Source organism: Adiantum capillus-veneris, chromosome 6, assembly GCF_014529385.1.
Source record: "Adiantum capillus-veneris isolate H3 chromosome 6, ASM1452938v2, whole genome shotgun sequence".
Taxonomy (NCBI): Eukaryota; Viridiplantae; Streptophyta; class Polypodiopsida; order Polypodiales; family Pteridaceae; genus Adiantum; species Adiantum capillus-veneris.
In genome coordinates, this window is record NC_140936.1 from 163,382,026 (window position 1) to 163,454,114 (window position 72,089).

The following is a 72,089-nucleotide window of genomic DNA, read 5'->3' on the forward strand; positions in this document are numbered from 1 at the left end:
TCTTTCCTCGAGGGTAATAAAGGTTTATGCTATGATCTTAGTGGTCAACCTTTCGAAGAATTCCTCTATGGCTTCTATGCCCGATGCATGTTCTTACCTTCACATAATATGTTGGCGTTTGAGGAAGCATTCTACATAGGGTTCGTCTACAAAAGGAATCAAAGACTAAGTCTTTTCGTGCTATTCCTTCTGCTTTGTCTAAAGCCGGTTGTCTTTTGAATAGTTATGTTATTTTGTATATAAGTATTAGTTTAAAAATAGCAACACATAAGGTTCTCCCAGTTTTCTAGGTAACCAGGACGCTCGCTTTAGAGATCTTTCGTCTACAAGATTTGACTGACCCACTGTCATTAATTCCTTTTTAAGTTGATAGGTGTTAACACAAGTGGTCTTTCCTTGCCTTTAGATTGGATTCCTGCTCACAGCTACTGTAGTCTTTGACTCTACTGGTTTTAGGTTGCAAGTTAATCCAAAAGTACATACCCTTGATTAATTAATTATTTTGATTCTTAAAATTTCAAGAATATTTTACCTATAAATGGACTACTCTTGGCTGGATGTTTTGTTTGAGGACTATCCATAGAACTTGTAAAGCTTCTATCACTGATTATGAACAACATCCATACTTTTTTTTACAGGTTAATTAAAACTGCTACTGGAGTATAATCCTCTCCGTTATCATTACCACTTTTTTGCTCCAATAAATAAAACATGGTTTTTTTGACATGATACAACTCTGTTACTTTAGACTTGACCCATACTCAATGGGCCTACTTAGTCTTAACTTGGCCCTGACTTAAAACTTGAAACTTGTTGCTCTTCTATGACCGGACTCTTTTGGGCTTATAGATCTTTGGGTTGAAAACATCATGTGTAATATACCCTTTCGCATGCTTATATTGAGTCTCCACTCTGTGTTGGTGTGAATATATTCCTAAAAGATGTACTCGCAATTAGTATAATTACCCAGGTATAACATTATACCAACATTTAAGGAGACCCCCCTCCCAAGCATGATGGGCCATGCCATAATGGTTTTTCTCTCACCTTTACTTGTGTAGTTGACATGCCTCTACTCAGATACTGCATCCCTACACCTTGACCATAAATACAAGATGGCATCTGATGATGATGCACATTTTTCTTTTGTGGATATAAATTCAAAAAATCAATTTTTTCATTGTGGTCGACTACATAAATTTGAAAGTACTACGTTATGCTACTTGGTACTCTGGTTGGTGATGATAACCCGGCGCCTTGCAGGTTCTTTTCTCTTGATTTTGATTTTTCGTTCAAGAAAGTTAGCACTTGAACTTAATATTTTGTTCGTAGCCAATAATTAAAGCTATTAATGTTTTACTCTTTGGTGCAAGAAAATATACTAAGGACCTCCTCTCTACTCAGAAAAAGACCTAAATCTATAATGACTAATTTGTTCAAGACTATTTAGAACATTTGGTGATGGAGCATGTATCACTGTTTTGTTTCACCTCTATTGATCTTAAATCACCTAGGGTTAGGCTAGCTTTCTAGAAGTGCATGACATGATTGGTGCTTTGAGTGCTTGGCTTGGCAGGCCTAAATACCTTGTTGATTTTTTTACTAATCTCACTCATGGTTGTTGGGTTGAAACTTATACATGATTCTTCTACTAAATTGTCTTGAAGAAAGGTATAAATTGCAGTTATCTCCTAGTGCTACACTTATTATGATGTGGGGTTTGAGGTTATGGGATTGATTGAGCAAATGCTAGCTCCTTCCCATAGATCCATTTTGGATTTAGGTAAAATTTTATACTTTTTGAAACTAAGGTTTTACTCATATAGTTTGGATCCGCTTGGATCAATTACCCCCTTAGGATGATATAGGTTGTTCTTGATTTGATACACCCCGTCTCAATAATAATAGAAAATTTTGTGATGTTTTTCTCTCAAAATATATTGATTGATTGCTAGCTTGGAATGTTTCACCTAGTATCTAACTTACCCAGCCTACTTGTATTGCATACCTTAGAAACAGTTTTTTCATTACCTACCTTCTGTTGGGTTCACCATAGGAATCTGCTAGGTGACATTTAATGGCCTAGTAACTCGTGTGTAGCTTAGCATACTTAGTAATTAGCATGGGAGAGGAGATGAGCATGAATTGAAGCTTGTCTCTTGGTTGCATTTTCATCACAAAGCCAAGAGTTGTTGGTGTAGGCCTCCCTTCTCACAAGCTTGGAGTAGGTGATGAGCTTTCCATTAAAGCTTGAGAAGGGGGGAGAGAGAGAGAGAGAGAGAGAGAGAGAGAGAGAGAGAGAGTCTTCTTGATTTGCACATGATATTGTGTGAGAGTGTGGGTGATAATGCCTTGTCAAATTCAGAACCCTCTCTCTCTTGGTTGACCCCTCTTGGAATTTACTCATGATGGCACCCCATTGGACCCTGCAAAGATTAGACAATGAAAATTGAGAAGCATAAGTGATAGCCTTGTGACAAGTGTCTCCCTTTTCCCTTTTGTAGAGCTTTAGATAATTAATTGATGCAATTAAACTATTATTGGACCCCTTTGTATTCTGGCCCCAATAGGAATCAAGAAAGCCATTGGGCTGTTGAATGCTCATTGGACCCCTTGGGAGACTATCCAATAGTCTTGTAGAGAGCTTAATTCTCATTGGTTATTTTATTAAGTATTTTTAAGTGAATTAATATAGGTTTACTCTAGGCTAATTCTCATTGGTCCACCTCTATGGCCATCCGATAAGAGTTGAGTGCACCTTGTGGGTAATTGGGCTAGGGAGCTGACATGTGTCCATTATGCCCTTTGTGTAAAGGAAATCCTTTGAGTGTGTGTGTGTGTGTGTGTGTTATCTCACAAGCTTCTCTCTCTTCCCCTACCTTTAGGGCTCGACCCCTCCTCTTTAGGAGTCATGGAAGACTTTTTTGTCATTACTAAACCATCCAATTTCACTAAGCTTGACCATTTGAACTTACCTTTGAATTTTGGAACCTTAGCATTTTGGAAGTCTTAATGGACTGAACCATAAGGTTTTTGGAGCCCATTGTTACACATTCACCTTTTGCAGATAGCCCCCCCTTTTGGATCCCTATTTTCCCTCTTTTGGATTTCTATTGTGGCCGCTCTGTCAGCTTAACCAATATTCTAGCTTTTTCTCCCCTGGTACTTTCCCATATTAAATGATCAGTTAAACATGAGAAAATCATTTAGGAGAATTAGATATTAGTTATGATCACGTCACCTCTCTCTTGAAATCATAGTCATCCTCGACTATGGGGTAGAAAAGATAAAGCCTATTCATTAGTCCTTTTTCTAGCGAGTAGACGATCCCTATCTTACCCTACGCCATCGTTCTAGAATGGATAACTAATCCATTTGGTGCTTGAGAGCCTAAGGTTGCCGCAAGCATGTCTACACATTAGTCCCATCAATCTTCCATAGTAGAGAGACAAGCTCTACTTGGTGCTTGGAAGACGTCGTCTCCCACAAACTTGATTCTAAGCATGCATACTACTTAACATTTGTGCACAAATAACAAAAAGAGAGTCTTTTAAGACAAAAGAACTTTGTTCATTTTAAACATTTGTACATTTTCTTACTTTAGGAAATCATTGTAAGCATTGACAAGGTTTATGTTATCTTTTAATTGTATGGCTTGCATCCATCTAGCATCTTCAAAAGGATAATTCTTAAACTTAATAAGTCTATACCGTTGGATAGTCTACAATCAGAGAAAGGGTGGTGTCAAAAGACACCTTAAATACTTGAGAAAATGGGACAGAAGAAGACTTAAGCACTAGTGAACTTGGTGACGGCCTTGGTTCCCTCAGAAACGGCATGCTTGGCAAGCTCTCCGGCAAGATGAGGCGCACAGTAGTTTGAATCTCCCGGCTAGTGATGGTGGGCTTCTTGTTGTAGTGGGCCAGGCGAGCAGCCTCCTAGGCAAGCTTCTCAAAGATGTCGTTAATGAAGGAATTCATGATGCCCATGGCCTTGGACGAGATGCCCGTGTCAGGGTGCACCTGCTTGAGCACCTTGAAGATGTAGATCTTGTAGGTCTCTGTGCTCTTGGCCTTCCTCTTCTTCTTCTTGTCGCCAACCTCCTTGGCAGCCGCGGGCTCGGGCTGCAACACCTTTCTTGGTCCTCGATCTCCGGTAGGTCTTCAATAGTTGGTTCTTAAGGTGGCTCTCCTTTGTAAGGCTTTAATAGGCTCAACTTAGCATAGTACTTTTGGTGTCCCGTAGGATTCTTGCCCGTGGTGTGCCTTAATCAAGCCTTGGGAAATTTAAGCAAGATTCAATCATTCTCTTTAAAGTTTTGGGCTCTTCTGTGCTTATCAGCAGTAGCCTTTTGCCTTTGCTATGAGATAGAGATAGCATCCTTAATCTTTTGGAAATATTTTCCCATGGATAGACTTACGCAATCCAGAGATAAACTCCATGGATATGCTCTCCCATGGTGAATTAGGAGGGATTGGCAAAGGTTGAAGCAATCCATGTTGCTTCCCTCTATCAAACTTTGTCTTTTGGCATACCACACATTTAGAAACATACTCTTGTATGTTTGCTTTCATGGCAGGCCAATAGAAATATGTTTCAATCCCTTTTAGGGTAGATTGAATTCCTCTATGCCCCGCATAAGGAGGAGCATGAGATTCATACATTGCTTTCTCACGTAGTGAGTTGGTAACGCATAGTCTATTACCATAGAGACGATAACCATCTTGTAAAGTAAATGGTTCCTCTTTCTTCCCAAATGCAAGGGCTGAAATCACATCTCTAAAATTGGCATGAATAGCATACTCATCTATCATAGAAGATAGATCATTATGAGTTGCTATGGGAACCGCATTCACTGTTGGCCATCTTGAGAGTGCATCAGCTACTTGATTATGCTTGCCAACAACGTGAGCAATATGAAAATGAAATTGCAAAAGAAAATTTGCCCACCTCATTTGTTTGTCGGAGAGCTTGGTCTGCGTCATGAAGTACTTAAGGCTTTGGTGATCTATTCACAGAATGAAAGGAGTCCCCAATAAGTAGTGCTTCCATGAGTCTAAGGCATGTAGAACTGCGAGGAGTTCCTTTTCATATCTGTCGAGAGCTTGCTCAACAGGGTCGAGCCTTTGACTTTCATAGGCTATGGCATGCCCTTCCTGGAGCAAATCAGCTTCAAGGCAATCACCACAAGCGTCACATTGGACCTCAAATGGCTTTGAGAGATCCGATAGTGTAAGCATAGGTTGAGAGATAAGCTTTTCGAAAGCATTGTTCTCGTTGGTAGTCCATGCATACCTAACGTTCTTCTTTGTTAGGTCATGTAATGGTCCTACTACTAGTGAGAACTTTTCTATGAAGCGTCTATAGTACGCACACATACCTATAAAGCTTCGTAGTTCATGAAGATTCCTTGGATTACGCCATCCTTTTATTACCTCTTACTGTGATAAATCCATTTGGATGCCATCTTGAGAGATAATGTGACCTAAATACTGAATATCTTGTAAGAAAAACTCGCTTTCTTTCGATTAATATAAAGTTTATTCTCTCTTGAGACCTGAAATATTACCTAAAGGTGTTGCTTGTGTTCGTCTAGTGAATTAGAGTAGATGATAATATCATCAAAGAACATTCCAGTAAAGGTTTGGTGAGGCTTAAATAGCTTCTTCATCAAGCGCTTGAATGTGGCTGGTGCATTGGGCAAGCCAAAAGGCATGACAGTGTATTCGTAAAGACCAAATGTAGTGCGAAATGCGGTCTTTATAATGTCTTGATCACTATCTTCATTTGATGGTAGCCACTTTTCAGGTCAATTCTACTAAAGTAGGTTGACCCTTGTAGCTTATCAAATAGGTCTTCTACCCGTGGAACGGGAAACCTATTTTTGATAGTGATCCTATTTAGTGCTCTATAGAGTAAACACACATGCAATATGTACCGTCTTTCTTTTGTACTAATAGCATGGGTGAACAAAATAGAGATGAGCTAGGCCTAACCATGCCCTTTTCAACTAACTCATGCACTTGCCGCATAATCTCCTCTTGTTGATCTTGAGAAACTCTATAAGGAGGTTTATTAGGTGGTGAAATTCATGGAAGAAGTTCAATTGCATGGTCATCATTGCCTCATTTAGGAGGTAGTTCACAAGGAATGTCGTCAATAAACACATCTTGAAATCCCTTGAGAAAATTGGATAACTCTAATTCCTTGTGATTGTTTATAATTTCTTTTGTTAAAGCATTAGGTTCATTTTGAGAATCTTTAACAAAAATCCATGTACACAAAAATAGAGCTCTTTATTGACTTATTGAAAGCTTGCGTATGTACAATGGGTATGGTGTTACCCAACTCCTTGGCATTTATGTACATATCTTTTTCCCTGAACCTAAAGTAGATTTTCCTTTCAAGGATTTAACATTGGCAGCATGTGATCAAACCATGGTGCCCCTAAGATTACATCCGCATGCTTGAGGGGAGGAATAAATAAGTCCTCTTTGTCCACATAGCTTTGGACATGGAGCCTCAATTTCCCAATTAAGGGAGTGATTGAAGCTTCTTGCCCCTTGAAATCACCATCTGCAGGTAGGACATCTCCCATCTGATAGGCTTGGATGCCTAGCTTGGTGGCCAACTCTGTGGATATGAAATTGCAAGTAGAACCAGGGTCAAAGAAAATAAAAGCATCATGTTCTCTTACCTTTCCCCAAGCATGGCTTAGAGGAGATCCTTTGTGGTGAGCTTCTTGTTCTTGGATTTCGACCAAGGTAGCTCTAGGAGGCTCATGGCAGGTGTTCTTTTGGGGGCAAGCACGGTACCCATGCCCTTGCTCGCTGCATTTGAAACAACGGTTATCCTTGCGATAACGATCAAGCTCTTCAGGAGAGGGTTTGTTTTTCCTTTAAAAACTCCCTTCTCCTTAGCTTTGTTGTTATTGGAATTGCCCTTAGCAGACTTCTGGACATTGTCCTTCTCCTTAGGCTCATTGGAACCCTTGTTTTCTGTGGGCTTATGATTTCTCTTAGCCCTTGTTTAGAAATTAATTCGAGAAGCCACCATAGTATGGTGTATGACCACAGATATGGTGTGTGGCCTTTGGAAGTTAACATACTCCACCATTTCTTCAGTTAAGCCCGCATAAAATTGTTGTTTTTGCTCTCCAAAATCCGTCTTTTTGAAGACAGTGGCTTTGAGATGTAAGTCCTAAAATTGGTCTACATATTTGTGAATGGATTTGTAAGAAGAGAGCTTCAAGCTTCACTGTTCAGTCAGTACTTTGTTTTTGGCATCGGTGGTCAAAAGCTGCTTCATAATGAAAGCTCTTAAAGCTATCCATGTTTGTGGAGCTTCACCGTTTGCCCGTAGGTTAGACCACCGTTGCCTGGCGGACTTTTGAAAGTGCATAGCTACATGGCATAGGTTAGAGGACTCCGTGAAGCCCTCATCTCCAAACGCCACATTGAATTGATGGATGAAAGCCAAGACTTTGTCCATAGCACCAAAGGTGCCATTGTAGGTAAGAAAAGAGATGCTCTTCCCTCCCTCTTTGAACTTCTTTGATTTTGGACAATCTGTTCCACTGGCATAGGATTTCCTATGGCCTCTTCTTTTTTATGCTTCAAAAGTTGCACCATTGCTTTCTTCAGAAAATGAAGAATTTGAGGAAGATGTAGAAGAAGATGGCCTCTTTCTCGCCTTTTTCTTGCTTGTCTGCACCATAGATGACTTTCCTCATAAGAGGAGGATGAAGAAAATGGAGAAGAGGGTGACCTCTTTCTCGCCTTTTTCTTCTCTTGCTTTTTTTCATTCCTCTTTGAATTATGGTGTAGAGAAGTGTGCGATGGTCTTCTCCATTTAGGAGGTGATGGAGAGTGTTTGTCTTCGTGGAGCCATCTCTGCTGAGGTGGCAAGAGACTCACTTCTTTCTCGTTCCTTTGGTGGGGGCTCTTGAGTTCTCTTTGGGAAGGAGATGCATCATCAAGAAGAAAACTTTTGAGCCTTTTGTATGGATCCTCGAGGTTCTTCTTCCCAAATCGGAGAGAGGCCGCTTTTGGAAGTCTCACAATTAGGCTTCCTAGGTACTCTCTCGTCATGGTGGGGATCTTAGAGAATTCCCATGAGCATGAAGTTGCCGTTGCACTTTACTTTGGAGGGATGGATTACCCATGGCTTGTTGAAGCCTAGAAACAAGATATTAACAAGCATAGGGGTATCATTAGTAGCCTACTCATTAGCAAAATCAAAGCTATCAACATTAATTTCACTCTCCTTACTATTGTCAGTCATTCTAACAACTTCTAAGTGTACTTTGAAACTTCAAGCCCTAGTTACTGATCCTCTTTACCCCTTGAGAAAAGCACTCAAGCTACTATATCCATGGCTCGAATATCATTAATTGCAGTGAATAGAAGAGAGGGTCTTTCAATACCAAAACATCATCGGCTCCTGTCAAGCTTCTAATAGCTCAATAGTGGTTAAGCCGTAGGCAAGCCCCGTAGGACTTCACTTTTAAGATCATACCTCTTGACGATGATGCCCCGTTATTTGCACAAAGGCAGGTGCACTACAAGGCTAAAAAATCTCTATTCTACTTACTCAATTTCAATTAGTAATACCAACCATTTATAGCTAGCTTGAGAACCTCACTTCTTGAGCAAGAAAAGAGAAACCTTGTGCTCTGATACCAATGTAGCATTTAATGGCCTAGTAACTTGTGTGTAGCGTAAAATATCATAGACATAATGAGAATTCATTAGAATAGATTCCTAATGAGCATAGCAAGGATGCTTGGGTAGAGACAGAAACAAAAAGCATAACACCTAGTTACATAGGCATGAACAATACTTCAAAAGAGAGAGAAATAAAGATATTGACAATAGTTGAGGATTCGGTTTTGAAGGAGCTGGTCCTCCCTCCATCCCCCCTCCAAAAGGATTTGTATTATAGGTCTCCATCATAAAGGGAGACATTTTACAATACAATTTTTTGTGTTCCTTCAATAAATGCTAGTGCAATGAAGATGGAAACTTCAATCACTGAGACAACACTTATAAAACACAACATCAATTCCCTCACGGTCTCAGATCCAAGATCTCACACACCTTCAAAGATGGTGAGAGCTGCTATAGCAGGGTAGGAGAGTAGATTGAGAGGAAGGAGTAGTCTTAGGAGAAAGATGTACATCTCCTCACATAATCACTTATATTAGCATAGCATAGCATAGTAATTAGCATGGTAGAGGAGATGAACATACATTGAAGCTTGGTTCTTGGCTGGATTTGGATCACAAAGCCAAGAGTTTTGGTGTAGGCTTCCCTTCTCACAATCTTCGAGTAGGTGATAAGCTTTCCATTAAAGCTTGAGAAGGGGAGAGAGAGAGAGAGAGAGAGAGAGAGAGAGAGAGAGAGAGAGAGAGAGAGAGAGAGAGAGAGAGAGAGAGAGAGAGTCTTGTTGCTTCACGTATGAGCTTGTGTGAGTGTGTGTGTGTGTGATAATCCCTCACATATGAGTTTGTGTGAGTGTGTGTGTGTGTGTGTGTGTGTGTGTGTGTCTGATAATCCTTTGAAAATTTAGTCCCCCTCTCTCTCTTGGTCGACCCCTCTTGCTAAATCCTCATTGGACCTCTCTAGGCTTAGCCAATAGGATTTAAGAAGCATAAGTGATAACCTTCTGATATGTCTCCCCCTTTTCCTTTTGTGAGAGTGTTAGATAATTAATTAATGCAATTAAACTCTCATTGGACCCCTTTGTCTCCTGAACAATAGAAATCAGGCAAGCCATTGGGCTGCTGAATGCTCATTGGACCCATTGGGAGACTGTCCAATAGTCTTTTGGAGAGCTTAATTCTTATTGGTTCTTTTATTAAGTGTTTTTAAATGAGTTAAACTAGATTTCCTCTAGCCTAATTCTCATTGGGTGCACCTTGTGGGCATCTGGGTTAGGGAACTGACATGTGGCCTTCATTCCCTTTGTGTAAAGGAAGCTTGTGAGTGTGTGTGTGTGTGTGTGTGTGTTTCTCTCTCATCCCCTACTAATAGGGCTCATCCCCTCCTATGTAGGAGTCTTGAATACTTTTTTGTACACACACAAAGCATCCAATTCCACTAAACTTGACCATTTGGTCTTACCTTTGATATAAATCATGTACACAGAAATAGAGCTCTTTATTGACTTATTGAAAGCTTGCGTACGTACAATGGGTATGGTTTTACCCCAACTCCATGGAATTTATGTACATATCTTTTTCCCTGAACCTAAAGTAGATTTTATTTAAGGGAATTTAACATTGGCAGCCATGCGATCAACCCATGGTGCCCCTAGGATTACATCCTCATGCTTGAGAGAGAGATAAATAATTCCTCTTTGTCCACATATCTTTGAACATGGAGCCTCAATTTCCCAATTAAGGAAGTGATTGAAGCTTCTTGCCCCTTGAAAGCACCATCTATGGGTAGGACATCTCCCATCTCATAGGCTTGGATACCTAACTTGGTGGCCAACTCTGTGGATATGAAATTGTGAGTAGAACCAGGGTCAAAGAGAATAAAAGCATCATGTTCTCTTACCTTTCCCCAAGCATGGAGTAGAGGAGATCCCCTGTGGTGAGCTTCATGTTCTTGGATTTTCGACTAAGGTAGCTCTAGGAGGCTCATGGTGGGTGTTCTTTTGGGGGCAAGCATGGTATGCATGCCCTTGCTCACAATATTTGAAACAATGATTATCCTTGAGATAACACTCAAGATCTTCATGAGAGAGTTTGTTTTTGCCTTTGTAAACTCCCTTCTCCTTAGCTGTGTTGTTATTGAATTTGCCCTTAGGAGACTTTTGGATATTGTCCCTCCCCTTAGGCTCATTGGAACCCTTGTTTTCAATGGCCTTAAGATTTCTCTTAGCCCTGGTTTGGAAATTGATTCAGGAAGCCACCATAGTATGGTGTATGACCGTTGATATGGTGCGTGGCCTTTGGAAGTTAACATACTCCATCATTTCTTCAGTTAAGCCCGCACAAAATTCTTGTCTTTGCTCTCCAAAATCTATCTTTTTGAAGACATCGGCTTTGAGATGTAAGTCCTAAAACTTGTCTACATATTTGTGAATGGATTTGTAGGGAGTGAGCTTCAAGTTTTGCCATTTGGTGAGTACTTTGTCTTTGGCATCGGTGGCCAAAAACTTGTTCATAATCGAAGCCCTTAAATCTTTCCATGTTCGTGGAGATTCACCGTTTGCCCGTAGACTAGACCACCATTGTCTGGGGGACTTTTGAAAGTGTATAGCTACATGGTGTAGCTTAGAGGACTCCATGAATCCCTCATCTCCAAACACCACTTCAAATTGTTGGATGAAAGCGAAGACTTTTTCCGTAGCACCAAAGGTGCCATCGTAGGTAAGAAAAGAGATGCTCTTTCCTCCCTCTTTGAACTTCTTGAGCTTGGACGATCTCTTCCCCGCAGCATAGGATTTCCTATGGCCTCTTCTTCTTTATGGTTCAAAAGTTGCACCATCGCTTTCTTCAGAAGATGAAGAATTTGTGGAGATGGAGAAGAGGGTAACGTATTTCTTGCCTTTGTCCTGCTTGTTTGCACAATCGATGACTTTCTTCATAAGAGGAAGAGGATGAAGAAGATGGAGAAGAGGGTGAACTCTTTCTCGCCTTTTTCTTCTCTTGCTTTCTATCAACCCTCTTTGTATTATGGTGTGGAGAAGTGTGCGATGGTCTTCTTTGTTTAGGAGGTGATGGAGAGTGTTTTGTCCGCCGTCTTCGTGGAGCCATCTCCGTCGAGCTGGCAAGAGACTCACTTATTTCTCGTTCCTTTGGTGGGGGGCTCTGGAGTTCTCCTTTGGGAAGGAGATGTGTCATCAAGAAGAAAATTTTTGAGCCCTTCGTATGGATCCTCTTCTTCTTTCCGAATCGGAGAGAGGCCTCTTTCGGAAGTCTCACAAGAAGGCTTCCTAGGTACTCTCGCATCATGGTGGGGAGCTTGGAGAATCCCATGAGCAGGAAGCTCCCGTTGCACTTCACTTTGGAGGGATGGATTACCCATGGCTTGTTGAAGCCTAGAAACAAGGTAATTACCAAGCATAGGGGAATCATTAGCAGGTTGCTCATTAGAAAAATCAAGCTATCAACATTAATTTCACTCTCTTTACTATTGTCAGCCATTCTAACAACTTTTAGGTGTAAACATTTTTAGGTGTACTTTGGCACTTCAAGCCCTAGTTGCTGCTCCTCTTTACCCCTTTAGAAAAGCACTCAAGGTACTATACCCATGGCTCGAATATCATGAATTACAAGGAATAGAAGAGAGGGTTTTTCAACATCAAAATAGCACCGGCTCCTGTCAAGCTTCTAATAGCTCAATATTGGTTAAGCCATAGGGAAGCCTTGTGGGACTCCACTATTAAGACCATACCTCTCGACGGTGATGCCCCGTTGTCTGCACGGAGGCAAGTGCACTGCAAGCTTAAAAATCCCTATTGTACTTACTCAATTGCAATTAGCAGTACCAACTATTTATAGCTAGCTTGTGGACCTGCCTTCTTGAGCAAGAAAAGATAAACCTTGTGCTCTGATACCAATGTAGCATTTAATGGCCTAGTAACTTGTGTGTAGCGGAAAATAGCATAGTTATAGTGAGCATTTCATTAGAATAGATTCCTAATGTGCATAGCAAGAGTGCTTGGGTGGAGAGAGAAACAAAAAGCATAACACCTAGTTAGATAGGCATGAACAATACTTCAAAAGAGAGAGAAATTAAGCTATTGACAATAGTTGAGGACCGAATTTTGATGGAGTCGGTCCCCCTCCAAAAGGTTTTGTATTATAGGTCTGCCCCATAAAGGGAGACATTTCACAATACAATTGTTTTTGTTCCTTCAATAACTAGCTAGTGCAATGAAGATGGAAACTTCAAACACTAAGCAAGCACTTATAAAACACATCAATTCCCTCACGATCTCAGACCCAAGATCTCACACACCTTTGAAGATGGTGTGGGATGCATGTCTAACCTTACTATCCTATCTTATTGTAGTATTAGCGAGAACCACGATTAAATTGTCAGCTGACTTAATTAGTGCATAGAGGCTACAAGAGGTGGTCAATCTCTCAAAAAACAACTAACAAATTGCATCTAACTCAAGCTACACTCAAGTGACTGAAATCATCAAAAGCCAATCGCTCATTGGCAAACAAATTACATCCGTTACAGCATCAAATGACATCCAAACATAATGAAACTTTTAGGACATGTTTATAAGACCTAAGCACACATGCTTATAGTCTCAAACCCCACTTTAAGTTAAGTTTCAAAATTGCAATTATTAACAGCAATGAATTTTTGACCTAGTCGTTTCTGACCCAGAATGCATCTAAATACTTAGCAATGATGTCCCATTACCCCGCTTATGCTTAGTTTTTTATTTGAAAGTGTAAATTCTTAGTTATTATGAAATTAAGCCGCAGGTCAGTGACACCAAAAGCTACAAATTACTGTGATGTGTTTGCGTCAATGCATAGAGCTCTTACCTGCGGTTGCAATGCAACAAACACGACTGCAATGTGATAACCAGGGAGGGAGTAGGAAGCGCGAGAAGGAGAGCAGAGGAGCACCGTTAACTCACACTGTGTATTTCATTATCCAAAACTTACTAATAACTTACAAAAATTGGCTTTTATACCTTAGCCAAGGTTTTTGGTGGTCAAAACTAATAATCTGGGAGTTCTACCAAAGATGGGTAATGACAGGTTGATACAATCTGGAAGCTTGTAGCCATGGCTCATTCATTACAGAGTTTATCGGAGAAAATAAGAGTTACAATATTCTTGATTTTATCAAAATAATAAGTGTTTTACAATGAGAACTTTAAAAAATGGTATCATTCCCCCCTCCTCGCCTAGGTCGTCCCTTGACACAGCTTTATGGGCTGAAGTAGTCTTTGGGCTAGCGGTTGGCAAGGCGGTCTTTAAGCGCATTCAGTGCCTTTTGGTAATTGATTTTCCTTTCTTTATTGGACACTTGCAAAAAGTGCGTAGTGACTTTGTTCTTTAGCTCCACTGCTAAGTAGCCTACAAACCTTGATGTGAGGTTGTTGATTAATGGCACAAATATCTTCGTTCGTCAAGTGAAGAATCCTGTGTAGAACGCTTCTTCGAATGCCAGCATATTGTGTGAAGGTAGAAACATGCATTTGGCGTAGAAGCCATAGAGGACTTCTTTGGAAGGTTGGCCACTGAGATCATAGCACAAACCTTTGTTACCCTATAGGAATGACATCCAAGGGGCGCCTGCTTGCTCTAGCTTATTGAACACTTCGATGCATGTAAGTAGCATTCGGTAGATCTTATATAGCATAGCACATGACAAATCTAGTAGACTTTTAAAGAATGACATGGCACCCTTTAGGGTTTTCACCATGTATTCTTCAATCCCTGGTCCCTTTTCTGGAGTAGGAAATATGGGGTAGTTTAGCCAAGTTGGGCACTCTTCTTGAGTAGTTCCTCATGTGCTATCTAGGTCCTTACTCTTGGTACATGACAAAAAATCGGATCTTTTTGTAGGTCCACAGGTGCTCTCATGAACAGAATCAAGTATTTTGGGTTTTTGTTCAGTCAGCTCAACATCCACTTTGGGTGGTCTTTATCTGCTCCTTCAACTTGCATGTCTATGTAAAGTCTCTCTTTTACCTATAGTAACTCAACTTTTATCAAAGGGTAGGGCAGGGACTCTTGATGCCATTGCGCATTGATTTGATTGGGAGTGAGTTGTGTAACATTGACAGAATGAAGAACACTCAACTCCCAATCCATCGGTGCCTTCCACTGCTCATCTACCTCTTGTGTAATCTTTTCTTTCGATGCATCTTCTTCTGCAATGGATACCTAAAAATCTTCCTCGCCACTCACCTCTATTGTGGACTGTGTCTCCATTTTAGTAAATGATACCGAGGGTATTTCTATCTGAGGCTGCTCCAAAGTGTCTGCCTCTTCTTGCGTTTTCGGCCTTCCCTCCCTCAGTCGTTGGTTGACTCGTTTGAGTTCCTCTATCTCCTTCAGCAGCTCATCTTCTCTTTGGACCCACATCAAGGCCAAGTCTCTACGCTGAGATTTCTCTAACTTCAGCTCCAGCTCGAGGTCTTTAATTTTCTCTTTTTTAGTTCCTTGTAGATCTCGTATGTACCTTTGATCTAGGCGACGAATGGATTTTCTCGTATTTTCCGCATAAATATTGCCTGATCATTGATTCTTTGTTTGAGTACTGTAGAGAAGAATTGGCTACATCTAAGTGTACCTCGATTTTTTGAGCTAATAGAGTGGTAGTGAGAAGTTCATTTGTAACTTTCGTCAATTGATCATACTTGGCTTTGCACGCATCTGACAGTTTGGTAAGCAGCTCACCCAACTCTCTTATTTCTTTTTGTTGCTTATCTCTAGTGAGCTGATGTTGTTCAGCTTCTGCTCTTAGCTCCTGCACTTGCCTTTACAGATCGGTGATGACATTAAGTCTGTTATCTAACTCCCCTTGGAATGCGTTGATCACCATCTTTAACTCTTTGACCTGTTTGCTACGGCCAAGTGCTGCTGAGCGAAGCCTTTCTGCCATCTTCTGCATTTGCTTAGCATATTCGTTCACTTGTAGGATGACTTCATCATTCGATTGCCAGTCTTCATGTGTGCCAACTGAGTTGATGTTTTTGCAATCTCTTGTGTGTCTTTTGGCTTTGCCAGGACTACTGGTTGTTGTTGTTCTTGTAACCATGGCTGTACTTTTTTTTGTGGAGTTAGAAGGTGGTGCCTTGGACTTCTCTTGATGTGCTGTGGTAGAGGGTTGTTCCTCTGTCTTTTGCTCCTTTGGCTGCTCAAACTGTGTTCTGTCCTCTTCTGTTGTTGCAGGACTTGTTGCCTTTTTGGTCTCTGGCTCTTTCTCTGTTTGCTTCTCTTGATGAGAGACATCTGCTTGTTGTGCTGTTCTGTTTCTTCTTGCTGTTTAGATTCTTGTGCAGATTCATCTGTCTTTTCATGTTCAGGATCTTGTGTAGCTTCGACTGCTTTCTCTTGTTCAGGCTTTGCTTCTTTCTTGGCTCATTTGTTGTGTCTTTAACTGCTAGTGATGGTGGTGGTCTTGGCATTGGTTGATCTTGGTGTTTAGAGACAGGAGAAGAGATGCGGGGAGACACATCACCTTGGGCATGTTGTGTTTCTCCTTGTGCAGTGGTTTTCTCTACTCTCTTTTGTTCTTCTTCCACCTCTTTCACTTTTCTCGCCGCTTCTTTGGCTTCTTTCAGCTTTAAAGATTTTGCTTCTTGGTACATCTTTTCCAAGGATTTTGTTGGATCTTCAAATTGCTTCCTGGTATAATGCTTTGTTCTAGGCCCTTTAAGTCCACTAGGCACCCATTTTTTTGGGTCCTTTCCTTGTGCTTGTCAATTGCATTGGTATGCGTATTTCTCTCTTTCAAACCGGGATTACTTTTGCATAGGCTCTTCTTGGTGTCTTGCCATGGCTTTTCTCTTCATTTCCTTCCTTCGTGCTCTCTTTTCTTCATTATCTGAGCTTTCATTCCTATGCCTTTTCGGCAAGCTTTCAGTTGATTCTTCATCAAATTTGTAGGATCTCTTGGCTAATCTTGTAGCTCGAGGAGATGGTTGAGTTGCCAGTATCCAAGTGTTTTGGTTTGGGATAAATGGTAGGTTGCCGGCCATGCCGATGGCATGGTATGTAATTCTTGTCAATACCTCTGGTGCAGCCAGGTAAGTAATCTTTCCTTCTTTCTTTGTGCCTTTCAAAGTGGTCAAGACATATTATACGTGGTCCACTGTTTGCCTAGTTGTTGACTTGAGGACTTGTGTGAAGGTGGTGGCGACCGCATGATTTGGCGTGGTATACCTTGGTGGCATCTTAGCCAAAAAGTAAAAATGCTGGTGGTATAACCTGGCTAGCTCTTCAACCTATTTGTGAATTAGGTCTATAAAGGTGGCTACGATGATTTCTTTGGTGAAAGTACCTGTCGTTTTCCTGTCCCTTGCCCTCATTGTCATTCCTTCTGTGGGCAGTCTGAGTGCTTCTTCCACTATTTCCTTGGTTATCACCACTTCAACTTTATTCCCCTGAGGGTCAAAAATTTGGGCAGTTCCATCTTCTTTGATTGTGGATAAAAGATCATAAGCTTTTTGGAAATTCACACCGCACGGCTCTTGTTCATAGAAATCTTTGAGTCCTAGCCTATGGTTGGCTTCTTTGGTCTCACGCTTTGCGGCGACATCATACACTTCTTTTGATAGGAGTTGCAACTCTACCTGATGTCCCTCCTCACTCTTGAATCTACCGGTGAACACTGTGGTGTGATGCTCTTCAAGCTATTCTTTTGAAAGATAGGATGCCTTGGCGGCTTTGACTGAATTTGGATCCAGTTGGTATGCGGGTAGCTCCTGCAATTTTTCTTTCTGGTTGAGCTTCTTCTTGGCCCTCTCTGCTGCTTACATGGCTCCTGTTCAGTGAATGGAGTGTCAAAGTTAGCAGATTTGATAGACTTTTCTTTGAAATGTCCTTTAGTCTAAAATGCTGACAATTTTGGTCCAATTTGCTTCAAATTAATTTTTGAACAAGTATAGATACATAAAAACATACAAGGAACAAAATTGTAAAGTCCAAACAGAATTTTGCAACCAAAGTAACTAATCACGATTATTTACAACTGAGTATTTTTTTCAACATTTTGCAAACGTGGTATACCAAATACATGCTCTGAGTGAAATATGGGCTCATTTGGATGCATAGGGTGAAAATGGTACCAAATTTTGGCTTTAGGTCTGTGAAACAGTAGATATAATGGAAATTTGAGATTTTGAGCTTCAAATTGGTTTAAACTTGGCTAATGGGCTTAATACATCATGTACTTTGGATGTATGATGCCAAAATATCAAAATTCTTCCATTTTGGCTAGAAAATAAATAATCGCGATTATTAACATTTCTACCAAAATCAATATTTTTTGGTACAAATTGGTTCTAGGCATTGTATAGACTCTGTGTATGAGATATGAGGTGATTTGAATCAAGAAATGTGGTCCATAACCCAAAATTTGGCTTGTAAAGACTTCTTTGCGTTTTCTGACAATTTTTCAATTTATAGGTGCTCATTTTGGCTCATACTTGATTTTTGGCATGTAATAGGTGTGTACACATGATATGTGAGATGATGATACAATTTTCAAGCAAAAATAGTGAAAAGGTAAATAATCGCGATTATGTACAGCAGTCATAAATTTTTTGCAAAACTTAAATTTTTTTACCTAAACACATTCTATACACCTAAAACAAGTCCTAAATTGAATTTGGTAAGTTTGGTCTTGCCGGCATCACTTTGTGCTTTGTCGACTCTAAAATCTTTGATTTTTGCGACTATACTGCCTATTGAGTTGGTCAGTCAATTTTGAGGCTTTGGAGTTGTGCGCAACATAGTCGTGAATCAACTCATCCAATTCTGGCTCATTTGGAGTCAATTTTGACCCCATATGTCGAATTTGACGTGTTGTAGTCTTCAAGTTGTTTTTTTCTTTTCGAGGGCTTTGCTTGATTGATTTCACTAAAGCAGTCATATACATTGTATATGAACCTCGTAGGCAAGTTGTCTGTGGAGTCAGATCCATCAAGTCTATAATTGACCTTGGTGGAATGTTTTGGAACCATGTCAATGCTTTTCCTTCTAATGTCATTCCAAACCCCTCGAATTGAGTATGAAAATTGAATATACGTTCCGCCCTTAGCACTTGCTTAAAGCTTGCTAAGTGGTCGTATGAATCCCCTGATCCACTGTATTTTTTGACCCATTTCTAAAAATCAGCTGGTCTGACGCGTTTGTTTGGTTCAAATCTTGATCTCCTCACAGTTGGTCCTGTTCTGAGTTATTCAAACCAGTCTGTCAAAAATAGTGACTCATGTAGCTCTGTATTGGCCTTTAGTGTGGTTTTCTACGTGATGAGGTGGTTTTTGGTTTCTTAACATTACTCTCAAATGATCTCTCACGGTGTTCTTCTCTTGGAATTGTTTCTGGTCCTTGTCCTAATATCCAATCCCTTATGGAATACCCTTGGTATTTGGTTTGTTCTACCTCCTCAGGAGTCATCATAACAAAGTTTTTGTTATAACAATCCCTAAACAGGTAGGTTGGTAGGTCTCCTGATCCCTTATCTTTGATCTTAAAGATATAGATGATCTTCATGGTTGTTAGTTGTTCTCATTTGGCATGTGAAGTCCACAGAAGATCTTTTAAGTTTTATCCTCCCAACAATAGACTCCGATCCTAGGATTATCTATACTAAGCCATTTCAAAGGCTTCAAATCTACTTGATCGTATCTCTTGAATTCTAAAGTTGGTGGTCCTTCTTTTGCTGACATATTTGGGATTATGGTGTTTACTTGTAACCCCCATTTGTCTATAACATCAGGGTTTTTTACTTGTAGATATTGAGTTCCGTTTTTGTTGGAAGAAGAGGGGGAGATCGACCGCTTAAACTAGTCAACACAAGCTTCCAAGCAATCACCATCAAACTGTCCACCTCTTCTTCCAACTTCCAAGCACACACACTCACACCTAGACTATCACACACACACACACACACACACACACACACACACACAGTAAACATAAAATTAACATAGTCATGCTTGTAAGAGAGTGTAAGAGATGTGTAAGAGATAGAGACTAGATTAGAGAGTACACAGCAAATAACCATAGCTTAAGAGAGTAGAGAAGAGAATCTGCAAGAGAAAGGCCTAAATCTAGCCCCAAACTCCACGGCACCTCTCTTGTAGAGTTGGTATTTAATATATTATTTTTGAGTTTAAGGTGCCAAAAATTGAGGTCCCTCTTTTTACAACCACTTCACTTTTGTAAATGAGTGAAGCTCATTAGTTCTTGCATGACCCATAAGGGGAGTTCCCACTACAACTATTTACAGAGCCATAGTGGCTTATTGAAATGATATTCTAAGATATTGTGCAAATATAAAATGGCCAAGAGTAATTGCGGTCGCCTCTTCATCAACTAGCCGCATTCCACTCTACAAAATCATCATCAACTCAATTAGTAAAATAAATAGACAACACATAATTAACCATTACGCCAGCTATCCCAATTGCAGCTAACCACTACAAACAGGAGGGTGCCCAGTCTCGTAACATCCCTCCCACCAGGGATAGCAATTGTCCTCAGCTGCTCAATAGAGAAATCAATTGGACCGTGAGTGATGGAAAGTGTGGAGAAGGTCGGGAAAGTTGCAAAAAAACTTTTCAGGCATCCATTTGGCATCCTCTCTAGGGTGGCCCTTGAAAGTCAAAAGGTAACGGTTATAAACCATTCCAGTGCGTGTAGTGGTGGTCTCATGGTCAACTATTTTATCAGGGATGAGTTGCTCTTCTTGGTCTACAAGTGAAGGTGGGTCTTCATAAATGTGGTGTGTAGGTAGGGGTCCTCGGAATGGGCGTAAAAGATAATGTGAAAGGCATTGTGAATGTGTCAATGTGCAGGTAGTTCTAAACGGAAAGAAACATCATTAATGACAGCTAAAATTTTGAAAGGGCCATAAAAACGAGGAACAAGCTTAACAAAGACATTAGTATTAACACTTTTGATCCTTCATTTTTCGATGCGAAGTAAAACATGATCACCTTCTTTGAATTGGTGTGTCTTGCGGTGCTTGTTAGCATGCTTGGTGTAAAGTTCTTATGAGTGTTTAATGGCAGAATGCACACTTGCATAAATATCATGAAAGTCAGTAGTGAAATCATCAGCGGGGCAGGCACAACATTAGAAAGACGTGAAGCAGGAGTAGGAAGTAAGTGACCATAGACAATTTCAAATGGAGACTTACCCGTGGTAGTGTGAGTGGTGTTGTTGTATGCAAATTGCAAAATATGTAGGTAATCATCCCATTTATTAGTTTGAGAAGAAACATAAGCCTTTAACAAGTCAATAATAGTGCGGTTGGTGACTTCGGTTTGACCATTAGATTCAGGATGAAATGCAGAAGTGAAGTCAAGTATAGTGCCAAGATTTTCAAACACAATGGTCCAAAAAGCACTACAAAATTTTGAATCTCGATAAGAAATAATCACTTTAGGCAAACCATGATATGGAAAAACAGACTTAAGAAATAAAAGTGCAGCTTGATGTGCTGTGAGTGTTTTCTTACACGGAACAAAATATGCTTGTTTAGAGAAACGGTCAATGATAGTCTAGATCATGCCATGTTTGTGCATTGTGAGTGGGAACCAGTAACAAAATCCATTGAAATACGTTCCCAAGGTCGTTCAGGAATGGAGGGAGGGTGTAAAAGTCCCAGTTTCTTACCTGCTGCTTTGATTTTTTGATAAATCAAACAAGTTGAAACATACTGTTTAACATCCATTATCATAGTAGGCCAATAGAAATCACGACATAAATTTTGAAAAGTTGCAACAAATCCTCTCTGTCCAGCATAAGGTGGTTTGTGCAATTCTTCAATAATTAATGTAAGGAAGGGTTTAGTCACACACAGTGTTTGTTTGAAATAAAGGAAGTTTTCTTGAATAGTGTATTCGAGAAATGTGTGTATAGAATTATCAAGCATGTACAACCATGTCATTTTGAAGTCATCATCATGTGCATAAGTGTCAGGCATAGTGTCAAATGAAGTTCCCGTAATGGTTGATAGATGATTAAGTGAGGGTCTTCTACTCAAAGCATCGGCTACAACGTTTTCTTTACCAGGTTGGTATTGAATGTTGGGTTGAAAACTTTGAATAAAAGCGGCCCACTTAACATGTCTATCATCTATTAAGGGCTGAGAAATTATATATTTGATACTATGTTGATCAGTTTTAATGATCAAGTCAGTACCCATTACATAGTGTTTCCAAATTTTCAATGTATGTACCACAGCAGTCAACTCTTTATCATAAGTACTGAAATTTGTTTCTGACGGTTTGAATTTACAACTTTCAAAAGCAATCGGATGGTTATCTTGCATAAGGACTGCACCGATACCTTTTCCACTAGCATCAGTGACTACCACAAAGAATGGTCTTTCAAAATCAGGCAATTGCAATACAGGTGCATTAGTCAAAGCATGTTTAAGTGCATTAAATGAGCTTTCTTGCAAATCAGTCCATTCATAAGGCGTATTTTTCTTCAACAAGAGCATCAAATAATGTGATTTGTAAGCAAAATTACGAACAAATTTTCTGTAATAGCTACAAAGACCAATAAAATATCGTAGCTCATGCAAGTTTTTGGGTCTAGGCCATGATTGAATGGCTTCAAATTTTTTTGGATCAACATGTATTCCCTTACCCGATACAATGTGTCCCAAATATTCAATGTCAAATTGAAAAAATAAACTCTTTTCAGGATTCAAGTACAAGTGATTTTGTGTAAGCAGATCAAATACACATGTTAAATGTTGTTTATGCTCTTCTTTAGATTTACTGAATACCAAAATTTCATCAAAAAATACAATCACAAAATCTTCATGTTCAATGAAAATTCAATTCATCATGCGTGTGAATGTAGCTGGTGCATTTGTAAAACCAAATGGCATGACAAGAAATTCATAGTGCCCAATTTGTGTTCTGAAAGCAGGTTTGTAGACGTCATGTTCAAACATTTTGACTTGGTGATACCCTAATTTAAGGTCAATTTTGCTAAAGATATTTGCCCTTTCAGTTTGTCTAATAGATCATCCACTCTAGGAATAGGAAACCTATTCTTAATGGTGATCTTGTTTAAAGCCCTGTAGTCGATACACATACGAAAGGTTCCATTTTTCTTCTTGACAAGAAGTACTGGAGCTCCGTATGGTGAACTATTAGGTCGGATTAGGCCTCGGTCAAGTAAATCAGTGATTTGAGTTTGTATTTCCCTGTGTGCAGTAGGATTTACACAATAAGGTGCTCTACAAGGAAGTTCACTACCCGGTATGATGACAATTTTGTGGTCTTCTGGACGTGATGGTGGAATTCCAGGTGGCAGATCATGCATGAAACAATCTTGAAATTGTGAGAGAAATTCATCGTGGGTGGAGTTACATGAATTTTTTGTTTCAACAGAAATTTGATTTACCAACACTAGATATGTTTTCCCCTATTTTCAAATTGCTCGTTTGGCTTGAGTGTGAGAGAGGAGTGGAAATTTTTGATGTGCCAGTGTTGCTTGGATGGAGAAATTTTTATTATTATGAGTGAGAGACATTGTACGTGTTTTATAATTAATCAACGGATCAAATTCATGATGAAATGGCATTCCTAAAATCATATCAACACCATGCAATGGTGCTACCAAAAATGTACGTGCTTGAGTGAACTCACCAATGCAAACTTCAACAGTGACTTGAGTTTTACAATTAAAACGTTGATTATTAAAAACAGTTTTGACCTTGTGAGGTGATGAGATTTCAGAGAGTGATAGTTTTTGTGCCAATCGTGTGGAAATGAAATCATGGCTACTACCATCATCTAACAGAATGGTGATATTTTCACCCTTAACAGTGCCTTGCACTTTAAACAAAGTGTGAGGAGATATAGGAGTACCTGAGAATGGGTTGTCATCGTTATCATAATCAGGATCATATCCCTCACCATAGTGAACTTCCACTTCATTGTCATCGGGTGTAGCATCTTCGATGATGTTAAGAGTAGCTCCGTTGGGGCGGTTGTTGTTGAAGGGTTTTTGACTTGAATTCCTGTTGACTCCATTTGAATGGCCATTGGATTGACCATTGCCCTTAGCATGACCATTTGGGCACTTATCTGCATAGTGACCATACTAAAAGCATTTAAAACACTTCACCTTTTTGTTACCATTAGAATTTCGAGGAGAACGTTGGTTGAAGAAATTTTGGTTGCCTCGTTGTTGGGTGTTGTTGTTGTTGTTGCTCGTATGAGGTTGAGTAGTTGTAGGAGGATTGTCGAATCTATGTCTTTTGAAAAAAGTACGGCTTTGGTGTTTGCTTCTGTCAAAGTTAGGAGAGAAAGGAGGTCTCTTGTTGCGGTTAGTGTTAGCAGGTTAATCAGTGTGAGAGGAATGTCCACCTTTCTTCTTTTCTGCGTTGAGAGCCAAATTAATAGCCTTTGACAGAGAATCTGGTTCGAACATATCTACCTTAGCAGTAATTTGTAGTGCCAAGTCTGATATGTACTTTCGCTTCAATTTCCTGCGACTAACATGTTCAATAGCTTGCAATTGAATTAGACAATTCTAAAAGTAGTCAGTGTATTCCTGTACATCTTCATTTCTACCCTGTCGAATTAAATCCCATTGACGTCGTGCTTTAGCTTTGTACTGTGTGGGCAAAAATTGGGATAAAAACACTTTTTTAAATGCATTCCAGGTGCGTGGTCTTCTTCCATGTTGTTTAGTGGCATTCCACCACAATGCAGCACTGCTAGTGAGATGATTGGATGCACACTTTACCATTTCACGCTCGGGAAAGTCTTCATCATGAAAATAGTCATCTAGTTGACTAACCCATGCTAGAACCATGCTAGCATCTTTAGTGCCATCAAAATCTTTGAAAGTGAAGACTTTTCTGCTAATTTTGTTTTTCTTGGGTGCCGGTGTAGATTCGGTGTGTGCAAAATGCAATAATTTATCTTCAAGTTCTTGTCTTCGCATGCGTTCATATGTGAGTGATTTTTGCAGATTTTGAAGTTGTTCCGCAATCGTGGGTGCCTGGGAAAGGTGTGCCATGAATGCGTGCTTTTTTATGTTTTCCTCTTTTTTCTAAAAAAATTATAAATAAATATTTATTTGGTAATGCTTAAAAAGGCTATTTGGTGATATTCACAGATGCAATATGCGGAATAAAAGTAAAATAAATAACAGAAACGTAATGTACTTAGCTGAGAAGTAGCGGTGGCGTCCAGTCCGGAATAGCGATGCGCTAGGAAATTGCTAGAGAAGTAGACGGTCCGACGATGCTTTACCGAGCCAGTTGAATTTTGTAGCGTGCGGTCTCCCTTATCCTTCCAAAAGAATACAACAATATCGATTGTAGAAGAAGTCCGTAGGTTGATAATTTTTTATTTTTATTTTTTTTGATTAATTTGATGATGTTCGAGTTCTTGGCAAGTAATCTGGCAGCTCCATTGAGATAGTCGTGTCAAGGAGGAAGTAAGTTGGATGAGCCAATAATTTTTCGTTACAAAAATATTTAGCAACTCAGTGGTTGTCCTTCCACTTTTTGGTAGCACGAGCTCGATACTTCTTGAGAAATGGTGACCGAATGAGGAAGACCCAATTGGGTTGGTAAGTGGAGCCAGGGGGTATAGCTCACTTGATAAGGGACTTGAGCAGAATGGTGGGACTCAAGGTTAAGCATGATTTTTTTATATTCTTGAAATAGGGTTAAATTTGGGCAGCCGGCCAAGACTCAATTCTTTAAGCCACACTTTTTGATTAAAGTGTGTACACTTAAGTGCATGGTGGCGTGCAGTCAGGGATGCCGACAGCGCGAGGGCCTGCAGTGGTTGCTACGGCCTGTAGAAGGCTTCTCGACCCGCGAGCAAGAAGGACAAAGGGTACACGCACCCTGGGCGACCATTTTGAGGGCGATTTTGATAGTTTTCGAGCAAGTCGACAGAGGAACTTTTTCGACTGTAGGTGATGCTTCCCCCGCGGACTCTACAGTAGTGTTAAGAACCAAAATTTGTTTGTTTTGAGCTAAACTTGCACGCTTATCGGCTCGCGTCTTTTTCCTTTCCTTCAATCTTCGAGTTTTCATGACAAGCTTTTATTTCCTCCTCTCTCCTTCAATCCGTCTTTCTTTCCTCTTTAATTAAGCTTTCCGATATCGTCCATATGACAAAGTAATTGCTCGATTGCAACTAGTTTTTTCGAAATCAAGAATCTTCCGACTCTCCAAGCTTTTCTGCTTTCTTCTTGCCTTCACAACCCACAATGATTATGCATTAGAATTGAAGGTGAACACTCGACATACCATATTTTGATCGTTATGAAGCCAAATTGGAAACCAGTTGCCGATTAACCACCACTTAACAATCGAGTTTTCTTTTGTAAATTCGATCAATTATACTTTGAATTTCCACGAGTCCTTGAATCCTTGAATTGCAAGGTCGATGAATTGCAATTGGGATTATGTCGATTAGAGGAACTCCTTCTTAAGATTGAAATCTGGTGCCGATTTATCCTCGAACCTCAGGCTTTGATACCACTGTTGGGAGAAGAGGGGGAGATCGACCACTTAAACTATTCAACACAAGCTTCCAAGAAATCACCATCAACCTGTCCACCTCTTCTTCCAATTTCCGAGCACACACACTCACACCTAGACTATGACACACACACACACACACACACACACACACAGTAAACATAAAATTGACATAGTCATGCTTGTAAGAGAGTGTAAGAGATGTGTAAGAGATGGAGATTAGATTAGAGAGTACACAGCAAATAACCATAGCTTGAAAGAGTAGAGAAGAGAATCTGCAAGAGAAAGGTCTAAATCTAGCCCCAAACTCCACGGCACCTCTCTTGTGGAGTTGGTATTTAATATATTATTTTTGAGTTTAAGGTGCCAAAAATTGAGGCCCCTCTTTTTACAACCACTTCACTTTTGTAAATGAGTGAAGCTCATTAGTTCTTGCATGACCCATAAGGGGAGTTCCAACTACAACTATTTACAGAGCCATAGTGGCTTATTGAAATGATGTTCTAAGATACTGTGCAAATGTAAAATGGCCAAGAGTAATTGCCGTCGCCTCTTCATCAACTAGCCGCATTCCACTCTACAAAATCATCATCAACTCAATTAGTAAAATAAATAGACAACACATAATTAACCATTACGCCAGCTATCCCAATTGCAGCTAACCACTACAACAGGAGGGTGCCCAGTCTCGTAACAGTTTTTGTCCATGTATATGTTTCCTTGTTTGTTTGCTCTAATCTCTTCTTCAAACTCAATACCATGGTCATCAATTTGAATAGCATACTCCTCGTTAGGGTCCATGTAAACCTGAGCTCCATGGTGGTTAGTCTTATAAAAAGAGAGTATATACTTATAGTGCATTGTCGTTCCGGTTTTCGAGTGAGTCGAGTAAGAAGACATTTCAGATGTTGAATCTGAAAAAGTGTCTGAGACTTCTTCAAGAATTGTGTGCAAAGAATTGCCTTGATTCACACTTTCTTTGGTGGATATTCTACTAGAGGTTTCTTCGAGTATGCCCTGATTTCCTAGTACACAACCATATCTAAGATTCATATAAACTTATGAAGCCCTGGATAGAGTACTTACGTGTGGATTAACTTGTTGTCAATTTCCACTTGACTTGATTGCAACCTCTGCTGAATTGCCGATTCCTCGTCTACAACCCGATTCCTGTATAAATTTGATCAAGTTAGCTATTCTTCTATAAAGACAATACAGTTTTTGCTAACTATCGTGATTGGTCTATGTGTATCAATTCAAATCAAGCTACGGGAGTCAGCAATTGACTTTCATATTTGACTTTAGCAAAAATCAAAGGATTAATCTGCAGCTTGGAAACTGAGTGAACATGTACCTCCGATTGAACCCAAAATTGCGCGGTGGCTTTGTATTATGCTAGTTTAACACTTTACAAGTTCAAAAGTCAAAATTGATGTCCCTAACTAGCAGGAGTAAATAATTGTGATTATTTACTTTTGCTAGTTTTTTACACTTTTTGGCTTGGTTTGGCAAGTATACAACCTATTAAAGTCCCTGGATAAGTTTCAACAAGTTTGGATAAAATCTGATCAAGTTTATCAATTGTTTTGCGTCCGTAGACTCTGATTTCAAGAATCTGGCTTAAGTCTCACTTTTGTGATCCAAATTTCACCAAAATTGATTTGTGGGGTCTACTTGATATGCTTGACCTTGTGGTATACTGAAATTTGCAATATTTTCAAGTTTTGAAGCAGACGTAAATAATAGCGATTATTTACTCCAGATAATTTTTTGTAAATTTTTTTGTCCCAACTTTTGACACAGATCTGTTAAGCACCTCAAGTGAAGGTCCCTAGCCAAGTTTCAACAAGTTTGGATAATTTTTGGTCAAACGGTCATCAATTTTTACTCCAGTGATCCAATTCTTAACAAATTTGGTTTGTGGGCTTATTACAACATGGTAAAACTAGTGGTATGCTGACTTGATTAAAAAAGTTGAAAAATGGGACAGATGTAAATAATCGTGATTATTTACAACTGACAACTTTTTGCATCTTTTTGGTCAATTGAGCATGTACACATATTTATCACATCAATATAAGCCTATGAATCAAATTTCAACAAGTTTGGACAATTTTTTCCCAAATTCACACTTAAGATTTAGAAAGTCAGTACAAACTTTAGTTTTTACCTAGTTTTTTGTCAGTTTGGTGATCCAAATCTTTTGTGCCTTTATAAAATTTGTTTCTACACATGCAATGAGTCAATGGTATGAACCTTGGTCAAATCTGAGCTAAAAGTTAATAATCGTGATTATTAACTTCATGCTTAAAATGAACACTTTTTTGCAATTTTTTCAAAGGCAGTCTTTACATGAGCTATTTTAAGCCTATGAATCAAGTCAAAACTTACTTTGGCCTAAAATGTCAAGAAAATGTAAATAATCTGAGTTTTGGCCAACTCTTGAAATTTACCTCGAAGTGTCCTTGAGCTTACCCATTGGTTCATACAACTTTTATGCTTACTCTCCAGTTGGGTTAAGTGGTTTCGAGTTTTTTCGTGCTATTTCTAGCCGTAGGCCTGAAATTCTGTAACTTCCAATAACAACTCACACTTGATTCTTTCAAAGAGAGCAATGTTCTGAAATCCACCTCGGATCCTACTTACCCTCCTCCTAGATTCTCATGCAATGGGGTTGTGGAAAGTGTCCACAAACACTCGTTTTCTTGTCTTTTATGGTTTTCTCAGCATTGATCTTAAGACTTGTCTCGTCTACCAAAATCCTAATCTATTTCTACAATCCTACAATCCTAAAGGCACTCAGCAAGTACGATTACTTTCAAGCTACCTCTACACAATAAAAGACGACAATCTTAGGCTATGCAGTTTCTAAAAGAAAGTTTTGACTCTATGCGATCCTACAGGAAGTTAAAGGATAACTTCACAAGACGCTCATGTTTTTCCTTAGTTTATGTCTCTTCGATCCTCGATAGCGACGCCAAATGTGGGACCCATGTCTAACCTCACCATCCTATCTTATTGCAGTATTACCGAGAACCACGATTGAATTGTCAATCCATGGGATGAAGCTGACTTGACTAGTCCAGGAGGCTACAAGAGGTTGTCAATCTCTCAGAAAACAACTAACAACTCGCATCTAACTTAAGCTACATTTAAGTGACTAAAATCACCAAAAGCCAATCACTCATCGGCAAACAAATTGCATCCTTTACAGCATCAAATGACATCCAAACGTAGTGAAACTTCTAGTACCTATTTATAAGACCTAAGCACACATACTTATGGTCTCAAATCCCACTTTAAGTCAAGTTCCAAAATCATGATTATTAACAGCAATGGATTTTTGACCTAAATGCATGCATCTAAATGCTTAGCAATGATGTCCCATTAACCCGTCTATGCTTAGTTTTTTATTTGAAAGTGTAAATTTCTAGTTATAATGAAATTAGGCCACGGATCGTCGGCGATGCCAAAAGCTACAAATTACTGTGATGTGTTTACGTCAATGCATAGAGCTCTTACCTGCCGTTGCAATGCAATAAACGCGACTGCAATGTGACAGTCGAGGAGGGAGTAGGAAGCGCAAGATGGAGAGGAGGGAGCACCGTTAGCTCACGCTGTATATTTTATTATCCAAAACTTAATAACAACTTATAAAAATTGACTTTTATACCTTAGCCAAGGTTTTTGGTGGTCAAAATTAATAATCTGAGAGTTCTACCAAAGATGGGTAATGACAGGTTGATACAATCTGGAAGCTTGTAGCTCCGGCTCATTAATTACAAAGTTTATCAGAGAAAATAGGAGTTAAAATATTCTCAATTTATCAAAATAATAAGTGCTTTACAATGAGAACTTTAAAAAAAGGTATCCGTGTTAACTTGCTGCTAATAGATGGTGAGAGCTAGCGGGATATGAGAGTAGATTGAGAGGAAGGAGTAGTCATATGAGAAAGATGTATATATCCTCACATAATCACTCATATTAGCATAGCATAGCTTAGTAATTAGCATGTTAGAGAAGATGAGCATGCACTGAAGCTTGGCTCTTGATTGGATTTGCATCACAAAGCCAAGAGTTGTTGCTGTAGGCTTCCCTTCTCACAAGCTTGGAATAGGTGATAAGCTTTCCATTAAATCTTGAGAAGGGAGAGAGAGAGAGAGAGAGAGAGAGAGAGAGAGAGAGAGAGAGAGAGAGAGAGTCTTCTTGTTTCACACATTAGCTTGTGTGTGTGTGTGTGTGTGTGTGTGTGTGTGTGTGTGTGTGTGTGTGTGTGTGTGTGTGTGTGTGTGTGTGTGTGTGTGTGTGTGTGTGTGAGAGAGAGAGAGAGAGAGAGAGAGAGAGAGTGTGTGTGTGTGTTTGTGATAATCCTTTGAAAATTCAGTCCCCTCTTTCTCTCTTGGTCGACACCTCTTGCTAAATCCTCTTGCTGGCACCTCATTGAACCTCTCCAGGCTTAGCCAATAGGATTTGAGAAGCATAAAGGATAGCCTTTTGACATATGTCCCCCTTTCCCCTTTGTGAGAGCTTTAGGTAATTAATTAATGCTACTAAACTCTCATTGGACCCCTTTGTCTCCTGGCCAATGGGAATCAGGCAAGCCATTGGGCTGTTGAATGCTCATTCGACCCCTTAGGAGACTGTCCAATATTTTTCTAGAGAGCTTAATTCTTATGGTTCTTTTATTAAGTGTTTTTAAATGAACTAAACTAGATTTACTCTAGCCTAATTCTCATTGGTCCACCTCCATGGCCATCCAAAAGGATTTGAGTGCACCTTGTGGGCATCTAGGTTAAGGAGCTGATATTTGTCCCTCATTTTCTTTGTGTAAAGGAAGTTTGTGATTGTGTGTGTGTGTGTGTGTGTGTGTGTGTGTGTGTGTGTGTGTGTGTGTGTGTGTGTGTGTGTGTGTGTGTGTGTGTGTGTGTGTGTGTGTGTGTGTGTGTGTGTGTGTGTGTGTTTGTTTCTCTCTCATCCCCTACTAATAGGGCTCGTCCCCTCCTATGTAGGAGTCTTGGATACTTTTTTGTACACACACAAAGCATCCAATTCCACTAAACTTGACCATTTGGTCTTACCTTTGATATAAATCATGTACACGGAAATAGAGCTCTTTATTGACTTATTGGAAGCTTGCGTATGTACAATGGGTATGGTTTTACCCCAACTCCCTTGCATTTATGTACATATGTATCTTTTCCCTGAACCTAAAGTAGATTTTTATTTCAGGGAATTTAACATTGGTAGCCATGCGATCAAACCATGGTGCCCCTAGGATTACATCCTCATGCTTGAGAGAGAGATAAAGAAGTCCTCTTTGTCCACATATCTTTGGACATGGAGCCTCAATGATTGAAGCTTCTTGTCCCTTGAAAGCACCATCTGCGAGTAGAACATCTCCCATCTCATAGGCTTGGATACCTAACTTGGTGGCCAACTCTGTGGATATGAAATTGTGAGTAGAACCAGAGTCAAAGAGAATAAAAGCATCATGTTCTCTTACCTTTCCCCAAGCATGGCTTAGAGGAGATCCCCTGTGGTGAGCTTCGTGTTCTTGGATTTTTTACCAAGGTAGCTCTAGGAGGCTCATGGTGGTTGTTCTTTTCGGGGCAAGCACGGTATGCATGCCCTTGCTCACCGTATTTGAAACAATGATTATCCTTGCGATAACACTCAAGCTCTTCATGAGAGAGTTTGTTTTTGCCTTTGTAAACTCCCTTCTCCTTATCTTTGTTGTTATTGAATTTGCCCTTAGGAGACTTTTGGATATTTTTCCCTCCCCTTAGGCTCATTGGAACCCTTGTTTTCAATGGGCTTAAGATTTCTCTGAGCCCTGGTTTGAAAATTGATTCAAGAAGCCACCATAGTATGGTGTATGATCGCAGATATGGTGCGTGGCCTTTGGAAGTTAACATACTCCGCCATTTCTTCAGCTAAGCCCAAACAAAATTGTTGTTTTTGCTCTCCAAAATCTATCTTTTTAAAGACAGTGGCTTTGAGATGTAAGTCCAAAAACTTGTCTACATATTTGTGAATGGATTCGTAGGGAGTGAGCTTCAAGCTTTGCCATTTGGTGAGTACTTTGTCTTTGGCATCGGTGGCCAAAAACTTCTTCATAATGGAAGCTCTTAAAGATTTCCATGTTCGTGGAGCTTCACCGTTTGCCCGTGGGCTAGACCACCATTGCTTGGCGAACTTTTGAAAGTGCATAGGTACATGTTGTAGAGGACTTTTTGAATTCCCCATCTCCAAACGTCGCACCGATTTGTTGGATGAAAGACAAAACTTTGTCTATAGCACCAAAGATGCCATTGTAGGTAAGAAAAGAGATGCTCTTTCCTCCTTCTTTGAACTTCTTGAGCTTGGATGATCTCTTCCACGCAGCATAGGATTTCCTATGGCATCTACTTTTTTATGGTTTCAAAATTTGCACCATCGCTTTCTTCAGAAGATGAAGAATTTAAGGAGATGGATAAGAGAGTGACTCTTTCTCGCCTTTTTCTTGCCTTTGTCCTCCTTGTCTGCACCATCGATGAATGCACCAGCGATGAATTTCTTCATAAGAGGAAGAGGATGAAGAAGATGGAGAAGAGGGTGAACTCTTTCTCGCCTTTTTCTTGTCTTGCTTTTTATCATGCCTCTTTGAATTATGGTGTGGAGTGTGTTTTTGTCCGTTGTCTTTGTGGAGCCATCATCTCCATCGAGGTGGCAAGAGACTCACTTCTTTCTCGTTCCTTTGGTGGGGGCTCTTGAGTTCTCCTTTGGGAAGAAGATGTGTCATCAAGAAGCATATTTTTGAGCCCTTCATATGGATCCTCTTCTTCTTTCCGAATTGGAAAGAGGCATCTTTTGGAAGTCTCACAAGGAGGCTTCCTAGGTACTCTCGTGTCATGGTGGGGAGCTTGGAGAATCCCATGAGCACGAAGCTACCATTGCACTTCACTTTGGAGGGATGGATTGCCTTTGGCTTGTTGAAGCTTAGAAACAAGGTAGTTAACACGCATAGGGGAATCATTAGTTGGCTGTTCATTAGCAAAATCAAAGCTATCAGCATTAATTTCACTCTCTTTACTATTGTCAGTCATTCTAACAACTTTTAGGTGTAAATTTTTTTAGGTGTGCTTTGGCACTTTAAGCCCTAGTTGCTGCTCCTCTTTTTACCCCTTTAGAAAAGCACTCAAGCTACTGTACTCGTGGCTCAAATATCATTAATTGCAAGGAATAGAAGAGAGGGTCTTTCAACACTAAAATAGCACCGGCTCCTGCCAAGCTTCTAATAGCTCAATAATTGTTAAGCCATAGGCAAGTCCTGTAGAACTCAACTATTAAGACCATAGCTCTTAGCGGTGTTGCCCCATTGTCTGCACGGAGGCAAGAGCACTGCAAGGCTGAAAAATCCCTATTCTATTTACTCAATTGCAATTAGTAACACCAACCCTTTATAGCTAGCTTGAGGACCTATCTTCTTGAGCAAGAAAAGAGAAACCTTGTGCTCTGATACCAATGTATCATTTAATGGCCTAGTAACTTGTGTGTAGAGGAAAATAATAGTGTTATAGTGAGCATGTCATTAGAATAGATTCCTAATGTGCATAGCAAGAGTGCTTGGGTGGAGAGAGCATCAAAAAGCATAACACCTAGTTATATAGGCATGAACTAAATTATTGACAACAAAAAGAGAGAAAAATTAAGTTGTGATAACCGTTGAGGACCGGATTTCCCCCCCCTCCAAAAGGCTTTGTATTATAGGTCTACCCTATAAAGGAGACTCTTTACAATACAATTCTTTGTGTTCCTTCAATAACTAGCTAGTGTAATGAAGATGGAAACTTCAAGCCCAAGACCTCACACACCTTTGAAGATGGTGAGAGCTAGCAGGGTATGAGAGTAGATTGAGAGGAAGGAGTAGTCTTACAAGAAAGATGTATATCTCCTCACATAATCACTCATATTAGCATAGCATAGATTACTAATTAGCATGGTAGAGGAGATGAGCATGCATTGAAGCTTGGCTCTTGGTTGGATTTGCATCACAAAGCCAAGAGTTGTTGGTGTAGGCTTCCCTTCTCACAAGCTTGGAGTAGGTGATAAGCTTTCCATTAAAGCTTGAGAGAGAGAGAGAGAGAGAGAGAGAGAGTCCTCTCGCTTCACACATGAGCTTGTGTTAGTGTGTGTGTGATAATCCTTTGAAAATTCAGTCCCCCTCTCTCTCTTGGGCAACCCCTCTTGCTAAATCCTCTTACTGGCACCTCATTGGACCTCTCCAGACTTAGCCAATAGGATTTAAGAAGCATAAGTGATAACCTTCTGACATGTGTCCCCCTTTCCCCTTTTGTGAGAGCTTTAGATAATTAATTTATGCCACTAAACTCTCATTAGACCCCTTTGTCTCTGGACAATAGGAATCAGGCAAGCCATTGGGTTGTTGAATGCTCATTGGACCCCTTGGGAGACTGTCCAATAGTATTTTAGAGAGCAAAATTCTTATTGGTTCTTTTATTAAGTTTTCTTTAAATGAATTAAACTAGATTTACTCTAGCCTAATTCTCATTGGTCCATCTCCATGGCCATCCAATAGGATTTGAATGCACCTTGTGGGCATCTTGGCTAGGGAGTTGACATGTGTCCCTCATTCCCTTTGTGTAAAGGAAGCTTGTGAGTGTGTGTGTTTCTCTCTCATCCCCTACTTACAGAGCTCGCCTCCTTCTATGTAGGAGTCTTGAAGACTTTTTTTATACACACACAAAGTATCCCATTCCACTAAACTTGACCATTTGGACTTACCTTTAAATTTTGGAACCTTAGCATTTTGGAAGTCTTAATGGACTGAACCCTAAGGTCTTTGGAGACCATTGTTGCACATTGCTATTTTGCAGATGGCCTCCCCTTTGGATCCCTATTTTCCCTCCTTTGGATCCCTATTGTGGCAGATCTGTCAGCTTAACCAATATTCTAGCTTCTTCTCCCTTGGTACTTTCCCTTATTAAATGATCAATTTAACATGGGAAAATCATTTAAGATAATTAGATATTAGTTATTATGACATTACCTCTCTCTTGAAATCATAGTCGTCCTTGACTATGGGGTACAGAAGATAAAGCCTATTGATCAGTCCTTTTCTAGCGGGTAGAGAATCCATATCTTACCCTACAACATTGTTCCAAAATGGATGACTAATTGATTTGGAGAATTAGATATGAGTTATTATACCACTAGCTCCCTGGGGCCTGGCATACTTGGATGGCTTATATAAATATGCCTAGTAGGGGGAAAATGTTACAATGTTTGGAGTATACATATACACATATCCTCTAGCATACACCTTACTCATCTCATTATCTTTGGATTGGATACTGTGGATTAATTGTGCCTTTCCTTTTCTTGGTAGCCCCTTGATCAAATTCTTGATTTACAGTAGTAGTCTTAACTTGGCCCTGACGCTTAAAACTTAAAACTTTTTGCTCTTCTAGGACCAGACTCTTTTCGGCTTATAGCTCATTGGGTTGAATACATCATGTAGAATGTACCCTTTTGCATGCTTATATTGAGTCTTCACTCTCTGCCGATGTGAATATCTTCCTAAAAGACGTACTCTCAATTAGTATAATTACCTAGGTATAACACTATACTAACCATTTAAGGAGACTCCCCTCTCGAGCATGATGGGCTCCACCATAATGCGTTTCTCTCACCTTTACTTGTGTAGTTGACATGCCTCTCAGATACTACATCCCTTACACCTTGACCATAAATACAGACTGACAAGTGATGATGATGCACGTTTTTTTCTATGGATATAAATTCAAAAAATCAATTTTTTTCATTGTGGTCTATTGCATAAATTTGAAAGTACTAGGTTATGCTACTTGGTACTCTGGTTGGTGAGAATAACCCACCGCCTTGCAGGTTCTTTTCTCCTGATTTTGATTTCTCGTTCAAGAAAGTTAGCACTTTGAGCTTAATATTTGGTTCATAGCCAATATTTAAATCTGATAATGTTTTACTCTTTGGTGCAAGAAAATCTATTAAGGACCTCCTCTCTACTCAGAAAAAGACCTAAATCTATACTGAACAAGTATTGTTTAAGACTATTTAGAACATTTGGTGACTGAGCATGTATCAGAGTTTTGTTTCACCTCTGTTGATCGTAAATCACCTAGGGTTAGGTTAGCTTTCTGGAAGTGCATGACATGATTGGTGCTTTGAGTGCTTGGCCTGGCGGGCCTAAATACCCTGTTCATTTTTTACTGATCTCACTCATGGTTGTTAGGTTGAAACTTATATATGATTCTTCCACTGTCCACTTGAAGTTGTTTTCAATAAAGGTATACATGTCGGTTATCTTCTAGTGCTACACTTATTATGACTTGGGATTTGAGGTTATGGGATTGATTGAGAAAATGCTAGCTCCTTCCCGTAGATGCCTTTTGGATTTAGGTAAAATGTCATACTTTTTGAAACTAAGTTTTACTGATATAGTTCGAGTCCGCTTGGATCATTTACTTCCTTAGGATGATATGGGTTGTTCTTGATTTGATACACCCCCCCGTCTTAGTAGTTTTGAATAATGGAAAATCTTGTGATATTTTTATCTCAAAATATATTGATTGATCGCTAGCTTGGAATGTTTCACCCGGTATCTAAGTTATCCAGCCTACTTGTATTGCATACCTTAGAAAACAGTTGTTTCATTACCTACTTGTATTGCATACCTTAGGAAATAGTTGTTTCATTACCTACCTTCCGTTGGTTCACCCGGTATCTAAGTTATCCAACCTACTTGTATTGCATACCTTAGGAAACAGTTGTTTCATTACCTACCTTCCATTGGTTCACCATAGGAATCTGCTAGGAGTATTAGGACTTTGAAATAAATTGGAGTAGCGACTAGTATTGTTGTTTTTTGCATATACCGGGATCACTTACTTTGTGGGTAGTAAAATCTCCTCATCTATTAAAAAATGAGACATATTTGTTTAGATTATACTACAATCTTAAAGATTTACTTTTATAATTGAGTACATGGATTAAGCATCTCTCTAATAAATTACTTCTAAACAAATTGAAAAATTAGGACTTAACTATTGCACTATAATTATTTATTTTGCATTGTAATTTAAATTTGACCCTAACGTTGATTGATCTGATAACCTCAGATTTATACTTCTAAATAGTAAAACTAATGTTAATCTTAGCCCATATTGACTTAAAATATCAATGGCTCATGTTGCTCTCATATCATGGTTTGAAGCTTTTTGGACTTTTGATCCTTTACCTCTAGTTCTTGGATCCTAATATGCTACACTAGGATAATCTAAAAAAATTTGAGAGTAGTTTGTACTTGACTAGTCCATTTAGGTCTATAATACCATGGAAAATATTTTTGTTCATCAGCCATGATAGACTCCTTTAATGTGATTAATAATGATGTACTTACAATCAGGTGATAGGTACTCTAAAATTCTCTTTACATTATGATTTGGTCCTCGAAAAAAGATTGCTACTTACTAACACACCTAGCTCACACGTGCCACATGCTTTAATGATGGGATTTTCATTACTACCTAGTACCTATCTTCCTTTGTTTTAATAGCTTCAGTTTGCGATCTATCCTTTACTTCTGAAACTAATGGACCTATATGAACTGGTGGTGCTTAGGCATGTGCTGTCTCACCATGCCTAGTTGATACAGTGCTACTAAGCTTTCTTACTTCTAAGATTTGAAATACTAACACCCTACGATAGGTCTAATTGTGGTTTTCTTGAATCGCCTACCCTCTTATGATCTCAATTAAGTTGTGATACCTGGCTATTGAAAATTGCTTTCATATTAAGTGACTTGTTTATAGAAACCACTCTAAACTGTAAGTGGTTTGGCTATAAGGCTTATTGGAAGCAATGCATGCTTAATGTTAGCATTTGGTTTTTACTCACTCTATCAAGAAATTTCTACTTCAATTGTAGGCTATGCTTGGCATAAACTGTCATCTAAGTCACTAGTAAAAGGTTAGCTTATCTTTTTTGAACATTGTGAATAGACCGCACTAATGGATTGGATATTAGTTGGTTGATTGTCTTGCTTATAGCACATATATATTTTTGGTCTACTTCTTGATTAAAAAAACCATGTAGACTGTAAGTAGCTTTAGAAATAAGATTGCTTCAAAATACTGTCACTTGCAAAACAAGATTATCTTAAAGTTTGAAAGTGGTTCATTGGGATAAAGACTTGGAACACAAGGGGGTGATGGCCTTCTAAACAGAGTTTGATCTAATTATTATGTATAGTTTCCTTTAAAAAATAGGGTTTACTAGCTACTTTTGCAACTTGATATAATAATACCACTTGGATTAGAACGGGTAATGGCCTTTTGATCTCAATCCTAAAATGAAATCTATAAAATATTTTTGAAACAAACTTACCTAATATGGAGAATAATGGCCTCCAAACCTCACTATGACGACATCATGATATTTTTCTGGATATAGATACTTGGTGAATTAAACTCTTCATGGATGGTAGGTTTAAGTTTAAAAATATTTTATGTAAGACATGGATAATAACTCATAGATTTGTTGCCATCAATAAACGTATTAAAAGCTAATGAATATGTTCTCTTATTTATATGGATGCAAGTAAGGACTCTATCTTTACTTAGGATCTTTTTGTTTTTGCTAGTGTCCATCACCGTCAACTCGACCTTTGACACTTTAGTAGGAGATGTTCTTAACTATCTTATGTACATTTAAATCACTAGAATGATATCTCATTCTCATTATGGTGTACAAAAATGAATCAAAGATTGAGTCTTTTTTGTACTAGTCCTTGTGCTTTGTCTAAAGCCGGTTGTCTTTTGAACACTTATGTTCTTTTGTGTATAAGTATTACTTTAAAAACAGCAACAGAGAAGGTTCTCCCAACTTGCTAGGTAACCAGGACGCTTGCTTTAGAGATCTTTTGTCTATAAGATTTGACTGACCCACTGTCATTAATTCCTTTTTTAATTTAATAGGTGCTAACACAAGTAGTCTTTCCTTGCCTTTAGATTAGATTCCTTCTCAGAGCTACTGTAGTCTTTGACTCTACAGGTTTTAGGTTGCAAGCTACTCCAAAAGTACTTCACCTTGTTTAATTAATCATTTTGATTCTTAAAATTTCAAGTACATTTTACCTATAAACAGGCTACATAGAAACTTGTAAAGCTTCTACGACTGATTATAAACAACATCCATACTTTTTTCTACAAGCTAACAAAGCCTTAAAACTCTAACTGGAGTATAATCCTCTCCGTTATTATTACCACTTTTTTGCTCCAATAAGACTTATGGTTATTTTGACATGATACAGCTCTATTACTTTCGACTTGACTATTCTTCTCTCATCAACTTGATGAGACAATAGGCCCATACTCAATGAGCCTACTATCGACTTATTGAGTATGATGCCTGTGTTAAGGACGGACACACACACACACACACGCACGCGCGCGCACACACACACACACACACACACACACACTTGGTCACTCCATTTGCTATGAGTATTCCACCTGGCTACACACTTAAACCTGAATTATAGGATAGCTAATGATGTTTTTCTGTTATAAGGGGCTATCTTAGGCCTATATCTTGAAAAAAATTTGATGGAAGCATAATGTTGCTAATGAATATACAGCTCTACATCTCGTGGGTCTGGCATAATTGGATGACTTACATAAATATGCATTTTAGGGGCTAAATGTTACAATGTTTGGAGTATACATATACAATTCCTCTACCAATACACTTACTCATCTCATTATCTTTGGATTGGATATTGTGTCTTAATTGTGGCCTTTCCTTTCTTGGTAGCCCTGATCAAACTCTTGATATACATTAGTAACCTTAACTTGGCCCTGACACTTAGAGCTTAAAACTTGTTGCTCTTCTAGGACCAGACTCTTTTCTCTTATAGCTCTTTGGGTTGAATACATCATGTAGAATATACCCTTTTGTATGCTTATATTGAGTCTCCACCCTGTGTTGGTGTGAATATCTTCCTAAAATACGTACTCTAAATTAGTCTAATTACCTAGGTATAGCATTATACCGACCATTTAAGGAGACTCCCCTCCTGAGCATGATGGGCCACACCATAATGGTTTTCTCTCACCTTTACTTGTGTAGTTGACAGCCTCTAATCAGATACTACATTCCCTACACCTTGACCATAAATACAGGCTGGCATGTGATGATGATGCATGTTTTTTTTCTATGGATATAAATTCAAAAAATCCATTAAATGTTAAAAGTACCGGGTTATGATACTTGGTACTCTGGTTGGTGATGATAACCCACTGCCTTGTAGGTTCTTTTCTCCTAATTTTGATTCTTGGTTCAAGAAAGTTAGCACTTTGAGCTTAATATCTGGTTCATAGCCAATATTTAAATCTGATAATGTTTTACTCTTTAGTGCAAGAAAATCTACTAAGGACCTCCTCTCTACTCAGAAAAAGACCTAAATCTGTACTGATTGATTTGTTTAAAACTATTTAGAACATTTGATGACTGAGCATTTATCACTGTTTTGTTTCACCTCTGTTGTTCTAAAATCACCTAGGGTTAGGTTTGCTTTCTAGAAGTGCATGACATGATTGGTGCTTTGAGTGCTTAGCTTGGTGGACCTAAATACCCTGTTCAGTTTTTACTGATCTCACTCATGGTTGTTGGGTTGAAACTTATACATGATTCTTCCACTGTCCACTTGATGTTGTTTTCAATAAAGGTATAAATTGCAGTTATCTTCTAGTGCTACACTTATTATGATGTGGGATTTGAGGTTATGGGATTGATTGAGCAAACGCTAGCTCCTTCCCATAGATCCCTTTTGATTTTAGGTAAAATTTTATACTTTTTGAAACTATTGATTGATTGCTACCTTGGAATGTTTCACTTGGTATCTAACTTACCCAGCCTACTTGTATTGCATACCTTAGAAAACAGTTGTTTCATTACCTGGGTTTACCATAGGAATCTGCTAGGAGTTTTAGGACTTGGAAATGAATTGGACTAGCCACTGGTATTGTTGTTTTTTGCAAATACCGAGATCACTTACTTTGTGGGTAGTAAAATCTGCTCATCTGTTAAAAAATGAGACATATTTGTTTAGATTATACTAGAGTCTAAAATATTTACTTTTATAATTGATTGCATATATTAAGCATCTCTAAGATTGAATACTTCTAAAAGGATTGAAAAATTAGGACCTAACTATTGCACTATAATTATTTATTTTGCATTATAATTTGAATTTGACCCTTATGTTGATTAATCTAATAACCTCGGCCTGATACTCCTAGATTGTAAAAGTAATATTAATCTTAGTCCAAAATCACTTAAAACATCAATGGCTCATATTGCTCTCATATCATGGTTCAAGGCTTTTTGAGCTTCCGATCTATTGCCTCTAGTTCTTGGATCCTAATAGAGCTACACTAGGTGGATCTGGTAAAATTTGAGAGTAGTTTGTACTTGACTAGTCCATTTAGGTCTCTAATACCATGGGAAATCTTGTTGTTTATCAGCCATGATAAGCTCCTTTAATGTGATTAATAATTATGGACTTACAGTCAGGTGATAACTACTTTGGTATTCTCTTTACATTATCATTTTGTCCTCAAAACAAGATTGCTACTTAGTAACACACCTAGCTCACCCATGCCACATGCTTTAAAAATGGGATTATCATTAACTACCTAGTACCTATTTTCCTTTGGTCTAATAGCTTCGGTTTGCGATCTATCCTTTACTTCTAAAACAAAATGGACATATATGACCTGGTGGTGCTTAGGCATGTGTTGTCTCAAACTGCCTAGCTTATTGGAAGCAATGCATGCTTAATGTTAGCATCTGGTTTTACTAACTCTACCCAAGAAATTTCTACTTCAATTGTAGGCTATGCTTGGCATAAACTGTCATCTAAGTCACTAATCAAAGGTTAGCTTATCTTTTTTTGAACATTGTGAATGGACCGTACTAATGGGTTGGATATTAGCTAGTTGATTATCTTGCTTATAGCACATATATAGTTTAGGTCTACTTCTTGATTAGAGAAACCAATGTAAACTGTAAGTAGCTATAGAAATAAGATTGCTTGGAAATACTGTCACTTGCAAAACAAGAACCTCTTAAAGTTTGAAAGTGGTTCATTGGGATAAAGAATTGGAACAAAAGGGTGATGGCCTTCTGATCAAAATTTGATCAAATTATCATGTATAATTTCGTTAAAAATAAGGTTTACTAGCTACTTTTGCAACCTGATATAATAATACCACTTGGATTAGAACGGGTGATGGCCTTTTGATCTTAAACTTGAAATGAAATTTATAAAATATTTTTGAAACACACATCTTACCTAATATGGAAAAATAATGGCCTCCAAGCCTCACTATGAAGGAATCATGACCTTTTTTCGGATATAGATAGTTGGTGAATTAAACTCTTCATGGATGGTAGGTATAAGTTTACAAATATTTTAAGTAGGACATTGATAAGCACTCATAAGTTTGTTGACATCAATAATACGTATTCAAGGCTAACAAATATGATGTCTTGTTTATATAAATACAAGTGAGGAATATGTTGTCTTGTTTATATGGATGCAAGTGAGGACTCTCTCTTTACTTAGGATCTTTTTTTCTTGCTATTTTCCATCGCCGTCAACTTGACCTTTGACACTTTAGTATGACCTGTTCTTAACTATCTTATGTACATTTAAATCACTAGAATGATATCTCATTCTCATTATGGTGTACAAAAATGAATCAAAGATTGAGTCTTTTTGATGCTAGTCATTGTGCTTTGTCTAAAGCCGGCTGTCTTTTGAACAATTATGTTCTTTTGTGTATAAGTATTAGTTTAAAAACAGCAACACACAAGGTTCTCCCAGCTTGCTAGATAACCAAGACTCTCGCTTTAGAGATCTTTTAATCTACAAGATTTGACTATCCCATTGTCATTAATTCCTTTTCAAGGTGCTAACACAAGTGGTCTTTCCTTGCCTTTAGATTGGATTCCTTCTCATCTCTATTGTGGTTCTTAAAATTTCAAGAATATTTTACCTATAAATAGACTACTCTTGGCTGGAATGATCGTTTGAGGACAATCCGAAACTTGTAAACCTTCTACAAATATTATAAAAGACATCCATACTTTTTTCTATAGGCTAACAAAGCCTTAAAACTCTGACTGGAGTGTAATCCTCTCCGTTATCATTACCACTTTTTTGCTCGAATAAGATTTATGGTTTTCTTTTGCTTTGCTTCTATTCATCACCGTCAACTCGGCCTTTGACAATTTAGTATGAGCCGTTCTTAACTATGGTATGTACATTAAGATCAATAGAATAATATCTCATTCTCATCATGGTGTACAAAAATGAATGAAAGATTGAGTCTTTTTTGTGCTAGTCCTTGTGCTTTGTCTAAAACCCGGCTGTCTTTTGAACAATTATGTTCTTTTGTGTATAAATATTAGTTTAAAAATAGCAACACACAGAAGATTCTCCCACCTTGCTAGGTATAACCAGGATGCTCACTTTAGAGATCTTTTGTCTCCAATATTTGACTGACCCACTCTCACAAATTCCTTTTTAACTTGATAAGTGCTAACACAGGTGGTCTTTGCTTGCCTTTGGATTGGATTCCTGCTCATAGCTATTGTAGTCTTTGACTCTACTCGTTTTAGATTGCAAGTTAATCCAAAACTACTTACCCTTGTTTAATTAATTATTTGATTCTTAAAATTCCAAGAACATTTTACCTATAAACAGACTACTCTTGGCCGGATGTATCCTCTGAGGACTATGCATAGAAACTTGTAAAGCTTCTATGAACTAATTATGAACAATATCCATATTTTTTTACAGGCTAACAAAGCCTTAAAACTCCGAGTGTAGTATAATCCTCTTCGTTATCATTACTACTTTTTTGACATGATACAGCTCTGTTAGTTTAGACTTGACTATTCTTCTTCATCAGCTTGATGAGGCAATAGGCCCATACTCCATGAGCCTACTATCGACTCATTGAGTATGGTGCCTGGGTTAAAGACAGATGCATGCACACACTTGATCACTCCATTTGCTATGAATATTCCACCTAGCTACACTTAAACCTGAGCTACTAGGATAGCTAATGATCTTTTTCTCTTATAAGGGCTATCTTAGGCCTATATCTTGAAGGAATTTTGATGGAAGCATAATTTTGCTGACGAATATACAGCTCTTAGACTAGCTTCCTTGGGTCTAGCATAATTGAATGGCTTACATAAATATGCCTATTAGGGGCTAAATGTTACAATGTTTGGAGTATACATATACACATATCCTCTAGCAATACACATTACTCATCTCATTATCTTTGTATTGGATACAGTGGCTTAATGGTGGCGTTTCCTTTTCTTGGTAGCCCCTTGATCAAACTCTTGATATACATTAGTAGTCTTAACTTGGCTCTGATGCTTAGAACTTAAAACTTGTTGCTCTTCTAGGACCGGACTCTTTCGGCTTATAGCTCTTTGGGTTGAATACATCATGTGGAATATACGCTTTTGTATGCTTATATTGAGTCTCCACCCTGTGTTGGTGTGAATATCTTTCTAAAATATGTACTCTCAATTTAACTCTACTAGTTTTAGGTTGCAAGTTAATCCAAAACTACTTATCCTTGTTTAATAATATTTTGATTCTTAAAATTTGAAGAATATTTTACCTATAAACAGACTACTCTTGGCTGGACGTATCGTTTGAGAACTATCCATAGAAACTTTTAAAGCTTCTACAACTGATTATAAACAACATCCATACCTTTTTCTATAGGCTAACAAAGCCTTAATTAAAACTCCGACTAGAGTATAATACTCTCCGTTATTATTACCACTTTTTTGCTCCAATAAAATTTATGGTTTTTTTTTTTTGCATGATAGAGCTCTGTTATTTTTGACTTGACTATTCTTCTCTCATCAGCTTGATGAGGCAATAGGCCCATACTTAACGATCCTACTACCGACTCATTGAGTATGGTGCCTAGGTTAAGGACGGACGCGCACACACACACACACACACACACACACACACACACACACAAACACATGGTCACTCCATTTGCTATGAATATTCCACCTAGCTACACACTTAAACCTGAGCTACTGGGATAGCTAATGATCTTTTTCTCTTATAAGGGGCTATCTTAGGCCTATATCTTGAAGGAATTTTGATGGAAGCATAATTTTGCTGATGAATATACAGCTCTAGCTCCCTTGGGTCTGGCATAACTGGATGGCTTACATAAATAAGCCTATTAGGGGCTAAAGGTTACCATGTTTGGAGTATACATATACACATATCCTCTAGCAATACACCTAACTCATCTCAATATCTGTAAATTGGATACTGTGGCTTAATTGTGGTCTTTCTTTTTCTTGGTAGACCCCTTAGCAATACACCTAACTCATCGCATTATCTATAAATTGGATAATGTGGCTTAATTGTGGTCTTTCCTTTTCTTGGTGGCCCCTTGATCAAACTCTTGATGTACAGTAGTAGTCTTAACTTGGCCGTGATGCTTAGAACTTAAAACTTGTTGGTCTTCTAGGACCGGACTCTTTTCGGCTTATAGGTCTTTGGGTTGAATACATCATGTGGAATATACCCTTTCGTATGCTTATATTGAGTTTCCACCCTGTCTTGATGTGAATATCTTCCTAAAATATGAACTCTCAATTAGTATAATTACCTAGGTATAACATTATACTGACCATTTAAGAAGACTCCTCTCCCGAGCGTGATGGGGCACACTATAAAGTGTTTCTCTCACCTTTAATTGTGTAGTTGACATGCCTCTAATCAGATACTATATCCCCTACACCTTGACCATAAATACAATCTGGCATGTGATGATGATGCCTGTTTTTTTCTATGGATATAAATTCAAAAAATCAATTTTTCATTGTGGTCGACTGCATAAATTGGAAAGTAGTGGGTTATGCTGCTTGGTACTCTGGTTGGTGATGATAACCCATCGCTTTGCAGGTTCTTTTCTTTTTATTTTGATTTCTGTTTCAAGAAAGTTGGCTGTTTCAGCTTAATATTTGGTTCGGAGCCAATATTTAAATCTGATAATGTTTTACTATTTGGTGCAAGAAAATCTACTAAGGACCTCCTCTCTACTTAGAAAAAGACCTAAATTTGTACTGACAGATTTGTTTAAGACTATTTAGAACATTTGGTGACTGAGCATGTATCATGTTTTGTTTCACCTCTTTTGATCTTAAATCACCTAGGGTTAGGTTAGCTTTCTGGAAGTGCATGACATGATTGGTGCTTTGAGTGCTTGGCTTGGTGGGCCTAAATACCTTGTTCATTTTTTAATAATCTCACTCATGGTTGTTGGGTTGAAACTTATACATGATTCTTCCACTGTCCACTTGATGTTGTTTTCAATAAAGGTATAAATTGCAGTTATCTTCTAGTGCTACACTTATTATGACGTGGGATTTGAGGTTATGGGATTGATTGAGCAAATGCTAGGTCCTTCCCATAGATCCCTTTAAGATTTAGGTAAATTTTTGTACTTTTTGAAACCATTGATTGATTGCTAGCTTGGAATGTTTCATCCGCTATCTAACTTACTAGGATTGCATAAATTAGGAAACAGTTGTTTCATTACCTAGCTTTGGTTGGGTTCACTATAGGAAAATGCTACGAGTATTAGGACTTTGAAATAAATTGGACTAACGACTAGTATTGTTGTTTTTTGCATATACCGGGATCACGTACTTTGTGGGTAGTAAAATATGGTCATATGTTAAAAAATGAGACATATTTGTTTAGATTATACTAGAGTCTTAAAGATTTACTTTTATAATTGATTGCATGGATTAATCATCTCTCTTATGGATTACTTCTAAACTGATTGAAAAATTAGGACCTAATTATTGCATTATAATTATTTATTTTGCATTATAATATAAATTTGACCCTAAAGTTGACTGATCTGATAACCTCGGACTGATACTCCTAAATAGTAAAACTAATATTAATCTTAGCCCATATTGACTTAAAACATCAATGGCTCATATTGCTCTCATATCATCATCTGAAGCTGTTTGGACTATTGATCCTTTACCTCTAGTTCTTGGATCCTAATGGAGCTACACTAGGATGATCAGGCAAAATTTGAGAGTAGTTTGTACTTGACTAGTCCATTTAGGTTTATAATACCACGGGAAATCTTGTTGTTTATCAGCCATGATAGGCTCCTTTAATGTGATTAATCATGATGGACTTACAGTCAGGTGATAACTACTCTGGTATTCTCTTTACATTATGATTTGGTCCTCGAAACAAGATTACTACTTACTAACACACCTAGCTCACTTGTGCCACATGCTTTAATGATGGGATTTTCATTAACTACCTAGTACATATTTTCCTTTGGTCTAATAGCTTCGGTTTGTGATGTATCCTTTACTTCTGAAACTAATGGATCTATATGACCTGGTGGTGCTTAGGCATGTGTTGTCTGAGAATGCCTAACTGATACAGTGCTATTAAGCTTTCCTGATTTTGAGCTTTGAAATACTAACACCCTATGATAGGTCTAATTGTGGTTTTCTTGAATCACCTACTCTCTTATGATCTCAGTTGAGTTGTGATACCTGGCTATTGAATATTGTTTCCATATTAAGTGACTTGTTTATAGAAACATCTCTAAATTGTAAGTGGTTTGGCTATAAGGCTTATTGGAAGCAATGCATGCTTAAAGTTAGCAACTGAGCCGTGGAAAGAGCAGGCATCAGTTGAAGAACACGAAGCAACACCTATTGTGCCAAAGGACAATCCCAAAGACAGTGACGCTGACTCTCCACAAGATGGTCACAAGATGCACATGCAACCGAGACACCACTATGCACAAGCCAGCTCCCAATTGTTGTAGCTCTATGTGCGACCAGCCACTGAAACAAGGTGACTTGCCTCGACTGTCTAGACTCCCACAACCTCTCCCAAAAAGCTGCCAAGAACTCAACTATGAGACCCTCCTCCTACCAATGAGATGTTGCAACAAGGTGAGCTTCTCTCTGTGCTACCAGTATGTGACATCCTAGTCAAACAATGTACTAAAAGAAAGGGACACCTGCGAGTATGTGACATCCCAGTCTCCAATGTCCAGTCTCAAGAGCTGTTGGGTCAAGATCGATGGCACAAGTCCTCCCACAGATTACCACCACTCATATCCTTTGGAAACAGCACTTTGCCACATGCACAGCCTCTTCTGCAACTCGCTATAAGTGTCCCTCACCCTGTAACTCAAAAAATAGGGAGGGAACAGTCTCTGAGTAGGCCCAAACTGAAAGGAGAACCTCTAGTCACGTGAAGGCTCCCATCCATATGGGCGCTATTGGCTCGAGAGGTGTGAGCCACTCAACTGGAACTACCTCTGAGATGTCATGGCACTTGCTTTGCACCCCTCTCATGCCTTGTAACTGGAAAACTTGCAGCTCCTCTAACAAGCCTAAAATCTCTAACCAGTCACCTAAAGAGCGTGTTGGACCCGCTTCCATGGGACCCCAAGAAACATGAGGCTGACTACCAACCAAGTGGCCTCTCTGAGTGCTAACCATGGAAACACGGGACTGATGTAGGTGCTCCTTTGTGCAAGTAGGTTATCGCTGCTCAGGCCTTACCACAAATGCTCCCAAGACCGAAGCAAACTCATAATGAAGCGGTCCTCCACTCTCCTGCTCAAACCAACTCTGCACATCTCTATGAAGATGCATCTGGTCAAAGGTCACCAGGGGCCTTCTACTTGAGGCACCCTAGCACAAAGCCACTATAGTAAGAACTCCTTCCAGGGCTCCTCACCTGGAAGAAGTCCTCTGACTATGAACTTCCCAAGAAGGGCTTTGCTCTATTGTGCTGGGTCTATGATCCCAAGCCCTCCCTGTGAACAAGAAAGAGTGATGACTTGCCAAGCCACTTTGGCCCGGGCTATCTGAGTGTCATGTCCTGACCAAAGGAAATTCCTAATCAGCCTCTCTACCTGGCTGATACAAGAACTCAAGAAGATCCAGCAAGAAGTGATGTACCACATAGTCACCAACAACACCCAGTTGGCCACTACGACTCTGCCGACCAAAGAAAGTCGTGTGGAGCTCCAATGTAACAACTTCCTCCTGATAGACAGGAGGAGGGGAGCAATCTGCTTCTCAAGAGACAAGTCCACACCAAACCTAATAGCCCAAGTACTGAACTGCAATCCCTGGGAGAATCCACCTGAAACCCTCACCTAGCATCCAATCAGGCACAAAGCACCAGTCACTCTGTCACCCACCTGCGTCCACTGAGATGCATGTCGATAAAAAGCAAACTCATGGCACTGCTCCTCTATGCTAACGAGCTCCTGGCGAGCCTGCTATAACTGCTCCTCCAACCAAGGGTTGTCTGGATACTGCTCTTGCATCCTCTGCAAGGAAGCAACACCCCGTCTGAGATGCTGCTCCTCCTCTCTCACTGCAGCCAGGCAAGCCAAAGACTCTTGGAGAAAGAAACGGCTAAGCTGAGCTAGTACTGAAGCCACTCTGTCAGCAGGAGAATCTTGCATGTCCAAGCTCTCTGTCCAAAGAGCCTCCTTTTGCTCTCTGTCAGCAGGAGAATCCTACATGTCCAAGCTCTCTGTCCAAAGAGCCTCCACTTGCTCTCTAAGTGCAGAGTCCAGCAAGACCCTCTCAGAGATGCAAATCATCATGCTCCCCCTCCTCTGCCTATCTGCCACTGTGGGGATCACTAGTGCATGGTCCAAGAAGGAAGTCCCTGCCAGAATGCCAATTGTCCCACCCAAGTCACAGAAAAGGTCACTAGTATAGAAGCGATCGATTCGTGATAGATTCACTCCTCCCACTCTGCGGTTCGAACAAGAGAATGCCAGGCTATCTGGGGGCCTCACAAAGCTAGAGTGTTGCCACACATCTGAAACCCTCAGAGTCATACAAAACCTCTCCCAAGCTGTCAGCTCAACTCCATGTACAGTAGCGTGGCTACCACCAATCCTGTCAGAAGGGTCCTCCAACACGTTGAAGTCACCTCCTATGCACCATTGCTCTGCCTGTGGCGGCAGAGACTCAACAATCTGTGAACAAAACTCTACTCATGCACTCGCCACATTGGGTGCATATATGTTCAGGAAGCCAACAAGGCAACCCTGAACTTGCATAGTGATCCACTGAGCCCTGCCTGGCACAATAATCCCTCTGTCCACAATGGCCTGCTATAGAGACTCTGCAATAGTCATACACACCCCACCCTGGATGCCTCCATGTGCAAAAGCAGCTAACCAAAAAGTATCATATCGTTCACGTAAGAGCTAACCACATCATCTAATGTGGCTCTCACAAAGATGATGCTCTTGTAGCATAAGGAGATCAATCTCTCCTCCCACAAGGCAACGCTGAAGCTCCTGATGCAATTGACCCCTCTGACGTTGAAACTAGGGCCCACCTAATCCCTGCACGTTCCATGAGACGATCTTCGTGGGGAGCGAGAGAGAACAGATGCTGCCGAGCAACTAAACGTGCTATCTTTGAGGCTGGCTTGGATGGGGAGTAATTTGCATCCTAGTGTCCTCTAGATATGCATGACTGCAAAGAGTGCCTGGCCCAAGCCCAAGTAGACCGAGCCATGCGTAAAGCAGCCTCTTTTGTCCAGGAGTCCTCATGAATGTGTACATAGCATGGCGGCCACTACGTATCAGCAAAGAAGTGAACCACAATGTGTCTACATCCTGCTGCATCTGGAGGGGTCACAACAAACTTGGCCAATGGCCACAGAGTCTGAAGCATGTCTGTAACTCCTAGGTCTCCCCATGTGGTGAGAGAACCCTAGGGCATGTGTCTAGAGCCACTCCAACACTGAGTCGAGAGTCCACTCAGTCTGGTCCCCACCACAAAGGGGAAAAGAGAAGCCAACCACTAAGTCCAAGGCCTCTATCCCCTACCTGCAAGGAACAAAACATGAACCCTAAATCAGGCTGCCTCATGGTCTGATGAGGAGTCGTCAAGAAAGCGTGTAAAGTCGTAGTCAAAGAAGTTCCATCGGCGCCGAATGTTAAAGCTCGTCAAACCACAAGGGACTGCTGCAAAGGGAGACGTCTGTACCTATAGCGGGGGTTGCAAGAAAGGCTGTCCCTCTCTTGCCAAGCGACTCGTGGCAAAGGTGCTGCCAAGAGATCACCTAGCAGTCGGGGATGGCCCTGCCCCCTGGGTCGACTATGAAACTAGAGCGGGAGGGGGGGGGGAGGGGGAAGTGGGGGAGAAGAGGGGTAAGGGGGATCGGCAAAGGTAGAGGGCCAAGGAGGAGAGGTGGCGGGAGCAGGGGTGGGGGGGGGGGGGGGGGGGGGGGGGGGGGGGGGGGCTGACGAGGATGGCGGGAACTCAGGGGGAGGGGGGACTGTCGAGGGTGAAGCTGAGGTGGGGGCTGGAGTAGGAACTTTTTCGTGCTCAAGAGGACTAAATCGGATCCCTGTGGGAACATGGCCACTGTTGTTGGGTAAGCGCCTGAGGACCACCCTGAGTGTCAGGCTATCGATGTGGCCTCTGCTGTTGTCGACCACGAACCTGCTGCCATCCCTCCTCCACTGGAGACCCAAGCTCGAAGGGTGGCTCTACTTGTGTACTATGTGTCTCTGCATGTGGTTGTTGGCCAGCCCTTGCAGGTTGGGACTGGCCCTGTGGTGTAGTTCGTGGCCTCCTTCGTGAACAAGCCTTCGCAAGATGGCCCATCTGTCGACAAATGAACCATTGATTTGGGAGGCCCGAATACCCCACTCACCCAAGGAAGTAGAATGACCTCTGAGAGAGTGTGAATATCCATAACCAGAACGCGAACTGAGGGAATGCCGACCGCCTTGGCAGTTATTGAGGCTGTCGTGCGAGGTGTCTCCAAGACAGTCCCAATCACTAAGCCTATCCTGGACAAAAGTGGTAGGTACTCCCTCCGCAAACTAGGAAAGTAGACGGAGATGGGAATGTATGGCTCCCTACCAAAACATCTAAAGCAGGGTCAAAAACATGTCTCCACTTCTAAAAGTGGCCTTGAACTGCTTGTATGGTCAAAGGGCTCATAGTAATGACCTTGGACACCATCTCGGAGGTCTCAAACTCGATCTGGTAGTAGCCTCATTCGAGGATCTGAACGTCCAAGATCTTGCCCACCTTTGCAAGAAGGCGAGCCTTGAAAAGATCACGCAGCTCTCCTCTACTAGGTCTGGTGCCGAGAATCTTGCATATGACAGAAGTCGCCTGCCACATGCGTTCTACCTAAGGACCTCCTCTCTACTCAGAAAAAGACCTAAATTTGTACTGACTGATTTATTTAAGACTATTTAGAACATTTGGTGACTGAGCATGTATCATTGTTTTGTTTCACCTCTGTTGATCTTAAATCACCTAGGGGTAGGTTAGCTTTCTGGAAGTGCATGACATGATTGGTGCTTTGAGTGCTTGGCTTGGCTTTTTTATTGATCTCACTCATGGTTGTTGGGTTGAAACTTATACATGATTCCACTTCATGTTGCTTTCAATAAAGGTATAAATTGCAGTTATCTTCTAGTGCTACACTTATTATGATGTGGGATTTGAGGTTATGGGATTGATTGAGCAAATGCTAGAGCTCCTTCCCATAGATCCCTTTTAGATTTAGTAAAATTTTATACTTTTTGAAACTATTGATTGATTGCTAGCTTGGAATGTTTCACTTGGTATCTAACTTACCCAGCCTACTTGTATTGCATACTTTAGGAAACAATTGTTTCATTACCTACCTTTGGTTGGGTTCACCATAGGAATCTCCTAGGAGTATTAGGACTTTGAAATAAATTGGACTAGCGATTGGTATTGTTGCTCTTTGCATATATTGCAATCACTTACTTTGTGGGTAGTAAAATCTGCTCATCTGTTAAAAAATGAGACATATTTGTTTAGATTATACTATAGTCTTAAAGATTTACTTTTATAATTGATTGCATGGATTAAGCATCTCTCTAATGGATTACTTCTAAACGGATTGAAAAATTAGGACCTAACTATTGCACTATAATTATTAATTTTGTATTATAATTTAAGTTTGACCCTAATGTTGATTCATTTAATAACCTTGGACTTATACTCCTAGATAATAAACTAATATTAATCTTAGTCCATATTGACTTAAAACATCAATGGCTCATATTGATCTCATATCATGGTTTGAAGCTTTTTGGACTTCTGATCCTTTACCTCGAGTCCTTGGATCCTAATAGAGCTACACTAGGACGATCTGGCAAAATTTGAACATAGTTTGTACTTTACTAGTCCATTTAGGTCTATAATACCATGGGTCTAATTGTGGTTTTCTTGAATCACCTACTCTCTTATGATCTCAATTGAGTTGTGATATCTGGCTATCGAAAATGGTTTCATATTAAGTGACTTGATATCTGGCTATTGAAAATGGTTTCATCTGGCTCTGCTTGGCATAAACTATCATCTAAGTCAATAGTCAAAGGTTAGCTTATCTTTTTTTGAACATAGTGAATGGAACGCACTAATGGATTGGATATTAGCTAGTCGATTATCTTGCTTATAGCACATATATATTTTAGGTCTACTTCTTGATTACAAAAACCAATGTAGATTGTAAGTATCTTTAGAAATAAGATTGCTTCAAAATACGGTCACTTGCAAAACAATAACATCTTAAAGTTTTAAAGTGGTTCATTGGGATAAACACTTGGAACAAAAGGGGGTGATGGCCTTCTGATCACAATTTGATCTAATTATTATGTATAGTTTCCTTAAAAATAGGGTTTACTAGCTACTTTTGCAACCTGATATAATAATACCACTTGGATTAGCACAGGTGATGGCCTTTTGATCTCAAGCCTGAAATGAAATTTATAAAATCTTTTTGAAACACACATCTTACCTAATATGGAGAAATAATAGCCTCCAAGCCTCAATATGATGGCATCATGACATATTTTTGGATATAGATACTTGGTGAATTGACCTATTCATGGATGGTAGGTATAAGTTTAAAAACATTTTAAGTAGGACATGCATAACAACTTGTAGGTTTGTTGACATTGATAATACGAATTCAAGTCTAACAAATATGTTGTCTTGTTTCTATGGATGCAAGTGAGGACTCTATCTTTACTTAGGATCTTTTTGTCTTTGCTATTGTCCATCACCGCCAACTCGGCCTTTGACACTTTAGTATGAGTTGTTCTTAACTATCTTATGTACATTTAAATCACTAGAACAATATCTCATTCTCAGTACGGTGTACAAAAATGAATCAAAGATTGAGTCTTTTTGGTGCTAGTCCTTGTGCTTTATCTAAATCCGAATGTCTTTTGAACAGTTATGTTCTTTTGTGTATAAGTATTAGTTTGAAAACAGCAACTCACAAGGTTCTCCCAGCTTGCTAGGTAACCAGGACACTCGCTTTAGAGATCTTTTGTCAACAAGATTTGACTGGCCCATTGTCATTAATTCCATTTTAAGTTGATAGGTGCTAACACAGGTGGTCTTTCCTTGCCTTTAGATTGGATTCCTTCTCACAGCTATTGTAGTCTTTGACTATACTGGTTTTAGGTTGCAAATTAATCCAAAAGAAATTACCGTTGTTTAATTAATTATTTTGATTCTTAAAATTTCAAGAACATTTTACCTATAAACAGACTACTCTTAGTGGACGTATTGTTTGAGGACTATCCATAGAAACTTGTAAAGCTTCTACAATTGAATATAAACAACATCCATACTTTTTTCTACCGGCTAACAAAGCCTTAAAACTCCGCCTAGAGTATAATCATCTCTGTTATTATTACGACTTTCTTGCTCCAATAAGACTTATGGTTTTTTTTGCTTTGCTATTGTTCATCACCGTCAACTCGGCATTTGACACTTTAGTATGAGCCGTTCTTAACTATCTTATGTACATTTAAATCACAAGAATGATATCTCATTCTCATTATGGTGTACAAAAATGAATCAAAGATTAAGTCTTTTTTGTGCTAGTCCCTCTGCTTTGTCTAAAGCCGACTGTCTTTTGAACAGTTATGTTCTTTTGTGTATAAGTATTAGTTTAAAAATAGCAACATATAAGGTTCTCCCAGCTTGCTAGGTAACCAAGACGCTCACTTTAGAGATCTTTTGTCTACAAGATTTGACTGACCCATTGTCATTAATTCCTTTTTAAGTTGATAGGTGCTAACACGGGTGGTATTTCCTTGCCTTTAGATTGGATTCCTGCTCACAGCTACTGTAGTCTTTGACGTTACTAGTTTTAGGTTGCAAGTTAATCCAAAACTACTTACTTTGTTTAATTAATTATTTTGATTCTTAAAATTTCAAGAACATTTTACCTATAAACTGACTACTCTTGGCTAGACGCATCATTTGAGGACTATCCATAGAAACTTGTAAAGCTTCTACGACTGATATGAACAACGTCCATACTTTTTTCTACATGCTAACAAAGCCTTAAAACTCCAATTGGAGTACAATTCTCTGCGTTATCATTACCACTTTTTTGCTCCAATAAGACTGATGGTTTTTTTGACATGATACAGCTCTGTTATTTTAGATTTGACTATTCTTCTCTCATCAACTTGATGAGGCAATAGGCCCATACTTTGCCAACTCATTAAGTATGGTGCTTGGGTTAAGGACAAGTGTGCACACACACACACACACACACACACACACACCCTGTCACTCCGTTGGCTATGAATATTCCACTTAGCTACACACTTAAACCTGAGCTACTAGTATAGCTAATGATCTATTTCTCTTATAAGGGGCTATCTTAAGCCTATATCTTGAAGGAATTTTGATGGAAGCATGATTTTGATGACAAATATACAGCTCTAGCTCCCTTGGGTCTGGCATACATGGATGGCTTACATAAACATGTCTATTAGGGGCTAAATCTTACACTGTGTGGAGTATACATATACACATGTCCTCTAGCAATACACCTTACTCATCTCATTATCTATGGATTGGATATTGTGCCTAAGCCTTTCCTTTTTTTTTGGTAGCCCCTTGATCAAACTCTTGATATATAGTAGTAGTCTTAACTTGGCCCTGATGCTTAAAACTTCAAAGTTGTTGCTCTTCTAGGACCGGACTGTTTTTGGCTAATAGCTCTTTGGGTTGAATACATCATGTAAAATATACCCTTTTGTATGTTTATATTGAGTCTCCACCTTGTGTTGGTGTGAATATCTTCCTAAAATATGTACTCTCAATTAGTATAATTACCTAGGTATAACATTATACCGACCATTTAAGGAAACTCCCCTCCCGAGCGTGATGGATCGCACCATAATGGTTTTCTCTCACCTTTACTTGTGTAGTTGACATGCCTCTAATTAGATACTACATCCGCTATACCTTGATCATAATTACAGGCTAGCATGTGATGATCATGCACGCTTTTTTCTATGGATATAAATTCAAAAGATCGGGTTTTTCATTGTGGTCAACTGCATAAATTTGAAAGTACTAGGTTATGCTACTTGGTACTCTAGTTTGGTATGATAACCCACCGCCTTGTAGGTTCTTTTCTCCTGTTTTTGATTTCTGGTTCAAGAAAGTTAGCACTTTGAGCTTAATATTTGGTTCATAGCCAATATTTAAATACGATAATGTTTTACTCTTTGGTGCAAGAAAACCTAATAAGAACCTCCTCTCAACTCAGAAAAAGACATAAATCTGTATTGACTGATTTGTTTAAGACTATTTAGAACATTTGGTGACTGACCATGTATCATTATTTTGTTTCACCTCTGTTGATCTTAAATCACCTAGAGTAAGGTTAGCTTTCTGGAAGTGCATGTCATGATTGGTGCTTTCAGTGCTTGGCTTGGCGGGCCTAAATACCCTATTCATTTTTTACTGATCTGACTCATGGTTGTTGGGTTGAAACTTACACATGATTCTTCCACTGTCCACTTTATATTGTTTTCAATAAGGTATAAATTGCAGTTATCTTCTAGTACTACACTTATTATGACGTGGGATTTTAGGTTATGGGATTGATTGAGCAAATGCTAGCTCCTTTCCATAGATCCCTTTTGGATTTAGATAAAATCTTGTACTTTTTGAAACTAAGTTTTTACTGATATAGTTTGGGTCCGCTTGGATCATTTACTCCCTTACATGATATGATGTTCTTGATTTGATACACCCTATCTAAGTAGTTCTTAATAATGGAAAATTTTGTGATATTTTTCTCTAAAAATATATTGATTGATTGCTAGCTTGGAATGTTTCACCTGGTATCTAAATTACTCAACCTACTTGTATTGCATGTTGGGTTATAAAGCCCAATGTGGTCGCCCAGGTAAGTGGGCGGGCCGCCAGGTATGTACACATATTCTTTTGTAAAAACCTAATAAGAACTCACTATGCTCTACACATTACAGTAGAGCGAGTTCACCATATCATCGTGCTCTTCTTCTCGCACTCTCTCTCGCGTCGCACTTCCGCTCGTACTCCTTCAACTGGTATCAGAGCTCAGATCAAGGCTCGGGGCAGCACTGCAGGAGGCTAGAGTCACCAACTCAGATTGGAGTGAAATTTGGCAGGCGAAGACATGGCCCCAAATCTTGTGGGTAAGCCCTAAGGGCTTGGTGTTGTCAGAATTTCATTCTGAGGTCATCTCGACCACCGTTCGGCTTCGACAAAGGTCTGCACATGCCATTTTCGACTACGTGGTCTCGATGGGTGCATATCTGACTCTGCAAATTTGGGGTTTTCGGCCTACGACTGCAGGTGTTGAGGATATCAACACTCCCAGAGTGTTGATTTGTGGCTGTCTACACATCGAAGGAAGGCTCATAGTTCTTGGAGACGTGTCACATACGACACGAGCGCATCTACACACAGACTGTAGGCGACATCCACTAGTTCATCAGGTAGCTTGTGTTTGCTGCTTGATATTCCAGATTTCATCTTGACATTGCAGGTACTTCCACATGGGATGTATTGTCAGAGATGATGTATGTCTGTTGAGGGTTTGCTGGCTGTGAGTCACGCAGCAAACAACCGCCGCAGCGGTTACAACATACACTGGGAAATTTGTGGATGTATGACTTTGTGGGAAGTCTCTGTACTGTCACATTTACTGCAGACTTTGTTGAGGGTCGAGTGAGGTTTTATTGAGCTGGGGGATTCTCGAATGTTGAGATCCTTTCGGTGATACAGGTCTTGGAGCGATCCCTCGAGCACCCTTAGATAGGCAGCTAGGATGTATTGACTGGGAGTTAGACAGTTGGGATTGAATCTTTGCTTTACTGCCGTTGAGGCATTATCGCAGTCTATGCTTATAGGACAGTGACAGGACAGTGAGAGACAGTACAGGTGCAGGACAGGTTTACCCGCAGCTTACAGTGTTAGAGAGGCAGTGTTTTTTGAGCTATTTTTTGGTCTGTTTTAGTACACCAGAGCCATTTTACAAAGGAGACTCTGCCAAAATTTCTGCAGAATTTGAAGCTTTCTTGGTTCATTTGACAGGTTGATATTGGTTCAGAGGTCAGTTTACAGGGGAAACTCTGCCGAATTTTTCCCAGAAAAGTAAACTACTGTGAAGCATAGCTATGGCTGGATCACACGACACCGCTCTTTACAATATCAAGAAGCTGGATGGAACCAATTTCCCATTGTGGAAGAAGCAGATTTGGCACGTGTTGGTACAAAAGAAGCAGATAAAACCTATAAAGCTCAAGGGGATAAAACCAGAAGATATGGACGAAGATGAATGGAGCGAAATGGATGAATTGGCACTTTCTACCATTATGCTGACTTTGGAAGAAAGCGTTTACTTCAATGTAGCAGACGAGATGTCGGCTTATCAAGCATGGTTAAAGCTGAGTGATCTTTATGAGAAGTCACAGGTATACTGGCTTAAGAAGCTTGTTGACTTGAAGATGAAAGAAAAGACACCTATGTCCAATCATCTGAATGAATTCAACACAATCTATAGTCAGTTGTTAGCTCAAGGTGTCAAGTTTGATGAACCTGTTAGAGCTATGTTCTTGTTGATCACGTTGCCGGAAAGTTGGGACACTTTTCGCACAGCTTTGAGTAATTCTGCACCTCCAGATGGTTTGAACATAGCAGGTGTAGAAGGAAGTCTGCTTACTGAAGAAACCAATAGAAAGACAATGGACAAAGGCAAAGGAACAGCCTTAGTTGTCAAGGGAAGGACCAAAGAAAAGTACAAAGGTGGAAAGAGGAATCAGTCTCGTAGCAAGTTCCGCAGTGCTAAAGGCAAGAGTGACATAGAATGCTACCATTGTGGCAAGAAGGGTCACATGAAAAGAGACTGCAGAGAATGGAAAGCAGAAAAAGGCAAAGAGAAAGCTGAAGACTACGGTGAGAAGAACAAGTCCTCAGTGAAGATTCAAGAAATAAATGTGACAAACACTGTTGCAGAGGATGACAGTCTAGTGTCAGGAGACATCTACTTCTTGAAGAATACAATGGACTCAGCTCTTCTTACAGCATCTGATGGAAATGCACTGAGTGACTGGATTATAGACTCAGGGGCATCACTTCATGTGTCTCCAAACAAGGAGTGGTTTACCTCTTATGTGACCACTAAAGATCATGTTCGGCTAGGCAATGGGCAGACATGTGAGATCTTAGGTGTTGGAGATGTTCAATTGAAGTTTCAGAATGGCTCTTCTTTCACGCTGAAGAATGTGAGACATGTTCCCGCAATTACAAAGAGCTTGATCAGCACAGGTTTACTTGATGATGCTGGCTACGTCACCACTTTTGGACAGAACATGTGGAAGATATCCAAGGGTTCTATGACAGTAGCACATGGAGTAAAGTCTGGAGGACTTTACATGATTTATGTATCAAATGTCTCTAAAAATGTAATCAATGTAACCGAGCAGCCGAACGTTTCTTTGTGGCATAGCCGGTTAGGACATATGTCCAAGAAGGGAATGGAAATCTTGTCTCGTTCTGGTTATTTTCCTGGCTTTTCATTTAATGATTTTGAATTCTGTGAACATTGTCTGTATGGTAAGCAAACACAGCAGCCACATAAGCATAGAAGCAGTAGAAGAGATACACAGTTGGCACTTGTTCATAGTGATTTGTGTGGACCTATGCCTAACCTATCTCTAGGGGGAGCTTCTTACTTTATGACATTTATAGATGATTACTCAAGAAAAGTATGGGTTTACTTTCTCAAGCACAAGGATGAAGCGTTTAGTGTTTTCAAAACGTTTGTGACACTTGTGGAGAATCAGAGTGGCAAGAAGCTTAAATGCTTACGCACTGACAATGGTGGAGAGTATGTTTCAAAGGCCTTTAAGGACTTTTGTGAGTCAAAAGGTATAAAACGTGAACTTACTGCTCCTTACAATCCTCCTCAAAATGGTGTTGCTGAAAGGATGAATAGGACCATACAAGAGAAGGTCAGAAGTATGTTGTCTAATGCACAGCTGCCAAATGGGTTTTGGGCTGAAGCTATATCAACAGTTGTTCATCTTGTAAATAGATCTCCTAGCAAGGTTTTGCAGAAGGATTTAGAGTCTTTGGCTGTGAGGCATATACTCATGTTCCAAAGGAATTTAGAAACAAACTTGAGCCAAAGAGTAGAAAGTGCATCTTTCTAGGCTATGGTAATTCTGGTGAGATGGGGTACAGACTTTGGGATCCCGAATCCAGAAAGGTTGTCCGCAGCAATGATGTTCACTTTAATGAATCCAAATATCATTCTAAACCAGAGAGGGTTGAGGAGATTAGAAGAGTTGTCTTCCAAGAAGATGGACCTGCACATGCAAGACAAAATGTCAGGGCTCAAGAGGAGCAAGGACAAGATAGAGTGGAACCACAGGTTGTGGCTGAGCCTGAGCCACCTATTGTGACCTCCTGATAGGTTTGTTCCATCTATGAACTATGTCATGTTGACTGATTGCAATGAGCCTTCATGTTACAAGGAAGCAGTGCAAATGAAGGACTCCGAGAATTGGCAATTGGCCATGCAGTCAGAGATGACAGCTCTGCATAAAAACAAGACATGGAAGCTAGTTAAATTACCACAGGGCAAAAAGGCTCTACCTTGTAAATGGGTTTACAGGTATAAGATCACCGCTCATGATAGTCAGCCAAAGTACAAAGCAAGGCTTGTTGCCAAGGGCTTTAAGCAAGAACAAGGCATTGACTTTGATGAAGTCTTCTCTTCGGTGGTCAAGATGACTACATTGAGATGCTTTCTGGCATTGGTTTCCATATTAGATTTGGTGTTGCACCAAATGGATGTCAAGACAGCGTTCTTGCATGGTGATTTAGATGTGGAAATTTACATGCAGCAGCCAGAAGGGTTTGTTGAGAAAGGCAAGGAAGATTGGGTATGCCAGTTGTTAAAGAGTCTTTATGGCTTAAAACAATCACCGAGGGCATGGTACCATAAATTCCACAAGTTTATGCTTTCTCAAGGCTACAAACGTAGTGAGTTCGATCATTGTCTATATACAAAGACGGCTAAGGATGGTAGTTGGCTGATCCTTATTTTGTATGTGGATGACATGTTGATTGCTGGCAAGCACTTGGAAGAAATTTCAGCTTTGAAGTCAAAGATGGCAAAATCGTTTGACATGAAAGACATGGGTGAGGCAAGTCATATACTTGGTATGCGCATTGAGAGAGACAGATCAAAGAAGTTGATTTGGTTATCTCAAACAGAGTATATTGACAAGGTTTTGCAACGTTTCAATATAGAGAAGGGCTTTAAAGGCATTGAGTGTTCCATTGCCACCATATGTGAAACTTAGCAAACAAGATTGTCCCGTGTCTGAGGAAGAACATGCTGAAATGGATAAGATTCCATATGCATCTGCAGTGGGTAGTTTGATATATGCAATGATTGCTACTCGCCCAGACATTGCATTTGCAGTGGGAGTAGTAAGTCGATACATGTCAAACCCAGGCAAGAAACATTGGGAGGCAGTGAAAGGAATATTGAGATACCGAAAGCTACAAAGAGTATGCGTATATGCTATGGGAGTCAGGAGCTAAGTGTAAAGGGTTTTACAGACTCAGATTATGCAGGTGACTTAGACAACCGAAGGTCTACGTCAGGGTATGTCTTTACATTGGCTGGTGGAGCAGTATCATGGCGTTCTAGATTACAAGATTGTGTTACTCAGTCTACTACAGAGGCTGAATATGTTGCAGCATCAGAGGCATGCAAAGAATCAATTTGGCTTAATCAACTAGTAATAGATTTGGGAATCAAAGAAGAGATGCCTGTGTTATATTGTGATAGTCAAAGTGCTATACAATTGGCTCGCAATCCAGTTTATCACTCAAAGACAAAGCATGTGGATGTGAAGTATTATTTCATCAGGGAAATGCTCAAGGATAAGCAACTTCAGCTTGTCAAAGTTCACACCACAGAAAATCCTATTGATCTACTTACAAAAGGACTTCCCTCAGAGAGCTTTGCGCATTTTCGCAAGCAGTTAGGTGTAGGGTAGTACATCACTTCTCTACATCTCTTGTATATTAGATTGTATAGTAGCTTCTCTCACACTTAAAGTACCACATTGGACTTTAAGTGGGAGGTTGTTGGGGTGTAAAGCCCAATGTGGTCGCCCAGGTAAGTGGGCGGGCCGCCAGGTATGTACACATATTCTTTTGTAAAAACCTAATAAGAACTCACTATGCTCTACACATTACAGTAGAGCGAGTTCACCATATCGTTGTGCTCTTCTTCTCGCACTCTCTCTCGCATCGCACTTCCGCTCGTACTCCTTCATTGCATACCTTAGGAAACAGTTGTTTTTTTTCATTACCTTCCTTCGATTTGGTTCACCATAGAAATCTACTAGGAGTATTAGGACTTTGAAATAAATTAGACTAACGACTGGTATTGTTGTTTTTTGCATATATTGAGATCACTTACTTTGTGGGTAGTAAATAAGTGCCCTGGTTATCTAGCAAGTTAGGAGAACCTTGTGTCTTGTTATTCTTAAGCTAATACTTATAGACAAAAGAACATAACTATCCAAAAGACATCCGGCTTTAGACAAAGCACAGGGACTAGCCCGAAAAAGACTTAATCTTTGATTCACTTTTGTACACCATAATGAGAATGAGATATCATTCTAGTGATTTAAATGTAACATAAGATAGTTAAGAACAGCTCATACTAAAGTGTCAAAGGCCATGTTGACGGTGATGGATAGTAGCAAAGACAAAAAGATCCCAAGTAAAGATAGAGTCCTCATTTGCATCCATATAAACAAGACAACATATTCACTAGCCTTGAATATGTAATATCGATGTCAACAAACCTATGAATTGTTATCCATGTCCTACTTAAAATATTTTTAAGCTTATGCCTACCATCCATGAAGAGTTCAATTCACCAAGTATCTATATCCAAAAAAATATCATGATGCCGTCATACTAAGGCTTGGAGGCTACTTCTCCATATTAGGTAAGATGTGTGTTTCAAAAAGATTTTATAAATTTCATTTCAGGCTTGAGATCAAAAGGCCATCACCCGTGCTAATCCAAGTGCTATTATTATATCAGGTTGCAAAAGTAGCTAGTAAACCCGATTTTTATGGAAACTATACATTATAATTAGATTAAATTTTGATTAGAAGACCATCATCCCCTTTTTTTCCAAGTCTTTATCCCAATGAACCACTTTCAAACTTTAAGATGTTCTTGTTTTGCAAGTGATAGTATTTCGAAGCAATCTTATTTCTAAAGCTACTAACATACAGTCTACATTGGTTTTTGTAATCAAGAAGTGGATCTAAAATATATATGTGCTATAAGAAAGATAATCAACTAGCTAATATCCACTCCATTATTGCATTCCATTCACAATGCTCAAAAAAAGATAAGCTAACCTTTGACTAGTGACTTAGATGACAGTTGATGCCAAGCAGAGCCTACAATTGAAATAGAAATTTCTTGATAGAGTTAGTAAAACCAGATGCTAACATTAGCCATACATTCCTTCCAATAAGCCTTATAGCCAAACCACTTATAGTTTAGATATGTTTCTATAAGCAAGTCACTTAATATGAAAACAATTTTCAAAAGCCAGGTATCACAACTCAACTGAGATCATAAGAGAGTAGGTGATTCAAGAAAATCACAATTAGACCTATCGTAGAGTGTTAGTATTTCAAAGCTCAAAAGTAAGAAAGCTCAATAGCACTGTATCAGCTAGGCATTCTAAGACAACACATGACTAAGCACCACCAGGTCATATAGGTCCATTAGTTTCAAAAGTAAAGGATAGATTGGGAAGCGAAGCTATTAGACCAAAGGAAAATAGGTACTAGGTAGTTAATGAAAATCCCATCATTAAAGCATGTGGCACGGGTGAGCTAGGTGTGTTAGTAAGTAGCAATCTTGTTTTGAGGACCAATTTATAATGTAAAGAGAATACCAGAGTAGTTATCACCTGACTGTAAGTCCATCATTATTAATCACATTGAAGGAGCCTATCATGCCTGATAAACAGCAACATAAATTATAATGCAAAATAAATAATTGTAGTGCAATAGTTAAGGCCATCATTCTTCAATCCATTTAGAAGTAATCCATCAGAGATATGCTTAATCCATGCAATCAATCATAAAAGTAACTATTTAAGACTATAGTATAATCTAAACAAATATGCCTCTTTTTTTAACAGATGAGCATATTTCACTACCCACAAAGTAAGTGATCTCGGTATATGCAAAAAATGACAATACCAATCTCTAGTCCAATTTATTTCCAAGTCCTAATACTCCTAGCAGATTCCTATGGTGAACCCAACCAAAGGTAGATAATGAAACAACTGTTTCCTAAGGTATGCAATACAAGTAGGCTAGGTAAGTTAGATACCAGGTGAAACATTCTAAGCTAGCATTCAATCAGTATATTTGAGAGAAAAATACCACAAAATTTTTCATTATTGAGAACTACTTAGATGGGGTGTATCAAATCAAGAACAATCCATATCATCCTAAGGGAGTAAATGATCCAAGCAGACCCAAAATATGTCAGTAAAAACTTAGTTTCAAAAAGTATAAAATTTTATCTAAATCCAAAAGGGATCTATGGGAAGGAGCTAGCATTTCCCTAATCTATTGGATAACTTCAAACCCTACGTCATAGAAAGTGTAGCACTAGAAGATAGCTACAATTTATACCTTTATTGCAAACAACATCAAGTCGATAGTAAAAGAATCATGTATAAGTTTCAACCCAACAACCATGAGTGAGATCAATAAAAAAAATGAAGAGGGTATTTAGGTCCACCAAGCCAAGCACTCAAATCACCAATCATGTCATGCACTTCCTGAAAGCTAACCTAACCCTAGCTGATTTAAGATCAACAGAGGTACAATGATACATGCTCAATCAACAAATGTTCTAAATAGTCTTGAACAAATTAGTCAGTACAGATTTAGGTATTTTTGAGTAGATAGGAGGTCCTTAGTAGATTTTCTTGCACCAAAGAGTAAAACATTATCATATTTGAATATTGGCTACGAACCAAATATTAAGTTCAAAGTGCTAACTTTCTTGAACCAAAAATCAAAATCAGCACAAAAGAACCTGCAACCAGAGTACCAAGTAGCATAACCCAGTACTTTCAAATTTATGCAGTCGACCATGATGAAAAAACTGATTTTTTCAATTTATATACATGCATCATCATCACATGCCAGCCTATATTTATGGTCAACATGTAGCGGATGCAGTATTTGAGCAGAGATAGTTGAGAAAACCATTATGGCATGGCCCATCATGCTCGGGTAATTATACTAATTGAGAGTACGTCTTTTAGGAAGATATTCACACCAACACAAAGTGGAGACTCAATATAAGCATGTAAAATGGTATATTCCACATGATGTATTCAACCCAAAGAGCTATAAGCTGAAAAGAGTCCAGTCATAGAAGAGCAACAAGTTTTAAGTTTCAAGTGTTAGGGCCAAGTTAAGACTACTAATGTAAATTGAGAGTTTGATCAAGGGGATACCAGGAAGGGAAAAGGCCAAAAATTAAGCCACAGTATCCAATACAAAGATGATGAGATGAGTAAGGTGTATTGCTATAGGATATGTGTATATGTATACTCCAAACATTGTAAATTCAGCCCCTAATAGGCATATTTATGCAAGCCATCCATGTATGCCAAGCCCAAGGGAGCTAGAGCTGTATATTCTTCAGAAAAATTATGTTTCCATCAAAATTCCTTCAAGATACAGGCATAAGATAGCCCTTATAAGAGAAAAGGATCATTAGCTATCCTAGTAGCTCAGGTTTAAGTGTGTAGCTAGGTGGAACATTCATAGTAAATGGATTGACCAAGTGTGTGTGTGTGTGTGTGTGTGTGTGTGTGTGTGTGTGTGTGTGTGTGTGTGTGTGTGTGTGTGTGTGTGTGTGTGTGTGTGTGTGTGTGCACCCGTCCTTAACCTACGCACCATACTCAATGAGTCAGCAGTAGGCCCATTGAGTATGGGCCTATTGCCTCATCAAGTTGATGAGAGAAGAATAGTCAAGTCTAAAGTAACAGAGCTGTATCATGTCAAAAAAACCATAATTCATATTGGAGCAAAAAAGTGGTAATGATAATGCAGAGTATTATACTCCAATCAGAGTTTGAAGGCTTTGTTATTCTATAGAAAAAAGTATGGATGTTGTTCATAATCAGTTGTAGAAGCTTTACAAGTTTCTATGCATAGTCCTCAAATGAAACTTCCAGCCAAGAGTAATCCGTTTACAGTAGTTGTGAGTAGGAATCCAATCTAAAGGCAAGGAAAGCGAGCGTCCTGTTTACCTAGCAAGCTGGGAGAACCTTCTGTGTTGTTGTTTTTAAACTAAAATTTTTTCACAAAAGAACACAATTGTTCAAAAGACAGTCGGCTTTAGACAAAGCACAGAGACTAGCACAAAAAAGACTCAATCTTTGATTCATTTTTGTACACCAAAATGAGAATGAGATATCATTCTAGTGATTTAAATGTACATAAGATAGTTAAGAACATCTCATACTAAAGTGTCAAAGGCCGAGTTGAAGGTGATGGATAATAGCAAAGCCAAAAAGATCCTAAGTAAAGATAGAGTCCTTACTTGCATCCATATAAACAAGACAACATATTCGTTAGCCTTGAATACATAATATCAATGTCAATGAACCTATCAGTTGCGTTATCCATGTCCTACTTTAAGTATTTCTAAACTTATAAGTACCATCCATGAAGAGTTTAATTCACCAAGTATCTATATTCAAAACAATGTCATGATGCCGTCATAATGAGGCTTGGAGGCCATTATTTCTCCATATTAGGTAAGATGTGTTTCTCAAAAAGATCTTATAAATTTCATTTTAGGCTTGAGATCAGAACGCCATCACCCTTATAATCCAAGTGGTATTATTATATTCGATTGCAGCTAGAAAACCCTATTTTTTTAAGAAAACTATACGTAATAATTAGATTAAATTATGATTAGGAGGTCATCACCCCCTCCTGATCTAAGTTTTTATCCCAGTGAACCACTTTTAAACTTTAAGATGTTCTTCTTCTGCAAGTGACAATATTTCGAAGCAATCTTATTTAAGATGTTCTTGTTCTGCAAGTGACAGTCTACATTGGTTTTTGTAATCAAGAAGTAGACCTAAAATTTATATGTGCTATAAGCAAGATAATCAACCAGCTAATACCCAATCCATTAGTACGGTCCATTCACTATGTTCAAAAAAAAGATAAGCTAACCATTGACTAGTGATTTAGATGACAGTTTATGCCAAGCAGAGCCTACAATTGAAGTAGAAATTTCTTGATAGAGTCAGTAAAACCATATGCTAACATCCAGCATGCATTGTTTCCAATAAGCCTTATAGTCAAACCACTTACAGTTTATAGTGGTTTTTGTAAACAAGTCACTTAATATATAAAAAATTATCAATAGCCATGTATCACCACTCAACAGGGATCATAAGAGAGTAGGTGATTCATGAAAACCACAATTACACCTATTGTAGGGTGTTAGTTTTTCAAAGCTGATAAGTAGGAAAGCTTAATAGCATTGTATTAGCTTTGCATTCTGAGCCAGTAGATGCCTAAGTATTAGACCAAAGAAAGATCGGTACTAGGTAGTTAATGAAAATCCCATCATTAAAGCATGTGGCATGGATGAGCTAGGTGTGTTATTAAGTAGGTACAATAGACCAAGCCAACAATCTTGTTTTGAGGACCGAATAATGTAAACAGCATACCAGAGAATTTATCACCTAACTATCAGTCCATCATTATTAATCACATTAATAAAGTTTATCATGGTTGATAAACGACAAGATTTCCCATGGTATTATAGACCCGATTGGACTAGTCAAGTACAAACTATGCTCAAATTTTACCAAGTCGTCCTAGTGTAGCTCTATTAGGATCCAAGAACTAGAGGTAAAAGATCAAAATTCCAAAAAGCTTCCGACCATGATATGAGACCAATATGAGCCATTGATATTTTAAGTCAATATAGGCAAAGATTAAGAGTTTGATAAAGGGGCTACCAGGAAAAGGAAAGGCCACAATTAAGCAAGAGTATCCAATACATTACACCTATCATAGGATATTAGTATTTCAAAGCTCAAAAGTAGGAAAGCTTAATAGCACTATATCAGCTAGGTATTCTGAGCCAGCAGATGCCTAAGCACCACCAGGCCAGAAATATCCATAAGGTTCAGAAGTAAATGATAGATCGCAAACCGAAGCTATTAGATCAAAGGAAGATTGGTACTAGGTGTGTTAGTAAGTAGGTACAATAGACCAAGCCAGCAATCTTGGTTCGAGGACCAAATCATAATGTAAACAGAATTCCGGAGTAGTTATCACGTGACTGTAAGTCCATCATTAATAATCACATTAAAGGAGTCTATCATGGCTAATAAGCAACAAGCTTTTCCATGGTATTATAGATCTAATTGGACTAATCAAGTACAAACTACACTCAAATTTTGTCAGGTCGTCCTAGTGTATGTAACATTTAATGGCCTAAAATCTTTTGTGTAGCGGAATTTAGCATGACATAGTGGGCATTTCATTAGAGTTGATTCCTAATGAGAATTACAAGAGTGCTTGGGTGGAGAGAGCAACAAAAAGCATAACACCTAGTTAGATAGCATCGACAATACTTTCAAAAGAGAGAGCAATTAAGCTATTGACAACAGTTGAGGACCGGATTTGCATGGAGCCGGTCCCCCCTCCAAAAGGCTTTGTATTATGGTTTCTCCCATCAAGAGAGACATTGTACCATACAATTCTTTGTGTTCCTTCATTGAAGATGGAAGCTTCATACACCAAGCAAAACACTTAATCAAACACAACTTGAATTATCCCCGTTCTCAGACCCAAGACCTCACACACCTTCGAAGATGGTGAGAGCTAGCAGGGTATGAGAGTAGATTGAGAGGAAAAAGAAGTATCTTACGAGAAAGAAGTACATCTCCTCACATAATCACTCATATTAGCATAGCTTAGCTTAGTAATTAGCTTGGTAGAGAAGATGAGCATGCATTGAAGCTTGGCTCTTGGTTGGATTTGCATCCACATGCCAAGAGAGTGTTGATGTAGGCTTCTATCTCACAAGCTTGGAGTAGGTGATGAGCTCTCCATTAAAGCTTGGGAGGAGATAGAGTATTTTCCCTTCACACATGGTCAAGTGTGAGAGTGTGTGTGTCAATGCCAAGCAAAAATCAGCCCCCTCTCTCTCTTGGGCGAGCCCTAGCTGCTAAGTTAGGCTGGCTTTTGCCTCATTGGACCTCCCCAGGTCAAGCCAATAGGGATTAAGCAGCATAAGTGATAGCCTTCTGACATGTGTCCCCCTTTCCCCTTTTGTGAGAGCTTTAGGTAATTAAATAATTAAACTAAACTCTCATTGGACCCCTTTGCCTCCTGGCCAATAGGAATCAGGCAAGCCATGGGGCTCCTGAATGCTCATTGGACCCCTTGAGAGACTGCCCAATAGTCTTCTAGGACACTTAATTCTTATTGGTTTCTTTTATTAAATGTTTTTAAATTAATTAAACTAGATTTACTCTAGCTTAATTCTCATTGGTCCACTTCAAGGGTCTTCCAATAGGAATTGGGCACACCTTGTGGGCATCTGGCCTAGGGAGCTGACATGTGTCCCTCATTCCCTTTGTGTAAAGGGAGCCTGTGTGTGTGTGTGTGTAGCTTTCTCTCTCATCCCCTAGCTTTGGGGCTCGCCCCCTCCCATGTAGGGATATGCAAAGACTTTTTGAGCTCACACTAAGCATCCAATTTTCCCTAGGGTCAACCTTTGGACACAACCTTTGAATTTTATAACCTTAGCATTTTGGAAGTCTTAATGGGCTGAACCTTAGGGTCTTTTTGGCCCATTGTTTCACATGGCTCTTTTGCAGATGGCCCCCCCTTTGGATCCCTATTTTCCCTCCTTTGGATCCCTACTGTGGCCAGTCTGCTAACTTAACCAATATTCTAGCTTTTTCTCCCTTGGCACTTCCCCACATTAAATGATCAGTTTAATATGAGAAAATCATTTAGGAGAATTAGATATTGATTATTATGACAGTGTAGCTCTATTAGGATCCAAGAACTAGAGTTAAAGGATCAGAAGTCCAAAAAGCTTCAGACCATGATATGAGCCATTGATGTTTTAAGTCAATATGGACTAATATTAATATTAGTTCTACTATCTAGGAGTATCAGTCCGAGGTTATAAGATCAATCAACATTAGGGTCAAATTTAAATTATAATGCAAAATAAATTATTTAAGTGCAATAGTTAGGCCCTAATTTTTCAATCCAGTTAGAAGTAATCCATTAGAGCAATGCTTAATCCATGCAATCAATTATAAAAGTAAATCTCTAAGACTATAGTATATAATCTAAACAAATATGTCTCTTTTTTTAACAAATGAGTAGATTTTACTACCCACAAAGTAAGTGATCCTAGTATATGCAAAAAATGACAATATTAGTCGCTAGTCCAATTTGTTTCAAAGTCTTAATATTCCTTGCTTTCATAATAACTAATATCTAATTCTCCTAAATGATTTTCTCATATCAAACGATCATTTAATATGTGGAAGTACCAGGGGAAGAAAAGCTAGAATATTGGTTAAGTTGACAGACCGCCCATAGTAGGGATCCTAAGAAGGGAAAATAGGGATTCAAAGGGGGGGCTATCTACAAAAGAGAAATATGCAACAATGGGCTCCAAAAACCTTAGGGTTCAGGCCATTAAGACTTCCAAGGTGCTGAGGTTCCAAATTCAAAGGTAAGTTCAAATGGTCAAGCTTAGTGGAATTGGATGACTTAGTGCTGACCAAAAAGTCATCCATGACTCCTAAAGAGGGGTGGGGCGCGCCCTAAAGGTAGGGAAAGAGAGAGAAGCTTGTGAGATAACACACACACACACACACAAAGGCTTCCCTTTACACAAGGGCATAATGGACACATGTTAGCTCCCTAGCCCAATTGACAACAAGGTGCACTCAAATCCTATTTAATGGACATAGAGGTGGACCAATGAGAATTAGCCTAGAGTAAATCTAGATTAATTCATTTAAAAACACTTAATAAAAGAACCAATGAGAGTTAAGCTCTCTAGAAGACTATTGGACAGTCTCCCAAGGGGTCCAATGAGCATTCAACAGCCCAATGGCTTGCCTGATTCCTATTGGTCAAAAGACAAAGGGATCTAATGAGAGTTTAATTGCATCAATTAATTACCTAAAGCTCTCACAAAATGGGAAAGGGGGACACCCTTCACAAG

The 72,089-nt window shown here is 39.2% G+C and overlaps 1 pseudogene; it reads right to left on the reverse strand.

The window, feature by feature from the left end:
• Nucleotides 1–3,789: 3,789 nt before the first annotated feature.
• LOC147456642 (histone H2B.3-like) lies at nucleotides 3,790–52,013 on the reverse strand (annotated as a pseudogene).
• Nucleotides 52,014–72,089: the final 20,076 nt, after the last annotated feature.